Source organism: Lithobates pipiens, unplaced genomic scaffold (assembly GCF_037356315.1).
Source record: "Lithobates pipiens isolate NorthernLeopardFrog02 unplaced genomic scaffold, aLitPip1_a1.2 Scaffold_27, whole genome shotgun sequence".
In the NCBI taxonomy this organism is placed as follows: domain Eukaryota; kingdom Metazoa; phylum Chordata; class Amphibia; order Anura; family Ranidae; genus Lithobates; species Lithobates pipiens.
In genome coordinates, this window is record NW_027507788.1 from 15,996,011 (window position 1) to 16,068,099 (window position 72,089).

General features: G+C 42.5%; 2 protein-coding genes and 1 long non-coding RNA gene across 3 annotated transcripts in view; all 3 read right to left on the minus strand.

The window, feature by feature from the left end:
* Positions 1-9,596: 9,596 nt before the first annotated feature.
* LOC143933104 (uncharacterized) lies at positions 9,597-15,233 on the minus strand. The gene is made up of 3 exons (XR_013263012.1): positions 15,089-15,233; positions 11,503-11,643; positions 9,597-9,741 (listed from the first exon to the last, which is right to left on the minus strand). It is a non-coding gene; the product is annotated as an uncharacterized LOC143933104 (long non-coding RNA).
* Positions 15,234-21,730: 6,497 nt separating this feature from the next.
* Positions 21,731-45,568, minus strand: LOC143933365 (phospholipase A2 inhibitor and Ly6/PLAUR domain-containing protein-like). The gene is made up of 6 exons (XM_077456233.1): positions 45,387-45,568; positions 36,966-37,073; positions 31,027-31,173; positions 26,539-26,679; positions 21,963-22,088; positions 21,731-21,894 (listed from the first exon to the last, which is right to left on the minus strand). The coding sequence occupies exons 1-6, from the start codon at positions 45,439-45,441 to the stop codon at positions 21,731-21,733; spliced, it is 741 nt and encodes a 246-aa protein (XP_077312359.1). The 5' UTR covers positions 45,442-45,568.
* A 23,127-nt stretch (positions 45,569-68,695) lies between these two features.
* Positions 68,696-72,089, minus strand: part of LOC143933575 (uncharacterized) — an 18,245-nt gene continuing 14,851 nt past the window's right edge. Inside the window, exon 5 of the mRNA XM_077456522.1 lies at positions 68,696-69,123. Within this exon, the coding sequence (XP_077312648.1) occupies positions 68,924-69,123 (200 nt within the window). The 3' untranslated portion in view covers positions 68,696-68,923. The remainder of the gene's footprint in view (positions 69,124-72,089) is intronic.

Genomic DNA, 72,089 nt, shown 5'->3' on the forward strand with positions numbered 1-72,089 from the left:
CTACAATCTTTAACCAGACACTGGTAGAAGTCACAAGACTTCTATATAATGCTGATGATAAAAGATATTTAGCCGTTTATATTTACCAAAACATGTTCTGTGTACTGTGGGAAACCAGATATAGTGAATGCAGGGTCCTGGGCTTGGTAACACTTTAATGCTGCGTCCTCCGCTGCTGGAATCAATTTTACTTTATGTACAGGTAAAGCGATGGTTATATTCTACATCATTAATGATCATGAGATAATTTTGGGCATCGCACAGCGCCTTAGTGCCACAGCCACGGAACGAAAAAGCTGCAGAGTCAAAATCTGTAGGGAGAGACAAATTTTACACAATTACACCACCAAGCTTACAGAAATGATCTTCAATATACAGCTAGTAGTAATAAATGAATAAATAAATAAATTCAACATGAGCGAATGTACTATAATAAATCATCATTTTATTCACAAAACCCAGGCTCCTAACTTTCGTTCTCTAAATTGCAAAGCTAAATAATGTCAACCAAATGAAATTCTGTATTCTAAAGTTACAGTCCATATTCCCTTTGACATGCTGCCATTTTTCTATGGTGAATGTATTAACCACTTAAGCTCCGGAAGTTTAACCTCCTTCATGACCAGGCCATTTTTTTTGTGACACGGCACTTTGTTACTGTCATTTGCATCGCTATACCAAATAAATTTTATATCAGTTTTTGTCCCATAAATAGAGCTTGCTTTTTTTTTTGGTGGTATTTGATCACCATTGCATTTTTTTTTATCATCAAAAATACCAGCAATTAAAAAAAAAATATATATATATATTTTTTTTTTTTTTTTTACTTCCTGCTATAAAACATATCCAATAATAAAAAAAAAAAACTGAAAAAATAAAATGTCTTCATAAATTTAGGCCAATATGTATTTTGCTACATATTTTTGTTATAAAAAAAAAAATCCCCAAAAAGCATATATTAATTGGTTTGCCCAAAAGTTATAGAGTCTACAAGCTATGGTATATATACTGGATTTTTTTTTATTTTTTAACAATGTTTTTATTGAGGTTTTTCAGAGAGAAAAGGATAATGGTGGCACAGCGGTGTAGCGGGTGGCACTCTCACCTAGCAGTAAAAAGGGTCGCTGGTTTGAATCCTAACCACGACACTACCTGCCTGGAGTTTGCATGTTCTCCTTGTGTCTGTGTGGGTGACGTGCTCCGGTTTCCTCCCACACTCTAAAGACATGCTGGTAGGTTAATTGGCTTCTGTCTAAATTGGCCCCAGTATATGAATGTAAGTAATGCACACGATCAGACTATCCGGCGGACTTAGCCCTTGTACACACGGTCGGACATTCTGCCAACCAAATCTGTTGGATTTTGTCCGACGGATTGTGTCCGAAACTGTTGTATACACACGGTCGGACCAAGTTGTCGGAAAATCCGATCGTTCAGAACGTGATGACGTTATTTCGTAACAACGGGACTACGTTCAGGCTAGTAGCCAATAGCTTTGGTGTAGGAATTTGATCTGAGCATGTGTGGCACTTTGTCCGATCGGAATTCTCTACACATGATCGGAGTATGTCCGATCGGACCAGTTTGTCGGAAAATATTTCCAACAAGTTGGAAAATTGGGTCCGACGGATATTCCGACGGAAACAGTCCGATGCATACCACACACAGTCGGATTATCCGACAAAACGGTCCAATAGGACACATTCCGTCGGAATCTCCGACCGTGTGTACAAGGGCTTAGTCTGGCGGACAAACCGCCGTAAAGTCCGCCGGACTGTCCGGACGAGTGGACCTGCCCACACACGTGACTATGTCCGCCCGATTATCTGCCGTACTTTTGAAATGAACGGACTCGCCCACACACATGGAGGAAAGTCCGTTCATTTTGAGCGCGGCTCCAGGTAGCCGGGACCAGCGAGGGAAGCGTCGCTGGCCCCGTCACCTGGTATGGAGTTAAAGGGGAAGCCCTACGCCGAACAAATGGCGTGGGGGTCCCACCAGGTCCATATCAGACCCTTATCCGAGCACGCAACCTGGCCTGTCAGGAAAGGGGGTAGGGACGAGCGAGCGCTCAAAATGAACGGACTTTTCTCCGTGCGGGAAAAGTCCGTTCATTTCAAAAGTATGGCGGACTAGCGCACACACGGCCGTATTGGTGCTTATATTTTGGTGCAAAACTACTTTCTTAGTCCGCCGGACTTTTGGGTAAAAAAGTCTGCCGGAGCCCACACACGGGGGGACTTGATCCACCACCGGATTGTTTGATCGTGTGTACGCGCCATTAGGGACTTTAGATTGTAAGTTCCTTGAGGGTAGGGACTGATGTGAATGTATATGTAAAGCATTGTGTAAATTGATGGTGCTATATAAGTACCTTAAATAATAATAATTACAAATAGGACATAATCCATTTCTGAGAATGTAAAGAAAAGACATTGATGCCTTGCTAAGCATAGTCAATGGGCCTAGTAAAGAACATGTAAAACCAAGCAAAAAGCACAATGCTTATGGGGAGATCTGTAGCAAACTGATGATGTTGGCCATGTCTCCAAAACAACAAAACACCCTTATTGGGAGCAAACTGTGTCCGGGTAGGGGCATAGCCAACCATCTCTATCTTTTCCCCAGAGAATTTCTTATCGTTAAAGTTTAACCGGTTCCTGACCGTCTCACGCACATATGGCGTTAAAGTTGAACCGGTTCGTCTAGTGCTGATACTGTGTGGTCTGTGTGCTGTGACTGAATGTACATGTGATTGTATATATTTGATAAAGTCATTATAAGATAAGAAAATAAACGTACCCGTGGACTGGGTCAGTGCATAGTTCACACACTGCGTCTCATCCCCCCGGCACTCCAGGGTGTCGGCGGTCTCACAGGAGTCAGAATAAGACGATAGACATGTTTTGCATTTCACACCGTTGGGTCTTGCTAATTTAGGTTTCCCTGCACAATAATATAATTATTACAATGTTAGAGGAATGTATTTCGGGAGGAGCTCTGACCTAAACCTTTTTTTTTTTTTTTTTGGAATTTTTAAAGGAACTGGCAAGGGTTACTGCTATCTGTGTACATGCTGGAGAGATGCCAGCCTTCTAACCTGTAATGTGAACTGTGAGCAAGTGCCATGGAAGAGTGGAGAGAGCAAAGTGCTGAGACCTGATTTCAATGAAATTTCTGCTTGTAGTGTGAATTTCAGGATGAATTGCTCCATAGTGGCTGTAACTACATAGGTCAGTGAGGTTGTGTCTTGAAGCTCATTTTAATTGTCTATAGCAGGGCCATGGTTCAAAGGAGCAGCAAGGGAGCAGTGGTAAGGGGAGTAAAGGTGATTTGGGGAGGGGGGCCCTTGTGACCCACTGGGCACTTATCTTCAGTGGTGCCTGTTCCTTTCCATTTTCCTTTCCATTCTCTTTTCCATTCTCCTTTCCATTCTCCTTTCCCTTCCCCTTCCCTTTCCCCAATTTTGGCTTTGGTACATGCCTCCTATGGCAGTGCCCAGTTTCCTATACCAAAAGTTTTACAATAGCTTGTGTTTTAGCCATACAAATGGCAATTCACATTATTCAATTGTATATAGCAGGGCAGGAGCACTAGTAGGGGAGTAAAGGTGGTTTGGGAAAGGGGGAATTTATGACCTATTGGGCACTTATCTTCAATGGTGTCTGTCCCTCTCCTCTCCCCTCCCCCTGTCTTCTCCTCTCCCTTTCCCTTCTCTCCCCATCTCACCTCTTCCCTCCTCTCTCCCTTCTCCCCTCCTCCCTATCTTCCCTCTCCTCTCTCCCCTCTCCTCTGCTCCCCTCCCCTCACCTCCCCTCTCCTCTCTCCCCTTCCTTCTCCTATCCTCTCCTCTCTGCCCTCCCCTCTCTCACCTCCCCTCTCCCCTCCTCTCACCTCCCCTCTCCTCTCTCCCCCTCCCCTCACCTAACCTTCCCTCTCCTCCCTCCCCTCCCCTCACCTCCCCTCTCCTCCCCTCCCCTCACATCCCCTCTCTCCCCTCACCTCCCCTCCCCTCACCTCTCCTTTACTTTCTTTCTTCAATTTTGGCTTTGATACATGCCCACCCATGGCAGTACCCATTTCCCATACCAATAGTTTGACATAGGTTCTTGTGACTCGACTGACCAATGGCAAAGGCTTGAACTGCAATATAGGTTTTTCCCTATTTCTGGCAAAACCCCAGGGATTAGCTACAAACCCATCCTCCTCCCTAGCCCCTACCAGGATAGCTGTACTGAATATTTTATTTATGCAATTTTGCTTTAAGGCAGGAGGTGAAAAAACAGCCAATATAAAAAAAAAGAACTCTCCAAATTAGACCAGAAAACAGAAGTTGGAGATTTCCTTACATGGTGTTATTGAAGGTGTACAGCCGTCTTCTTTGCAGCAACTTGTTCCTGTGGCAATTCTTTTGCCGGTTATACTCATAGTTCCAAAGATGTTACACTTGTCTTCCGGAACACATGATCGGGCAATGGAAGATGTTATGTTTGCAGCTGGAAATAAAAAATAAAGGTGCTCAAAGTTACAGAACCAAAAATGTTTGTGCTGCCAGTTGTGTGCACACGGTCGGAATTTCCGACAACAAATCTTCAATGTGAGCTTGTTGTCAGAAAATCCGACTGTGTGTAGGCTCCATCAGACATTTGCTGTTGTAATTTCCGGAAAACAAATGTTTGAGAGCTGGTTCTCAAATTTTCTGACAACAAGCCTTTTTTGCCATACGGCACTGCGTTATTTTATCTAATAATTGAGCAGTCATGCAAAGCTATAACCAAATAAAATTTATGTCCTTTTTTTCTCACAAATAGATCTTTCTTTTGGTAGTATTTGATCACCTCTGAGGTTTTAATTTTTTGTGCTATAAACAAAAAAGATCTACAATTTTGAAAAACAAAACAAACAAAAGGCAATGTAATTTTAAATGTATGGAGTCTACCCAGCCAGGATAAGTTATGTAGGGACCACCACTGGAGGTGGTGTGATCAATTCTGGCATATGTGGCATGAGGAGCAGATTGCCGAGAGGGAGGGAGGAGAGGTGATCTCCCTTTTGGTGCCGCTCCCCCCCAAAAAAAGGACATGCCTAATGTGGCACGTCAGTGGGTCACCTTCCCTTAAAGCAGAAGTTACATTTTTGGGTGAAACTCTGCTTTAAGTGTAATTGTTTTTCTTTATATATGTCAGTTTTGCTGCAGCAGGTTCTATACATGCTACAGATGAGCCACTTTACAGACAGACCAAGGGGACCCCTGTGGCACTATATTTATAATCATTTTTAATTTGTATTATTTCACTTTAAGTTTCATTAAAATCACTTCTCCTGTAAAAACGATATTTAATGTTTGCATTGATACATGTCCCCCAGGTCAGTACCCAGGCCCCCATACCCTTTTATGGCCAATTACTTGCATATAGGTCTTCAAATGGGGACTTTTGATTTTTCACGTTCAGGTTCCATAGACTTTAATAGGATTTGCAGTTCTTGTTCAAACTTTTTCCATGTTTGGAAGTTCTGGTGTGAACTGAACTGAGGGGGTGGGGGGTGTACAGTACATCACTACCAGGGACATTGTGAGTAAAGACCTTTGTGTAGGATCCATCATCCTAGTGACTGTTTGATGATATTGAAGATACAATCAGGGGCCGACTGACAACTCATGGGGCCCCCGGGCAATAGGAGATTATGGGGCCCCCGGGCAATCAGAGATTATGGGGCCACACAGTAGACACAAACACACACACACAGTATACAATCACACAGTATACACAGACATGTTTCTATTGACTGAGAAGGTACTGGAGAGGTGGGGCAGCTATAATCTCAGGATTTCTAGACCAAAAGGATGTCGGTAAGGGACATTTCAGAGACAGATGTTATAAAAAACACAACTTTTTACATACTGTCCCTGGTTTTACTGAGGCTGGCAACCCTGATGGGGCCCCCTAGTGGCATGGGGCCCTCAGGGAGTGCCCGAGTGGCCCAATGGTCAGTCCGCCCCTGGATACAATCCCTTGTACATCAGTGCCAGTGTGTGCTGGGACAGTTTCAATAGTGTCTCAAGATGTTATTCATTCGCTTAACTGCATCCTGGAAGGAAATAACTAAGAAGCTTCCCCAAAGTGAAGGGCATCTTCATATTACTGTACTTGGAGTATCCCACAACTCCCTACACCGCATCCAAGTTTAACTTGCAATAATGCATTAAAAAGACAAACCCCTAGTTCATTGAGCTAGACAGAGTGACTGTTTCTGTGTACCTGGCTACCCCTGCGCTAATTTTGGAGGAGAACCAGTTAAACTACACGAACTCCTGGGTTTGTGATGGGTTTACCATAAGAAGGTAAGTCAAGAGAAGGTGAAGAGGAAAAGCTTATTTTGACTTACCAGATGCGGTTACTCTGTATGAGGAGGCACAGACATAATTTGTAGGGCAAAAGTCTAGTACACCTTCACATTCTAAAGAATCCTCAGCTTTGCAGAGTACACACATAAGAGGAGCACCTAAAATATAAAATAATTAAAGACAAAAAAAAAATCTATCAGAAAAAAAAATGTCAAGACAATAAATAATCTCTCCAACATGGGAAAAAAAAATTATATACCAAACAGAGCGAAGGATAGAACTTTATGCTGGCCACTCATTAAAATTAGAAGAAAAGAGGTTGACCTCAAACTGCGTAGAGCAGTCTTTCATGTAAGAGTGGTAAGGGTGTGGAATTCCCTTCCACAGGCGGTGGTCTCAGCAGGGAGCATCTATAGTTTCAAAAAACTATTAGATAAGCACTTGAATGACCGCAACATACAGGGATATACAATGTAATACTGACATATAATCACACACATAGGTTGGACTTTCAACCTCACCTACTATGTACCTATGTTTATTTCTATATCAAAATAGTATAGGAATTTTTACATTTATGTGAAACAACACCTATTTATTATTATTTAACCAATTACGGAACGCCGCAAGCCGATATACGTCCTAACTTTGAAGAGAAATATTGTTGTTATGGCAGCAGTTAGCTGCCATAAATCCAGTATTCTCTTCTTCGGCCAGCAGTCCGCTTTCAGATAAAAGTGGTCTCTGTGGCAGATTCACCGCAAGATCACTTTTATTGGTGGCGGGAGAGGGCCCCCCTCTCCCGCCACGCTCTGGTGCCCTCCGCGCGCTTACCGGAGCCGTCGGCAGCGGAGGAGGAGATTGGATGTTCCTCCTTCCTTGGTATGGAGAAGAGTGAGGGGAAGATGGCCCCCACTCGTCTCCATACCATTGCAGGGCGTAAGTGACGTCAAAACGTCACTTCCTCCCATAGCTCTTAAAGGGCCATTTATTATTATTATTATTATTATTATTTTTTTTTTTTATTCAATTTTTTTTTATTGCATTTTCATGTAAATATGAGATGTGAGGTCTTTTTGACCCCAGATCTCATATTTAAGAGGTCCTGCCATGCTTTTGTTTCTATTACAGGGGATGTTTACAATCCTTGTAATAGGAATAAAAGTGACAAAATCATTTTTTTTTAAAAAAGAACAGTGTAAAAATAAAAAATAAAAGGTAAAATAAATAAGAATTTTTTTTTTTCAAACCATCCCTTCTGTACGTCCCACCGAGCTCGCGTGCAGAAGAAGCGAACGCATAATTGAGTAGCGCCCGCATATGAAAACGGTGTTCAAACCACACATGGTTAGAGCGAGAGCAATAATTCTAGCCCTAGACCTCCTCTGTAACTCAAAACATGCAACCTGTAGAATTTTTTAAACATGGCCTATGGAGATTTTACGGGTAAACGTTTGTCGCCATTCCATGAGCGGGTGCAATTTTGAAGCGTGACATGTTGGGTATCAATTAATTCGGTATAATATTATCTTTCACAATATAAAAAAAAAATTAGGCCAACTTTACTGTTGTCTTATTTTTTTAATTCAAAAAAGTGTATTTTTTTCCAAAAAAGTGCACTTGTAAGACCGCTGCGCAAATACGGTGTGACAGACATCCTATCTGGAAAGATTCCCCTTTTCTATTTGTCCTCGTGACCATTCTCTCTTGCACAGAAGATGATGGGAAATAAAAAAATATTTGAATTGTCACAGTAATGCCGTGTACACACGATCGGACTTTCTGGCGGACTTGGTCAGGCGGACCAGAGTCCGTCGGACAATTCGATCGTGTGTGAGCTCCAGTGGACTTTTTCTTCCCAAAAGTCCATCAGACATAGGAATAAGACTTCAAATTTGTCCGCCAGACTTGTCTTTTAGCGAACAATCCAGTCGTCTGTGTGCTAGTATGACGAACTAAAACCGACGCTAGGGCAGCTATTGGCTACTGGCTATGAACTTCCTTATTCTACGTCATCACGTTCGAATCCATCGGACTTTTGGAGTGATCGTGTGTGGCCAAGTCCGTTCGTTTGAAAGTCTGGCGGACAGGGGCGTAACTATAGGGGGTGCAGTAGTTGCGACCGCAACCAGGCCCTGTGATGCAGGGGGCCCATGCAGCCCCCTCTACATATGGCTGCTCTTTAGTTGTGCATTACCCGCATGACCTGTGTCCTCAGCCGGCTCCTCAGAGTACCCCTCTCCTGCTCCATGCATTGCCACTCAGTCCGATGTCTGTTCTCCCCAGCCAGAGTCCCCCCCCCCCCCCCCCCCCCCCGAGTCCGGTCCACACTGCACTGCATACTTATCCTGGGTAAACAAACTTTAAGCACCCAGATGCAGTGCAGCCCAATGAGAGCTCCCCAGAGGACACTGCAGGCTTGTCTGCCATCCCCCCTCCTCCCCCGTCATACACAGATAATGAAAGGTCTTTCTGGGAGATATGCTGATCACCCGTCCAGCACACTGGATGGAGCCCAGGCCAACATGGATGAGTGCGCAGCCTACAGCTTGGTCATGGTGAGTGAGAGGACCCCATACCCCACACACCATTACATACCCCCTCCATCTCCCCCTGGGGACAGGGGCCCCTTCTCACGTGGGGACAGGGACCCCCACCTCCCCTGGGGACAGGGACCCCTTCTCACCTGGGGGCAGTAACTTCATCTGTCCTGGAGAAAAGGACCTCATCTCTTCTGGGGACGGGGACCCCATCCTGCCTAGGGACAGTCCCCCAATGGGGCACCTAAAAATAAAAAATAAATTAAAAAAAACTACTGATACCAGTGGTCAAACTACAGGGCTCACAAAGGTCATACCTGTGACCACGCCCTGGAGTTCCACCACTGGACTCGGAGGGAGGGGCCCTGGCTGGGGTTCAAGGGGGCCCTTCATGGTTTCTTGCATCGGGGCCCTGAAGGTTCTAGTTACGCCACTGCTGGCGGACCCATAGCTGCAAAGTCCGACGGATTGTTCGCCGGACCAAGTCCGTCGAAAAGTCTGGTCGCGTGTACGCGGCATAACAGGAGGCTAAAGAAAATCATCTAATGGGTAAACCTGCTCTGGTAACGACTGTTTAGGAATGGGTCTCAACAAGCCAATATAACAGCCAGGACACTAGACTTTCAGAAAATCACATATGTTTCCCCAGGAAAAGTGTATGATAAGAACAGACAGTGCTGATATTGAATGAAATGTGCGATATTTTCTTACCTTGTGGAGGTTGGTCCTTGGGGGTGCCAATTTTAGGGTCACAAGAAAACTCCACGTTAATGTAAGAAGGGTCATTTTTATAGGAATAGTTCTTTATATCACAGACACTTTTAGTAGCACAACCCATTGCACTTTCTTGAAAACCTTTAGAAACCAAACAAGACATAAAGATTAAACCCCAAAAATAAAAAAATAAAAAAATATTACAGCATACCAATTCTTAGATTTGGTGGCTGCAGTAGTTTTACCAGACATTTTTTTTTCCCTTTATTTTCACCTGGTGATCCTGCTAGTATTACACCTTGTTTCCTACTGTAGTGCCCACCTAGTTAGGCTACTAGGTAAATCTAGTTTTTGGCTCCTGCTGTAACCAGGGGAGCAGTAGTTGTTTGGTCTGATTTGTTCAGGGCTTCACAGGCTATAAGCTTGATTGCTTTCCCCTGCCTCTAGGAGAAGCTTCTGGAACTTAAGGAAGGGAGAATTTAGCTGACTTGCCTGAATATTGAGCAGGACCTAGCCAATACCTGGGGAGATGTGCCTGGATGGTGGGTGGATTGTTGATAGTCTGAAGCCCTGGGAAGATGATCTTTTTCCCCTTGTCAGGGAATGGATCTACGAGCTGAGGGGGGGAGGGGGGCTGCTTCCCCTGGTTCCCTTTGGATTGGATGCTGGATTACTTTAAAAGAGGGACTGACCTTGTTCCGGGATTCTGTAAGTCTACTCTCTATGCTCAAGCTACTTCTTGGTTGTTAACTTATAGACTGTTCCAGCCTAGCTATACCTGTTCTACAGGTACTTTACGGTCCCCAGCCATGAACCTGTGGATTGTTCCAGTTTGTCTTTACCTGTTCTTGAATCTACTTCATGATCCCCAGCTGTGAACCTATAGCCTGTTCTAGCCTATCTATTCTTGTGCTAAAGCTACTTCATGGTCCCCAGCTGTGAACCTGGGTACTGTTCCAATCTGTCTTTATCTGTTCTTGAATCTACTTCATGGTCCCCAGCCATGAACCTATAGACTGTTCTAGTCTATCTATACCTGTGATAAAGATACTTCATGAACCCCAGCTGTGAACCTGGGTACTGTTCCAATGTGTCTTTATCTGTTCTCGAATCTACTTCATGATCCCCAGCAATGAACCTATAGACTGTTCTAGTCTATCTATTCTTGTGCTAAAGCTACTTCATGGTCCCCAGCTGTGAACCTGGGTACTGTTCCAATCTGTCTTTATCTGTTCTCAAATCTACTTCATGGTCCCCAGCCATGAACCTATAGACTGTTCTAGTCTATCTATACCTGTGATAAAGATACTCCATGGCACGGGCGGCCTGACCATTCAGCCACTCGAACACTGTCCGAGGGCCCCGGGCCACTAGGGGGGCCCATCATGGTTGCCAGCCTCAGTAAAACCAGGGACAGTGTGTAAAAATCTGTGTTTTTTTTTTACATCTGTCTCTGAAATGTCCCTTACCGACATCCTTTTGGTCTAAAAATCCTGAGATTATAGCTGCCCCACCTCTCCATTTCCTTCTCAGCCAATTGAAACATGTCTGTGTATACTGTGTGATTGTATACTGTGTGTGTGTGTTTGTGTATACTGTGTGGTACCATACTCTCTGATTGCCTGGGGGCCCCATAATCTCGTATTGCCCGGGGGCCCCATGAGTTGTCAGTCCGCCCCTGCTCCATGGACCCCAGCTGTGAACCTGTGTACTGTTCCAGTCTGTCTTTATCTGTTCTCGAATCTACTTCATGGTTCTAAATATTTATATTTTATAAAATACATATTTTATTTTATATATGTAATTTTTTTTTAAGTTTTTTATTTTTTTTATTTCTTTACTTAAACAGTGTCCCAAAAAAAAAATATATATATGCATCTGTCCCCGTGATTAATTAAATACCTGCTGTTTCAGTGGATTGATAAACACACATTTGCTCATTGCCGGTACATTGTAATTCTGATTCCGGGTTACACTTCTTGTTTTTTAAATCTCTGCATGTTGGGCATGACAGCCCATTGGCGTTAGAACTGCTAGCTGGCCCTTTCAGAAGATAATAAAAATACCATTTCAAAAAGCATGTTAAAAATGAAGGCAAAGTTTACCAAACCAATGTGCATTGCTGACTTTATCATGTTTAAATTTACTCACTCAACTGAATCCGAGTCCGAGGAGTATTTTGCCCCCTTAAAGTGGTTGTAAACCCTTACAAACCACTTTGACCTACAGGTAAGCCTAGATTAAGGCTTACCTGTAGGTCCAAGCAATATCTCCTAAACCTATATGGTTTAGGAGATATTTGCCCGAAAACGGGCACCGCTGTCTACGGTGCATGCGCCGCAGACAGCGGTGTGCAGGCGCACTGAGCGCGGCAGTTCCAAGAATGGAGCTGCCGCATTTGTCGACTCTCGTGCGCATGCGCGGGAGTGATGCCATCGCGGCTTCGCCGAATGACAGCGGCGGAGCTGCGAGACGCCACAAGCAAGATGGATGCGGCGGACTACAGGGGACAGCGGCGACTTCGCTGGCTCCTGTGTCAGGTAAGTGACACATAATGGGCTACTATGCGATGCATAGTAGTCCATTATGTTTTACCTTTGCAGGGAAAAAAAGAGGAAGTAAACTCATCAGGGTTTACTTCCTCTTTAAAGCGGAGGTCCGCCCAAAAAAAAAAAAAAAATAATCCAGCAGCTACAAATACCGCAGTTACTGACTCTTAATATATGGACACTTACCTGTGCAGGGAACGCACAATGTCGACAACCGAAGCAGATCTGTTCAGCGGCTCTCGGCTGCTGCCACCACCATCCTCAGTAAGGGAATCAGGAAGAGAAGCCATACAGCTTCACTTCCTGGTTCCCTACTGCGCATGCACATCCTTACTGGTCCCTGCTGTCCCAGAACACAACGGGGGAGGACAGAGTAGGCGCCGGAAGTGAAGAAACCAAAAAAACTCTGGATAGCCGCACTCTGGATCAGGTAAAATAGGTTGTGCTATGAGTAAGCGCTAATTTCAGCGTGAAACGCGTCAGAATTCCCTGTTCTACATTCCCTCTGCTGCTGTAATTTTATGATGTGAAGGTTTTTTTTTGGTGGAAACAATAAAGGCACAACCTATTTTACCTGATCCGGAGTGCGGCTATCCAGAGTTTTTTCGGTTTCTTCATTTGGCTAGTGCAATTAGCCTGCACCTGGGACCCCTACTTGTTTGGAGTGGCCAGCTTCTTGGTGGATCAGCCTGGAGCAGTGGATTTTCTTTTTGTAGGCGCCGGAAGTGGCGTAGGTCACCGCGGTTATCTATGGCAGGAGGTGGGAGCAAATACCTGTATTAGGGTATCTACTCCCTCCTGCCCCCTGAAAGATGCCAAATGTGACACCGGAGGGGGGGGGATCCAAAAAGTGGAAGTTCCTTCGATGTCTTTCAATCGATGTTACCTATTTTTAATCTTTATGCTGCTAGCATTATCCACTTTATCCCCATGAAGGTTTACCCCCCTTAATGACAGGGCCTTTTTTTATGATACGGCACTGAGATGCTTTAACTGACAATTGCGCGGTCGTGCGACACTGTACACACATAAAATTGATGTCCTTTTTTTCCCACATATAGAGCTTTCTTTTGGTGGTATTTGATCACCACCGCGGTTTTTATTTTTTGTGCTATAAACCAAAAAGAGAATTTTGAAAAAAATATATATATATTTTTTACTTTCTGCTATAAAATATACCCAATTAAATAAATTAAAAAAATCTAATTTATTCATCAATTTAGACCAATATGTATTCTGCTACATATTTTTTTGGTTAAAAATAAAAAATCACAATAAGCGCATATTGTTTGGTTTGCGCAAACGTTATCGCTTTTAAAAAACTGGGAATTTTTGGGAAAACTGAGAATTTTGAAAAAAAAAAAAAAAACAATATTTTTTACTTTCTGCTATAAAACATACCCAATTAAAAAATGTAAAAAATCAAATTAATTCATCAATTTAGGCCAATATGTATTCTGCTACATATTTTTGGGTAAAAAGTTAAATAAAATCACAATAAGTGCATATTGTTTGGTTTGCACAAACGTTATCACTTTTAAAAAACTGGGAATTTTGGGAAAACTAAGAATTTTGAAAAAAAAAAAAAAAACTATATTTTTTACTTTCTGCTATAAAACATACCCAATAAAAAAATGTAAAAAAATCTAATTTATTCATCAATTTAGGCCAATATGTATTCTGCTACATATTTTTGGGTAAAAAATGTAATAAAATCACAATAAGTGCATATTGTTTGGTTTGCGCAAACCTTATCACTTTTAAAAAACTGGGAATTTTGGGAAAACTAAGAATTTTGAAAAAAAAAAACAATATTTTTTACTTTCTGCTATAAAACATACCCAATAAAAAAATGTAAAAAAATCGAATTTATTCATCAATTTAGGCCAATATGTACATATTTTTGGGTAAAAAAAAAAAAATCACAATAAGTGCATATTGTTTGATTTGCGCAAACGTTATCGCTTTTAAAAAACTATGGGATATTTTTATTACATTTCTTTTTTTTTTTACTAGTAATGTCGGCGATCAGCGATTTTTAGCAGCACTGTGACATTGCAGTGGACAAATCAGACACCTAACTGACACTTTTGACACTTTTTGGGAACCAGTGACATTATTACAGTGATCAGTGCTAAAAATATGCAGGGGTTAACATCAGGGGCGGTCAAAGGGTTAAGTGTGAGGGAGGAGATGCTTGCTAACTGTGTGGGGGGATGGTCTGACTGGATGAAGACAGAGATCTCTATTAGCAATCTGCCCTGTTTACATAGGCATATCACAGTTCTGCCTCCCTGGGGAATGTTCGCGGGTGGCCGGCGGACATCAGGTCTGCTGGACCCGCTGATTGGTTCCCCCTCTGTCCAATCGGCGTGCGCCTCCAGTGCGTGCGCGTGCGCCATCAAGTGTCTATTGCATGAAATGCAAATATTATTATTTGTATTTATATATCATAAATATGTATTATACTGTACAGGTACAGGACGTTGTTTCACACAATAGAGCCAACCTGCCGCAGTACATCTGCGGTAGGCAGTTGGCAAGTGCTTAATAAATACCGTAGATAGGGAGGTATATGATGTTTGCTTGCTTTAAACGTCTTTTCACATTTCTTCAGTTTCTTCCTGGTTTCTACTTTAGGCCATGGACATTTTTGTTATTTCATCAGGAGGAGGGGCTTTTTCAGCTAAGCACACACCCTGCCTGTATGCCTGAGCTAAGGACAGATGGATTACAGGAAGTACATTTTAAATGAATAATTTTCCCTTACTGCGGATGGCTGCGGCTTTGTTTTCAAAGTGATTTCTCAACAAAATGAAACATGTAGACATGGATGGATGGGGGAGTTTGCTTATTATAGTAAACATTAATTCAAAATAGTGTTTTCCGTTTGGGGCGCTCACATACAGTTTAGTTCCACTTTAAATAAAGGAGCTTACATTGGGGTAGTGATGGAGTGCAGGAATCAGTGTCACAGCATGAAATCCCCATTTTCATTGTGCCATGTAGATGGGTAATGCTGCCAATTTTATTACACTTTTCTGTTGGCACACATGACTTTATATAGTCTTTATAGTCTTTCCCATCTGTGTAGTGAATTATAAAACAGATGTTAATAATAATAATAATAATAATATTTAACAATAATAATGTTTATAATACAAACTATTTTGGTTTATACATTTATGCTGAAATTCTGGGTGAAATGTGTTTAAAGAAAGAAGAAGAAAGAAGAAGAAAGAAGAAGAAAGGAGAAGAAGAAGAATACTAATAATGATAATAATAATAAAAATAATCATCATAATCATCATCCACAATATGCTCAGAATCTAAACTTGTTATTAAATCATTGATACCCAACCAAAGTCAAATATAAAAATAATAATAATAATAATCGTCATCATCATTATATAAACCATACTTCTATGCTCAAATTCTAAAATTGTTACGAAATCATCTATATAGAAGAAAGTAGACGAAAGAAGACGAAAGAAAGAAGAAGAAAGAAGAAGGAAGAAAAGGGAAGAAAGAAGAAAGAAGAAGAAATAAGAAAGAAGAAGAAAGAAGAAGAAAAAAGAAGAAAGAAGAAGAAATAAGAAAGAAGAAGGAAGAAGAAGAAAGAAGAAATAATAAGAAAGAAGAAGGAAGAAGATGGAAGAAGAAGGAAGAAATAATAAGAAAGTAGAAGAAATAAGAAAGAAGAAGAAGAATGATAATAATAATAAAAATAATCATCATAATCATCATCCACAGTATGCTCAGAATCTAAAATGGTTATTAAATCATTGATACCCAACCAAAGCCAAATATAAAAATAATAATAATAATAATCGTCATCATCATTATATAAACCATACTTCTATGCTCAAATTCTAAAATTGTTACGAAATCATCTATATAGAAGAAAGAAGACGAAAGAAGACGAAAGAAGAAAGAAGAAGAAAGAAGAAGGAAGAAGAAAGAAGAAGAAAGAAGAAGTAATAAGAAAGAAGAAGGAAGAAGAAGAAAGAAGAAATAATAAGAAGAAAGAAGAAGAAAGAAGAAGTAATAAGAAAGAAGAAGGAAGAAGAAGAAAGAAGAAATAATAAGAAGGAAGAAGAAGAAAGAAGAAATAATAAGAAAGAAGAAGGAAGAAGATGGAAGAAAAAGGAAGAAATAATAAGAAAAAGAAGGAAGAAGAAGGAAGAAGAAAGAAGAAGAAGAATGATAATAATAATAAAAATAATCATCATAATCATCATCCACAATATGCTCAGAATCTAAAATGGTTATTAAATCATTGATACCCAACCAAAGCCAAATATAAAAATAATAATAATAATAATCGTCATCATTATATAAACCATACTTCTATGCTCACATTCTAAAATTGTTACGAAATCATCTATATAGAAGAAAGAAGAAGAAAAAAGGAGAAAGAAGAAAGAAGGAGAAGAAATAAGAAGAAGAAAGAGAAGAAAGAGAAGAAGAAGAAGAAGGAGAAGGAGAAGGAGAAGGAGAAGGAGAAGGAGAAGAAGAAGAAGGATAATAATAATAAAAATAATCATCATCCACAATATGCTCAGAATCTAAACGTGTTTCTTAAATCATCTATACCCAACCAAAGCCAAATATAAAAATAATAATAATCATCATCATCATTATATAAACCATACTTCTATGCTCAGATTCTAAAATTGTTACGAAATAATCTATATAGAACCTAAGTAAAAAAAATAGTGCTTCATGGGACTCGTAGTTTCGCAACAGCTGGAGGGCCGTCAGTTTGAGACCCCCCCCTGCCTTAATCCCATTGAGAACTTGTGGTCAATCCTCAAAAAACAGGAATTCTGACAAACTCCATGCATTGCTTATTGAAGAATGGGCTACCATCAGTCAGGATGTGGCCCAGAAATAGATTGACAGCACGCCAGAGCGAATTGCAGAGGTCTTGAAAAAGAAGGGTCAACATTGCAAATATTGACTCTTAAACTTAATGTAATTGTCAATTAGGGATGAGCTTCGTGTTCGACTCGAACATCGGCTGTTTCCGAACGTTATGGGCCGTTCGCACCAAATTCGTGTGGCGCTCACGGCCCACAATGCACTGCGATGGCGCAGTGCATTGCTGGCTCATGATTGGCCAAGCATGCACTGTGACCCCCACATGCTTGGCCAATCACAGCGCCGGCAGCGAGGAGAGCCATGATTGGCCACAGGCAGGATACCTGTGGCCAATCATAGCTCAGGCTGTGTAGTACACGCCCCACACTATATAAGGCTGCCAGCGCGGTGGCCTTCTGTAGTGTGTTGGCATCTGTAGCAGTTAGTGGGTGTTCTGTGTACCTTCAACACAGTATACACTGATCGTTATCGGCCGATTTTTCGTTCTTGCTCTTCTGTAGTGGGTGTTGTCTGCATGCCCTGACCGCAGTATACACCGCTATATCCACCTATATATCTAGTGATATATCTATCTTTTATAATAGAGCTGTCAGTCAGTGTTAGGAGATTGTGCGTGCTGTCTGCGTGCTCTGAACGCAGTATACACCGCTATATCCACCACTATATCCACCTATATAGCTAAATATCTTGCTCGTTTTAAATAGAGCTTGCAGTCAGCGGTAGGAGATTGTGCGTGCTGTCTGCGTGCTCTGAAAAAGACGGACGGCAAAACAAATTATACAGGGGTGATAACCCTTCCCTATGTTTTCCAAAAAGCTTAAAAATAGTTTTTTTGACTGGAGCTACACTTTAAAAATGTACCAGTTGAAAATGACAAACAGATTCAACTTAACACAACAAACCTACACAGTCCCTGTCTTGTTTGCACCGCCTGTATACTGCTGTTCTGAGTATATAGGGCCTGGGGGCCACACGTATTTCCTTTTTTTAATATGGGTACGGGGTTCCCCTTAATATGCGTACAAGACCCAAATAGGCTGGTAATGGGCAGGGGGGGCTACCCATGCCATTTTTCTCAATGATTTTCAACCATATTGCAGGAACCAGATATAACATTAAAACCGCAAGCAGTTTTAAATGGTGTTATTTCCGTTTAATATCATTTTGTGCAGGGACTGTTCTAAACACGGGAAACACGTGGCACTTCACAGGCATACTACAGACACCCCCCAGGCACCATATTTAAAGGAATATTTTACATTTTTTTTTTTTCACTTTAATTGTCATTAAAATCAGTGCTCCCGCCAAAATGGCCGTTTTTAAAAGTTTTTTTTGCATTGACCCATGTCCCCTGGGGCAGGAGCCAGGTCCCCAAACCCTTTTTAGGACAGTATCTTGCATATTAGCCGTTAAAATTAACACTTTTCATTTTGAACGTTCGAGTCCCATAGACTTCAATGGGGTTCTAACGTTCGTACGAATTTGGGGTCCGTTCGAAAGTTCTGGTGCAAACCGAACCGGGGGGTGTTCGGCTCATCCCTATTGTCAATAAAAGCCTTTCACACTTATAAAATGCTTATACTATATCATACTTATACTTCAGTATACCATAGTAACATCTGAATAAAAGATCTAAAAATACTGAGGCAGCCGACTTTGTAAAAATTTATATTTGTGTCATTCTGAAAAATTTTGGCCACGGCTGTATATGTTCAGGAGTTTTAATCATGGAAAAAAAAAAAAAACTTAAAGAAAATGTTACCCCAACATGTCATGTTCCTGTACTTAAAAAGTATCCTTACAACATTGACCTTTATATCCCAAGGAAGAAATGTCCACACAAATGGGTCGATTTGTTGCACTTTACTGATGGAATTTAGGGAATGGCATTCCAGTCACATCACAATGCCATACCTTAAATTCTGGAGTCACTTGACCATACACAGTCAATCAAATTTAGTGGCCGGTCTGCAGCAGTCACATGTGAAAGCATATGCAGCACTTTAAGCCATCGCCTTCTAATAGTCTCTCCTTTCACCCAGGGTCATTAGTACTCAAAGAACTTGTTCTCTGTAGAGATCTCCTCCATGGCTTCACCTGTCCTCAGACCCTCCAGGGGAATAGCCCCACTCAGGGAACTCTTGGCCTTAGCCTTGAAAGGCTTTTTGAAATTTACCATAAGCCCCACCTCCATAAGGTGTAAAAAGTCTACAGTTGGCTCTTGTGAATGCAGGTATACTCTCTCCCCCCTCTCCTAGGGCCTACACATGCTGTAAATACTGTATGTGTTAGTGTGGGGATGCTTGGATTCCAGGCCCCGAGTGCACTAGGGCTCCTCCCAACCTAGCTTATATGTGGGCAATGACTCACCCATGACGTCACTGTAGGGGGCTCTAACTAAAAGGGGCCTAGCACCTGATGACACTGTCTGCTGTAACCAGGCACCATTCGGGCACAGAGCCACCTAGTGTCAGACTAGCTAGCTGCAGCTGCTTACCAGCTCATTGGATTTCTGGTAGGATTAACAGTTATTTCTTCTTTGTTTTTATTGTATTAAATACTTTCAGTGGTATAAGAAGCAAGCAAAAGAGAGCAACTAAAAATGCATGATTGAAGTACACTTTATAATGAATTAAATGCAAATTTCACATAATACCGTACCTTCAGTCATTTCCCTATAGGTTAAACCACAGCTGTGGTTAGGTGGACAGGTCACCTTAAAGCCTTGGCAGGCTGAGTTGGTTTTTGCACATTGAAAACATGAAAGGGGAACTTCTGAGCAATACAAAGAAAGGGAAAATTATTATGTTTGTACAGCAGTCAAAAACATGAGCATTTAAATAACAAAGATTTAATGTTTTATATATATATATATATATATATATATATATATATATTGTCACTCAAAAAATAAAAACAGCAGAGGTGTTCAAATACCACCAAAAGAAAGATCTTTTTGTGGGAAAAAAGGTATTTCAATCGTGTTTGGGAGCATCGAACATCGTACAACCGCGCATTTGTCAGTTAAAGTGACGCAGTGCCGAATCGCAAAAAGTGCTCTGGTCTTTGGCCAGCCAAATGGTCCAGGGCTTAAGTGGTTAAAGTGTTTTTTTTTTTTTCAAAAAAACGTGCACTTGATAAACCTCTTTCCAAATATCAGGCAACATAAAAAATTGCAACCACCACCATTTTATTCTCCAGGGCCTCTGCTTAATAAAATATATAATGTTTGGGGGTTCTAAGTAATTTTCTAGCAAAATGATGCTGATTTTTACATGTATGCGAAAAATGTCAGAATTGGACTGGGGGGGGGGTCAAGTGATTAAATTATATGAGCTTTTGAGTTTAACTGTCCAGAAAAGGAATTGCCTTTACTTAGAGATTTACTATCACTTCCTGTTACATCTCTAGCAGGGATGAGCTTTGAGTTCGAGTCGAACATTGCCTGTTCACCAAACAACTTGGGGTGTTCGTGGCAAATTAGAAAAGCAGCGGAACACCCTGTACAAGTCTATGGGAGAAATCTAAAGTGCTAATTTTAAAGGCTAATATGCAAGTTATTGTCCTAAAAAGTGTTTGGGGACCCGGGTCCTGCCCCAGGGGACATGCATCAATGCAAAAAGATTTTTTTAAAACGCCCGTTTTTTCGGGAGCAGTGATTTTAATAATGCGCAAAGTGAAACAATAAAAGTGTAATACTCCTTTAAATTTCATACCTGGGGGGTGTCTATAGTATGCCTGTGAAGGGGCGCATGTTTCCCGTGCTTAGAACTGTCCCTGCACAAAGTGTAATTTCTGCAGGAAAAAATGGCATTTAAAATCACTCGCGGCTATAATGAATTGTCGGCTCCCCATAATACAGAGAGCACACATTGAAAGTCATTGATAAAAAAAAAAAAAGCGTGGGGTTCCCCCAAATTCAATTGCCAGGCCCTTTAGGTCTGGTATGGATATTAAGGGGAAACCCGCATCAAATTTAAAAAAAGAATGACGTGGGGTTCCCCCCAAATATCCATACCAGAAGGGTCTGGTATGGATTTTAAGGGGAACTCCATGCCAAATTAAAAAAAAAAAATGGCGTGGAGTTCCCCCTAAAAACCCATACCAGACCCTTTATCCGAGCACGCAACCTGGCAGGCCTCCTGAACCGTACCAGGCCACATGCCCTCAACTTTGGGTCTGGTATGGATGTTTGGGGGGACCCCCACGTCGTTTTTTTTTTTAATTTGATGCAGGGTTCCCCTTAATATCCATACCAGACCTGAAGGGCCTGGTAATAGAATTTGGGGGAAACCCACACTTTTTTTTATTTTTTTTATGAATGTCTTTCAATGACTGTTCTCTGTATTACGGGAGCCGACAATTCATTATAGCTGCTAGTGATTTTAAATTACTTTTTTTCCTGCAGAAATGACACTTTGTGCAGGGACAGTTCTAAGCACGGAAAACATGCGCCCCTTCACAGGCATATTATAGACACCACCCAGGTACGAAATTTAAAGGAATATTACACTTTTATTGTTTCACTTTAAGCATTAATAAAATCACTGCTCCTGAAAAAAAACGGCCGTTTTTAAAACTTTTGTTTGCATTGATCCATGTCCCCTGGGGCAGGACCCAGGCCCCCAAACACTTTTTTAGGACAATAACTTGCATATTAGCCTTTAAAATTAGCACTTTTGATTTTGAATAGGTTTTTACCTTTTACCCTTTTTGTAAAATAAAATGGCCTTAGAAAGGTTCAAAGCTTCAACACTCTTAAAAAGTGATGGAATGTTGGTTGTTAGAATGGTATGAGAATTAGCAGTGGCTTTGGGAAGCCTGCACTTCACTTCATACCTGGAGCAACCCCTACTCCTTTCTTTAAAGCATGATAAAAAATAAATAAAAAAACAACATTTTTGTTTGGAACTTTCTTTTTTTTCTTACCACTTGTAGTTGAGGTTCCCGGTTTACAAGAAAAAGAAAAGTAAAGATAGCCGTTTTCCAAACGGTGGTTGAAGCCCAAACTACAGATACTTTGAGTAGCGCAGCCCACCAAACTTTCCCCAGCATCTGGAGTAAAAAATAGAATTCAAACAAATTAAAACAGGAATTTTTGTCATTAGGCTAAACATATATGTTGGCTTTCAAATATCTATTTTAACCACCTCATCACCGGAAGGTTTTACCACCATCATGACCAGGCCATTTTTTGCTTTTTTGCACTGCGCTACTTTAACTGGTAATTGGGTTGTCATGCAACACTGTACACAAACAAAATATATATCTTTTTTTTTTTTCACACAAATAGAGCTTTCTTTTAAAATGTGAAAAATAAAATATATCCAATAAAATGTTTAACCACTTGCCGACAAGCCATTGCAGTTTTAATGCGGCAGAATGGCGCAGCTGGGCCAAAAAGACGTTATGTTACGTCGCTTCGCCCTGTGCCCACTAGGGGCGCGCGCCCGCTGCTCGCCCCTCGGAGCCGATGCGAGTGCTCGGTGGGCGCGATGACCGCTGGTCTCCTGCGATCGCTCGTGACAAACCAAGAACCGGGATCTGTGTGTGTAAGCACGCAGATCCCGATTCTATGCCCTTGTACACAACGGTCGGACATTCCTGACTGAAAATCTCCGATCGGACCGTGTTGTCGGATAATCCGACCGTGTGTGGGCTACATCGGAAAGTCCGACCAACAAAGTTTGAGAGCTGGATATAAAATTTTCCGACAACATGATCCGATCGGACTTTGTCCGATCGTTTGTAGAGAATTCCGATCGGAGAAAGTGCCACGCATGGTCAGATCAAATTACGAGACCAAAGCTATTGGCTACTAGCCGCAACGAACGAACGTCATCAAGTTACAAAGGATCGGATTTTCCGACAACTTTGCCCGACCGTGTGTATGCAACACCAATTTCGGACAAAATCAGTCGGAAAAAATCCAACGGATTTTGTTGTTGGAATGCCCGACCGTGTGTACAAGGGCTAAGAGGGGAGAATAGACTGATCGTGTGTTCATACAGAGTATGAACTGCGATCTGTCATCTCCCCTAGACAGTCCGTTCCCCCTTAAGTTAGAACACACACTAGGGAACACAGTTAACCCCTTGATCGCCCCCTAGTGTTAACCCCTTCCCTGCCAGTGACATTTTTTCAGTAATCAATGCATTTTTATAGCACTGATCGCTGTATAAATGACAATGGTCCCAAAAATGTGTCAAAAGTGTCCGATGTGTCCGCCATAATATCGGGGTCATGATAAAAATCGCAGATTGCCGCCATTACTAGGAAAAAAATTATAATAATAAAAATGCCATAAATCTATCGACTATTTTGTAGACGCTATAACTTTTGTGCAAAACTAATCAATATACACTTATTGTGATTTTTTTTTACCAAAAATATGTAGAAGAATACATAATGGCCTAAACTAAATTTGTTTTTTTATATATTTTTTTGGGGATATTTATTATAGCAAAAAGTAAAAAATATAGCTATTTTTTTGTTTATAGCGCAAAAAATAAAAACTGCAGAGGTGATCAAATACCACCAAAAGAAATCTCTATTTGTGGGAAAAAAAGGGACGCCAATTTTGTTTGGGTACAACGTCGCATGACTGCGCATTTATTAGTTAAAATGACGCACTGCCAAATCGCTAAAAATGCTCTGGTCATTAGGGAGTAAAATCTTCAGAGGCTGAAGTGTTTAAAGTGCATGTACAGTACTGCAGACATCCCCACCGCTTGGATTCTGCCTTGAAAAAGTATTCATACCCCTTGAAGCACTGTTCAATCTGTCATCTGTCAGAATGGAAAGAGTATGGCACAACAACCCTACCAAGACATGGCCGTCCACCTAAACTGACCGGCCGGGCAAGGAGAGCAATTTTTAGAGAAGCAGCCAAGAGGTCCATGGTAACTCTGGAGGAGCTGCAGAGATCCACAGCTGAACTTTTTGGTATAAAGACAAATCACTATGTGTAGCGGAAAACTAACACTGCACATCACCCTGAACACACCATCCCCACTGTGAAACATGGTGGTGGCAGCATCATGTTGTGGGATGCTTTTCTTCAGCAAGGTCAGGGAAGCAGGTCAGAGTTGATGGGAAGATGGATGAAGACAAATACAGGGCAAATACAGAAAACCTGTAATGCCGCGTACACATGCGTACACACGCGTACACACGACTGTTTTTGCTATCAGAATAAACTCTGACGGTCTTTCCGACTGAGTTCCGAGGCAGTTCCGCTGAAACGGACTTGCCTACACACGATCACACCAAAGTCCATTCGTTTAGAACACGGTGACATACAACACGTTTAACCGGACTAGAAAAAGGAAGTTCAATAGCCAGTAGCCAATAGCTGCCCTTGCGTCATTTTTGGTCTGTCGGAATAGCATACAGATGGACGGTTTTCCCAATAGGAATTGATTCCGTTGGAAAGATTTAAAACAAGTTTTATTTCTAGGTCCATCAGAATTTTTGAAAAAAAAAAGCCAGATGAAGCCCACACATGTTTGGAAAATATGATGAAATTATTCCGTCTGACCTTTTCTGCTGGAAAGTCCGGTCGTGTGTACACAGCATCACAGCCCGTTCACACCTGAACGTTTTGTAGCCCTACGCCTGAAGCTACAAAACGCTGGAGGGGAAAAAATCCATTATTCTCAATGGAAATGGTTCACATCTCCACTCCATCTCGTCTGAAGCTCAAACAAGTTCCGGACCCGCGAATTGGGCTGATTTGGGCGTTTTCATTCCCATAGAAACTAATGGAAACGCTCGATTCGAGCGTTTAGCGCGACAACGAGCGTTTCTACGGGCGTTTTGACGCTGTATCTGCTCAAGAAAAAATAAGCAGATGAAAAATATTTTTCCTATTGGCTGAAAAAAAAACACCGAAGTTAAAAAATGCTCGTTGTCGCGCGTTGTAGTGTGACAAAACGTTCGTTGCCGCACGTTATAGTGTGACAAAACGCTCGTTGTCGCGCGACAAAACGCCAGTAAAAACGTTCAAAACACGCTACGCTCAGGTGTGAATCACTTGAGACCGGGGTGGAGGTTCACCTTCTAACAGAACAATGACCCTAAGCATACAGCCAGAGCTACAATGGAATGGTTTAGATCAAAGCATATTCATGTGTTAGAATGGCTCAATCAAGGTCCAGACCTAAATCCAATTGAGAATCTGTGGCAATACTTAAAGAATTGCTGTTCACAGACGCTCTTCATCCAATCTGACAGAGCTTGAGATATTTTGCAAAGAAGAATGGGCAGAAATGTCCCTCTCTAGATGGGCAAAGCTGGTAGAGACATCCCCAAAAAGACTTGCAGCCGTAATTGCTGTGAAAGGCGGTTCTACAAAGTATTAAATCCGGGGGGCGCCACAAATGCCCCCCGCACTTTTCAGATATGTATTTGTAAAAAAACTTTGAAAACCATTTATAATTTTAGTTCCACTTCACAATTATGCGCCATTTTGTGTTGGTCTATCACATAAAAACCCAATAAAATGCATTTACGCTTTTGATTGCAACATGACAAAATGTGGAAAATTTCAAGGGGTATGAATACTTTATCAAGGCACTGGCATAATCTATTATTATTGTCATTAGGACATTAGGTTGCTATTGGAGATATCATCACAATGTATATGAAGATGTGGAAATTTGAAATTTGAATTTTTTTTTAAACTTTTTTGGGTGGGCGGAAAACAAACCCCAATTTTTTTGAGGTAGCGCCATTGACCCCACCTTGTTATATAATATTCTACACCTATAGTCCCCTAGGGGACTGTTAGTTTGAGGGGAGGCAGCAACCGCTATAGTTACCCTTAGCACAGCTTTGTGCAGTATATAAGGAAAACAAACCCCCCCCCCCACCCCAGGTCCGCACTCAACCCTCTAGGGTCCTGGTGCCATGGCTTCCCCATCTTCTCCCCCAGGCCAACCCGGTCTTCTTTAGATACGCCTCTTGTCTGATTGCCCAGGAGGAGAAGGTGGAAACCAATAGTGAACACTGATTTGCTAGTGTTACAAGTGGGCTGCGCCCCAAGCCCAACCTTTTTCAAGCCAATTAGAGCCTCAGGCTCTAATCATGTGCTTGAAAAAAAGAAAAACCCTTTAAACCAATGCCCCACATGCAAACTAGGGGGGGGGGGCTTTCGCACCCCTGTGTCCCTTATGGACTGGCTGCCCCCTTCTCTGTTCACGGGATGGGGTCCGAGCTTAAAACATCCAGGGAAGAACAGCAAACAAGCTGGACCTTTGAGAGCTATGCACAGCCCCCACTTCCTTGTAGCTCTCTCCTCCTCACTCCCAGGGCTGAGTGCTGTCAATACTCCTGCCAGCGGCGGCACCTGGGGTAGATGCCCCCCCTGCCCCGTCCCCTCTAGTTTTGGCCCTGGTGCAGGGTAGCAAAGGCTCTAGCCAAGTTCCATAATAATGGCTTATATGAGTGATTTCTCCTATCATATCATCTGCAACGAGTAAAAGAAAAGACTTATTGTATATACCTGGTGATGATACGTCGTATCTAATGCACATTTGCTCATTGCCGCTGCATTTTATATTGGTCTTCGGAGAACAGTTGTTTTTTTTCGTATCCCTGCATGTTGGGCATGTTATTCCATTGGCTTGAGGACTGTTAGTCGGCACTGCCAGAAAAAAAAAAAAAAAGTGAAGTAGAAGCTAGTAGGTGAAACCACAATTTGCAGTGGGGGGGGGGGGGGGGGGAGCACAGGCAACCAATATACCTGGAAGTCTGTCAAATGTGAAGATTCTGCCGAAATCTTTGCTCTCCAAGAGAGCCAATATTCTGAGAATGGGAAGCCATATGGGTTAGTACTTATTTTTCAAATTCTTTAACTTTTAGCCATTCACCGGCATTGTCTGCAACTTTTCTGTGCCAGTATCCCGCATAGGGTAAGATTTTCAAAATGAAATCCAGGGACATTTTTTATTCATTTGGTAAATGGTAAACGATTTTATAAGCATATATTCCTCAAATTATATATATGCAAATTATATTATATATATATATATATGAAAAAATAGCGGCGCTTTACCGCCGACGCTGCCCCCCATGTGAAAGCAGCCTTACAGCAGATGTAATTTGTGGACCGAGCTCCTTTATGTTTCATGAATACAGTTTTTTTGGACAGTTTTGATATACACAGCTCTAATTGGACAATAATTGTATGGTTTTTGCACAATTGACTATCACATATATTTGAAATTGTATTTTTTAATATTATCTCTATCTCTATCTCTATCTCTATCTCTATCTCTAGTGCCACATGAGTGCCCATGAGTGCTGTCTGTCAGTGCCCACCAGTGGAGGAGAACATTTTTATTGTTAGCTGCTAGCATAAAAACTCACCAGCTTGTGGCCATTCACTCTGTACTACTTCTTGACTACAATTCCCATAGTTCCTTGCAGCTCCTCCTCTACAGTCTACACAGCTCTGCATGTGCTATCTCTCGGGGCAACGCCCCCCGTCCAACGGGAAGCACTCCCCCGTCCATCGGGAAATGCCCCCGTCCACCGGGAAATGCCCCCGTCCACCGGGAAATGCCCCCGTCCACCGGGAAATGCCCCCGTCCATCGGGAAACTGCTGCTGCCTGGCTGCCCAAATACCGACCGGCAAAACCGGTTGACAAAATGGGGGACAAACAGGGTCCGGAGATTGTAGTCGGAAAACAGGGACTGTCCCTGGAAAACAGGGATGTCTGATCACCCTAGCATAGGGTAATATTTATAAAGCTGTGGATATTCAACAAACATTCACCGTGGGTTAATCTTCTGGGTGCATGTTTTTAAATGTCAGGGATTGATTCACATTCAGTGAATGTTTAGTGAAAGTCACATTCACTGCTTTACAACAATTACCCTTAAGTGGACCTTTCAGTAACTTTACAAGACTTTACAACCCCCTAGCCCTGACACTAACAGCAGCCTAAAGCCGCGTACACACGGGCGGACTGTATGGCCTACTTAGTCCGTCATACAATCCGAAGGACAGTCCGTCATACTTTCGAATGAACGGACTTGACCACACACGGATGCACAAACAGTCCGTTGAAAGCTTGCGCGATGACGTGTACAGCACGTACGACGGGACTAGAAATAGGAAGTCCAATACACAGCAAAGCACCCTTCCGCCGTGTAAATCCTTTCTGAGCATGCGCCATTCTTAGTCCGTCGAACTAGCCTACTGACGAGCGGATTGTCCGCTGAAACCAAAGTATGACGGACAGAATTTCGAAAAATCCGAAATACTTAGTACGCCAGACTGCACGCTGAAAAAGTCCGCTGAAGCCCACACACGAGCGGACTGTCCGCTGAAATGTGTTTCGACGGACTAAGTAGGCCATACAGTCCGCCCGTGTGTACGCGGCATAACTTTAACCTTGAGGCAACTCCAGTTTCTCTTCAGTGGTGGTCTCCCTTCCTTCTTGATGCTTCAGTTTTAGTTTTATTGGAATTTGTATACTTTACTTTTTTCTAATGTTTTTTGGCCAGTGACATGAAACAAACACAGGCTCCTCTTTCTCCCCATTTTTTTCCAGTGCCAGGCAGTCCTCCAAGGAGCGGTGCTGTCCTCTGCATGAATACATTGTGAATATTGGGAACCATAGTTGTACTCTTCATTCACAGTGTGACCTGACGCAAAGCTGTTTTTTTATTTTATTAATTGGTTAGGGGAACCTTTGGTTAAAAAAAAATGTCTGGACATGGGATTTAAGTTCTTAAAGAAGAATTTCAGGTATGGATATTTCCCCATAGTTCCATTGATCCAGGTTGGACCAATGTCCCTATGCAGATGCCATTCATTCTAGAAGTTGGAAATCACTGTAGAGACATCGCCACCTCTGCCTCTCCACCTCATCCAATCAGAAAATGCTTTGCATTCGTGGAGCTGATGCAAAGTAAACTCTGAATGGTGCCCATGCCAAGTGGGTGAACTCCTGTGTTCACAGTGCAGCAGGACATCAGCTCGGCATCTGGCCATAAGCGCTTTTGGAGATCACTGTAGAAGTGGTGTCTACTACAGTGTCTACTACACTACACTGTCTGCTACAGTGATTTGGAGCTTCTAGGGCAGTGATTCTCAACCAGGGTTCCGTGGAACCCTAGGGATCCTCCAGAGGTTTCTAGGGGTTCCTTCAGCAATGGGCCATTTCTGCCTCTCAGATAAGTTCCCACAGACAGCATTGATCTTTTTAGCTATCTGTAAGAAGGTAATTCTTCCCAATGACCACAAGTGTAAGGACCATTCTTCCCACTGACCATCACACTAATGTATCATGAGTTGTAGATTTCTAATTTTTAGCAGGTGTTCCTCGAGACCGGAGAACTATTTCAAGGGTTCCTCTGTGTTGAAAAGGTTGAGAAAGGCTGCTCTAGGGGAACCAACAGGTATATTATATACAAAGTTCCATTAATCCAAGCTGGACCAATGGAACTATAGAAACATGGCCACACTTGGAATTCTTTTTTAAAGCGGTAGTCCGCCGGGAGTGCGCGTTTTTTCTTTTTTTTTAAAAAGCCAGCAGCTACAAATACTGCAGCTGCTGACTTTTAAAATAGTGACACTTACCTGTCCAGCGCGCCCGCGATGTCGGCACCCGAAGCCGATCTCTCGATCGTCTCTCGGGTGCTGCCGCCGCCATCTTGGGTATGGGAATCAGGAAGTGGAGCCTTTCGGCTTCATTTCCCGGTTCTCTACTGCGCATGCGCGAGTCGCGCTGCGCAATGAGGATGGACCCGCTGCCTCTGGGATCTGTGTGTTTCCCAGCAGGCAGCAGGGGACTTTCGGAAAGGGGTGTAATCTACGCCCCTTTCTGCAGAGATCAATCCAGGAAGTGGGTGCAGATACCTGTACCAATGAGCGGAAGGTCCACTTTAGGGTGGACCTCCGCTTTAAGCATACTTACCTAATCCAGTGTTGGAAGTGGCTACCAAAACCAGCAGATCAACATTGGAATGATAAAGCACCAAGATGCCAGCCCGGAAGCTTACTGGTCTGCAATTAGAAAAACCCTTCCATGTGTGCTATTATGGGTAAGGACATTAAGCTGTAAACTCCCATGGGGGGGCTATGTTAACATTCTCTGTAAGGATGTATAGTATAAAATAGGTATTGAATGAGCACTGGACCCAAAGAAATGTAATCGGGTGCAGTTTCTAGTCTTAATAGGCAGCTCTCTAGCAAACGGGGTATGGGTCCCAGGAAAAAAAATTTGGTGTACAAATTAGTCATAGAGTTTTTGCTAAATTAAAGTGCTTGTTAAGCTTTCTACAATCCCTTTAGTTACATTAACTGATGTATCCAGTGTATGTGTTTTTGTAAAAATAAGCCGTTCTATACCCTCATTTTATAGCGCCGATCAACGCTTATGTGACCGGCCACCTCTCTCCTCTCCCAGTCTGACAGTTACAGTGGGAGGGGCCGACAAACCCATGCTGATGTCAGCTGGGAGGAGGAGAAGAGTGGTGTCCGGTCATGTGAGTGCTGAGCGACGCTATGGAAAAAGGTATACAGCGGTTTATTTTTCCAAAACCACATACACTGGGACACATTTTTTAATGTAAACACAGGGGATTGTAGAAATAAGACTCAGATATTATATCAGCAGTCGGAGCTGACAGGCAGGGAGGAAGGGAGGGGGATACAGGAGGACAGGAAAGCTGCCAATGACGGAGGTCGTATGTAAACTGACCACAATGTCAGGGCTCAGCACTGTCAGCAGCCATGATTAACCGTGGTCAGTTTACAAGGGGGAGGGCAGAACCAGGCAGGATCAGCCAAGCATTTTAGTTGATACAGGGGGCCAAATTACACAGCACAAGCACTGTGCTGTTGTTCATGTCATGTTCTATTTTTATTTTTTTTTTTACAAACACTTTAATTATTGCATGTTGCCCCTGTTAACTTAGTACTGGACATCTGGGCATCAATGACCTCTGGACTCGAAAAGGTTGAATACAGGAACTTACATTTTGGTAGAGATGGAGTGCAGTTATCAGTGTAGCAACAAGAAATCCCAAACTTCTTAATACCACTAATATGGCTGATGCTGCTCACTTTATTACAGAGCTCTGTATTTATACACGTCTTGATATAGTCCCGAGAGGTTTTTCCATCTGTCCAGTGGGAATAAAACATATGTAATTTAGATTTATAATAAAAAACAAAAAACAAATACCCATCATTAATTGATTATAATCAAAGCAAAAAAGTGTATGTATGGCAAAAAACTAAAACATTTTTACCTCTACGAATAAACCAGTCGGAGGGTGAACCGCATTCGGGGGTGTGACTTGGAAGGAGATAGGCTGAAGCTGACCTTTTACACTAGAACTGGGCTATTGGTAGGTGGTTGTCCACTGATTACATAGGCAAAACATTTATTTTGTTAATGGGGGGGAAAGGACAGAGTTTAGAACCTCTGGCGGGTTTTTATTTCTGTTGGTATCCTCATTGGGGAAATTTACCTTGTCTTTTTATCCTGGTGACCATTGTTTCTGGTAGAGAAAGTGAACATATACCCAAAATCTTAAAGTTGTGAGACAAGGAAGAGGTAAGGGGAAATCTTCCAATGGGGACACCTTTTCTTTTCCAATAAATTTTAGACAAGGTACAAAAATGCAAATACTTTCAGTACAGATAAATGTCAAATAGGGGTACGAAAAGCAATATAAAAAAAACTACTTGTCCTAGTCATTCCACAAGTGAACAGTATAGAAATAGTAATCCTCGACCAAATGGACCCTAATCCATATGTGTCCCAAAACGGCATAAATCCTTATTAATTGACCATCACCACACCTCATGAAAAGAAAGATAAATGCCCATCTTGATCAACAATTCCTGAGGTTCCAAGGTCTGTGCTTTCATCTACATGTAACTCATGACAAAAGATACATATACATAGCGTAATTCCATAAATCAGAGGACCCACTGACGAAGTCATGATGAAACGCGTCAGAGCGTAACCACGCAGCCATCCAGTCTGTTGATCGGCATTGAACTCAACCCGGGTACGTGAGGAATTCATCTGGCGATGAGAGTTCTAACTGCTCACGATATGGATTGTTTAAATGTTCTGAATGCCTTTTAAATTATTCCTTCTTGTAAGTGCATCTTGTAAGGGGGATGGGTATTTATTAAACTTTATTTACAGAATTATGCTATGTATATGTATCTTTTGTCATGAGTGACATGTAGATGAAAGCACGGACCTTGGAGCCTCAAGAACTGTTGATTAAAGACAGGCATTTATCTTTCTTTTATCTGGTGAGCCCATTACCATAGGGGGATATTACATGAGGTGTGGTGATGGTTGATTAATAAGGATTTATGCCATTTTGGGACACATATGGATGAACTGTTTTGATCGTTTTGTGATTACACAGATTTACTTGATTGATGGACTTTATGTTTATTCGAACTTAGTTTCAAATTACCTTTTATTTATATTTTAAAACATACATCATATTAACATTTATTCAATATTCAACATTCAAAAACTCATAAATAAATAAATAAAGGAAATCCTTCCCCTCTTCTCCCTTCTCCCCTCTCCCACCCCTCCCTCCCCATCTCCCTCCCCATCTCCCTCCCCTAGTTCCTCCTCTCCATTTACAAATATTCCTTCAATCTCCCTGAAGTCCGAAATTCCTCCCATTTTTTCCCTAACCTTAATATTTGATTGTTTCTATATCCTTCTTCTCTTATCTGTTTTTCCATATGATATTATTTCGTTCATTTCACAATCACATCACCCAATCCGTCACCGTTGGACTGTTTGTTTATCTCCATTTACGTGCTATCACTACCTTTGCTGCTGTAGTCATATGGTGTAATAGCTCTACCTCCCTTTGTTTTAATGATTTTGGTGTAAGAGAGAATAATACAATGTTTATATCTATATTTAATTCTATTCTTACCACTTTCTGATAAATTTCCATTATCCTTTTCCAAAATATTCTTACCTTACAACAGCTATACCATATATGTTCTAAAGTCCCTCTTTCTACCTTACATCTACAACATTTTTCGGTATTCCCTTTATTTATTGTATTCATTACCACTGGACTCCTATACCATCTTATCAAAATCTTATAATTCTTTTCTTGATATTTCGTTGCTATTGACAATTTATGTATTCTCCCAAATATTTCTTCCCATTCTTTCTCCATTAATGAATCCCTTATTTCTTCCTCCTATTTTTTTATTCCTATTATTTCCTTAATGTCTCCAGAGGGAAGTAGTACGTTATATATCTTAGATCATTTTTTAATCGATTTATCTTTCTCTATTGCTATTTGTTCGAATTTAGTTGTTTGTCTATTAATTACCGTCTCAATTGGTTCGATAAATGTCCTTAGCTGGAGATATTGTAGCCATTTATTTTTAAATTCCTGTCCCAAATCTTGGAGTATTGGCATTTTCCCATTCGCTAAAATCTGTATTACCCTTTCAAGCTCCAATATATTCCATTTTAAATATTTTATAGCTTTTAATGCTGGCATAATTTCAGGATTGGAGAATAATAGGGTCATAGGTCCCAGGGCTGGACTGGGACAGAAATTTGGCCCTGGACTTCATCCAAACCAGCCCCCTTACATCAGAGTGTCCCATCACCAGCCCCCTTACATCAGAGTGTCCCATGAGCAGCCCCCTTACATCGGAGTGTCCCATCACCAGCCCCCTTACATCAGAGTGTCCCATCACCAGCCCCCTTACATCAGAGTGTCCCATCACCAGCCCCCTTACATCAGAGTGTCCCATCACCAGCCCCCTTACATCAGAGTGTCCCATCACCAGCCCCCTTACATCAGAGTGTCCCATCACCAGCCCCCTTACATCAGAGTGTCCCATGAGCAGCCCCCTTACATCAGAGTGTCCCATCACCAGCCCCCTTACATCGGAGTGTCCCATCACCAGCCCCCTTACATCGGAGTGTCCCATCACCAGCCCCCTTACATCAGAGTGTCCCATCACCAGCCCCCTTACATCAGAGTGTCCCATGAGCAGCCCCCTTACATCAGAGTGTCCCATGAGCAGCCCCCTTACATCGAAGTGTCCCATCACCAGCCCCCTTATATCAGAGTGTCCCATCAGCAGCCCCCTTACATCAGAGTGTCCCATCACCAGCCCCCTTATATGAGAGTGTTCCATCACCAGCCCCCTTACATCAGAGTGTCCCATCACCAGCCCCCTTACATCAGAGTGGCCCACTGAATCATCGGCCCACCGGGAAACTCCCGGTAGTCCCGATGGCCAGTACATGCCTGATAGGTCCTATCATAGAAGACAGGTTTCCTTTTTTTAGTATGGCATCCCAAGTTTTTAATGTTGCTTTTACAAAAATTGGTAATTCCTTTTCTTTTGGTCTTAAATTAGGTTTTATCCATGGTAAATGTTTTTTATCCCCAAAATATCTTCCTCTAAGTTAACCCACTGTTTATTATCCGCATTATGCTGCCAGTCTATTATTCCAATCAATGATGCTGCTTGCAGGTATTTACTAGAAAAGTCAGGTAATGCTAATCCTCCATTTTTTTTCGATCTAATTAATATTTCTCTGCTTACTTCTAGGGGTTGTATAGGACCAGATAAAGCTTCCCACCGCTTTTCTCAGGTCCCTCATAAGTTTTTTTGATGGTATTATAGGTACCGTTTGAAAAATATACAACAGTATTGGCAGTATTTCCATCTTTACTATATTTTATTTTCCGATCCATGAAATTTATTCGAACTTTGAAGTGCTGCTAATGCTGGTTTTAATTAGCATATTTTATTTTATATTTTTCTGTATATAGTAGCTGCTATAATTTTATACATCTTTGAATTTTGCCATAAGCGCTGGGAGTGGGCTCGTCTGGCTATTTTTTGTATACTTACTTTTCCACATTTTTTTTCAGATTTTTCAAATAAAATAAATAAGAAAAAAAAATGTTTACATTTTAAAGCGTCCCCGCGAGCTCGCTCAGCAAAGAAAACGCACACGAAGTCGTGCCTGCATATGAAAACGGTGTTCAAAACACACATGTGAGGTATCGCCGCGATCATCAGAGCGAGAGCAATAATTCTAGCACTAGCCCTCCTCTGTAACTCTAACCTGGTAACTGTTTTTTTTTAAATGCCGCCTATGGATATTTTTATAATACCATAATTTGTCGTCATTCCACGAGTGTGCGCAATTTAAAATCATGACATGTTTGGTATCTATTTATTTAGCGTAACATCATCTTTCACATTACACAAAAAATTTGGGCTAACTCTACTGTTTAGTTTTTTTTTAATTCACGAAAGTTTTTTTTTTCCTTAAAAAAATTGTGTTGGAAAGAACGCTGTGCAGATTCAGTGTGACATAAAATATTGCAACAATCACCATTTTATTCTCTAGATTCTCGGCTAAATATCGGAAGAAGTCACTTTTGACGAAACGACGTAGGGTGAGCGGCGTGCTGACGTCACCGCATTTCCACGTTAATCCGGAAGGGCGGGCAGTGCAAACAAGAGAGAGCCGGCCGGCTCGTTTTTTATACGCTATACGCTTACACTCTGCTGGGAATTCGTGAGTTGTTACTTTACTTTTTATATTTTAATAAATCTTTACGGAATTATGCTATGGGAGCTTTTTTTCTTCTCTCTTTGCCGTACTAAATGATTGTGGTGGAACGAGATATACCATAAAGAGGGAGCAGATAGATTGGTGTTACCAACAGAGCCCAGTGTGGGGACCAGGAACGTAACATTTTACAAGCCCGTATGATCTCCTTAAAAAGAGATCTTGACAGCTGGTAAGCCTCCTCTAATTTGGTGGTGGATAATCTCTTTCTACTCTGGGTGCACCTGCTACGTGTGTAAAGGGTGGTTTTTGAGAGTCACCGAAAATGGACTAAGATTCAGCATCCTATCCATCTTTCCTTTTCTTTGGACTGCTTATATGCCTGGAAATTATTACTTTGGCACTATTTTGCATGTTTTTGGGATTTTTTGTAAATTAGAAAAATTATGTCACTTTATAATTTTGTTTTATAAGTTTTAGCGCAGCTATATTTTTTGATTGTTGTATATTGTGTGTGTCTCGCATTGGGTTGCAGCAAGAACTTACTACTGTCAGTATTAACACTAATATCAAGTTTTTGTTTTATTTACACTTGATTTTTTCATATATATTTGTCTAGCACTTTGTTTAGACCAGCGCTGTTTTTCGAAGGTTTTATATATATATATATATATATAATGTTTGGGGGTTCTGAGTAATTTTCAATTAAAAAATATGGATTTTAACTTGTAAGCAACAAATGTCAGAAATAGGCTTATGCCGATCGGAATTCCATCTAGAAAAAGACCGATGAGAGCTTTTCATCGGAAAATGCGACCGTGTGTATGCTCTATCGGAATTTAGCTGTCTAAATTTCCGCCAGCCAAAAATTGATAGCATGTTCTCAATTTTCCAGATGGAAAAACTTTCTATCGGAAATTCTGATCGTGTGTATGCAATTCCGACACGCCAAAAATCACGCATGCTCAGATTCAACTACGAGACGGAAGCTATTGGCTATTGAACTTCCCTTTTCTTGTTCCGTCGTACGTGTTGTATGTCACCGCGTTATAAATGATCGAAATTTGGTGTGGCCGTGTGTAGGCAAGACAGCTTGAGTAGAATTCCGTCGGGAAAACCATCAGAGCTTTTTCCGATGAGAATTCCGATCGTGTGTATGCGGTATTAGTCATGAAAGGGTTAAGATGAAAGAAAACCTTCTGCCTTTAGAACAACTTTAAAAGGTGAACATGGTCGGAAACCATTGAAACCAATTAGACCTTTACCACTTGCTTTCTGGAACGGAATCATTTGTTTTTGGGTTGGAGCCTTGCTTCATGAGGATAAAATACCACAAATATCAGTTTCGTTGCCCACCTTCAGTGGTTTCTTGAAAAACCAAGCCGCAGGAATGATAGCATCCTTCGCTGACACCTTTGCATGTCGAATCCTTTGCCACACAATTGAGGCACGAAAGGGAATGTCCTGAATGTCAATTAGAAAAAACAGGTCATTATTGTTTATCTGTTAGAACATAAAATGTGTGTTCAGCCAAAACTGTTTTAGGTTCAATCATTTTTTATTCAAAAATTTTCAAGCAAAACAGGGGAATAAGAACAACTTAGACGTGATGATCAATAATACAATACAGTGGTGTGAAAAAGTGTTTGCCCCCTTCCTCATTTCCTGTTCCTTTGCATGTTTGTCACACTTAAGTGTTTCGGAACATCAAACCAATTTAAACAATAGTCAAGGACAACACAAGTAAACACAAAATGCAATTTGTAAATGAAGGTGTTTATTATTAAAGGTGAAAAACCTGTTCACAATCAAGGCATCACTTAAATAGGAGCTGCTTGACACAGTAAGGTCCACCAGAAGATCCTTAAAAGCTACACATCATGCCGAGACCCAAAGAAATTCAGGAACAATTGAGAAAGAAAGTAATTGAGATCTATCAGTCTGGAAAGGGTTATAAAGCCATTTCCAAAGCTTTGGGAATCCAGCGAACCACAGTGAGAGCCATTATCCACAAATGGCGAAGACATGGAACAGTGGTGAACCTTCCCAGGAGTGGCCGGCCGCCCAAAATTACCCCAAGAGCGCAGCGACGACTCATCCAAGAGGTCACAAAAGACCCCACAACAACGTCCAAGGAACTGCAGGCCTCACTTGCCTCAGTTAAGGTCAGCGTTCATGCCTCCACCATCAGGAAAAGACTGGGCAAAAATGGCCTGCATGGCAGAGTTCCAAGGAGAAAACCACTGCTGAGCAAAAAAGAACATCAAAGCTCGTCTCAATTTCTCCACAACACATCTTGATGATCCCCAAGACTTTTGGGACAACATTCTGTGGACCGATGAGACAAAAGTGGAACTCTTTGGAAGGTGTGTGTCCAAGTATATCTGGCGTAGAAGGAACACTGCATTTCATAAAAAGAACATTATACCAACAGTAAAATATGGTGGTGGTAGTGTGATGGTCTGGGGCTGTTTTGCTGCTTCAGGACCTGGAAGACTTGCCGTGATAAAAGGAACTATGAATTCTGCTGTCTACCAAGAGATCCTGAAGGAGAATGTCCGACCATCTGTTCGTGTACTCAAGCTGAAACGAACTTGGGTTCTGCAGCAGGACAATGATCCTAAATACACCAGCAAGTCCACCACCGAATGGCTGAAGAAAAACAAAATGAAGACTTTGGAGTGGCCTAGCCAAAGTCCTGACCTGAATCCTATTGAGATGTTGTGGTATGACCTTAAAAAGGCCGTTCATGCTCGAAAACCCTCTAATGTGGGCCAAAATTCCTCCAGGACGCTGTAAAAGCCTCATTGAACGTTATCGCAAACGCTTGGTTGCAGTTGTTGCTGCTAAGGGTGGCCCAACCAGTTATTAGGTTTAGGGGGCAATCACTTTTTCACACAGGGCCATGATGGTTTGGATTTTTTTTCACCTTTAATAATAAACACCTTAATTTACAAATTGCATTTTGTGTTTACTTGTGTTGTCCTTGACTATTGTTTAAATTGCTTTGATGTTCCGAAACACTTAAGTGTGACAAACATGCAAAGGAACAGGAAATGAGGAAGGGGGCAAACACTTTTTCACACCACTGTATATTATGGTACAATAATAATACTTAGCCCTTGTACACAAGGAAAATGTCCGATCGGACAATGTTGTCGGATAATCCGACCGTGTGTGGGCTCCATCGGAATATCCAACGGACAAAGTTTGAGAGCTTGGCTCTAAAATTTTCCGACAACATGATCCGTAGAGAATTCAGACCGGACAAAGTGCCACGCATGCTCAGCTCAAATTACGAGACCAAAGCTATTGGCTACTAACCTGAACGTAGTCCCGCCGTAACGAACGAACGTCATCACGTTCTGAACGATCGGATTTTACGACAATTTTGTCCGACCGTGTGTATGCAACACCAGTTTCGGACAAAATCCGTCTGAAAAAATCTGACGGATTTTGTTGTCGGAATGTCCGACCGTGTGTACAAGGGCTTATACATGCCTAGTTTTATTATCCATAGGATCACAGAAGAGGCCATAAATCTTCCTCACCCGCAGGTACCGATCCTGCAAGCGATACTGATACATATATGGCCTGGTTATCGATTGTGATAGGTGTAGAGTAATACCATTAGCGCTATCATTGCAAAAAAATTCTAGTTAGCGGACGCCCCATAGGGAGCTCTCTGCATCCACATTTGGAGACCACAGGGCCAAACTGCTTGCTTTGTCATTACCAATCACAGTATTCGGAAACACTCATTAGTCTAAAGCCTCTTACACATGATCGGACTTCCATCTGACTTTTCTGTGGATTTTGGTCCAAAGGGCGTCGGTCGTGAACTTGTTCTGCATACACACGACAGAACATTTTCAGCTAACTTTCACCAAATCACGTGTTTTTTATGCTCTTTACCGCCACCCTTTGGCGACTTCTGCTATTGTTGTTTAATCTTTAGCATTGGTTCTGAGCATGCGTGTTTGTACTTTAGTCCTATGAGCTTGTGTACACACAATCGGATTATCCTCCAACATTTGTTGCCGGAAAGTTTGAGGGCAGGCACAGCGAACATTTGTCCGTTGAAAACAATTGTCCGATGGAGCATACACACGGTTGGATTGTCCGATAAAACAGGTCCGTCGGACCGCTGATGTTGTAAAAAAGTCCGATTGGGTGTATGGGCCTTTAGTGGAATGCTTTTTTGAGTTATCACACTCTTATGCCCCGTACACACAATCGGATTTTTCCAACAACAAATGCTGGATGTGAGCTTGTTGTCGGAAAGTCCGATCGTGTGTATGCTCCATCGAACGTTTGTTGTCGGAATTTCCGTCAACAAATGTTTGAGAGCAGGTTCTCAAATTCCGATGGTGTGTACACAATTTCAACGCGCAAAAGTCCAGGCATGCTCGGAATCAAGCAGAAGAGCCGCGCTGGCTATTGAACTTCATTTTTCTCGGCTCGTTGTACGTGTTGTACGTCACCGCGACATTTGTGTGACCGCGTGTATGCAAGACAAGTTTGCACCAACATCCTTTGGAAAAAAAATCCACCGTTTTGTTTTCGGAAAATCCTATCGTGTGTACGGGGCATAAAGGTTCATAGATTTTTGGGATAACTTGGAGGGGGGGGAGAATTAACAGGGTTATTGAATGCGGCTATGTATCTATATTCATTATGGATGAGCATTAGTTACTGGTGAGCATGTCGTTTTTATACCAGTCAAACCAGGGGCACCAGTGGGGATACTTCAGATTATGATTTCCCTGTGTGGAAGCGAACATTGCTTCATATGTAATGTGTAAATTGGTAGATCTAATAATCCCAGTTATGTTTGGGATTTCCAAACTTTTCCACCTTTTGACCAATTCTAGCCTGGTGCTCAGTAGGATATTGGAAACAATTTTTCTTATTGATGGGGGGAAGTGATCAATGCCCAATGATAGTATGGCTAGTCCTGGGATGGAGGGCGGGGGGGTTGATTCAGTGTGTTCCCCTACGATTGTAAAGACGATAGTCCAGAAGGATCTCAATCTTGGACATGACCACAGTATGTGAAAGAGGGAGCCCCTGCATCCGCATTGTCTTCAGCAAAGTGGAGACATTTGTTGATTAAATCCCACTATTCTCGTGTTAAATACCACCTCAATAGAATTTTTTGGGTAAGTTCCCATAAGTTGACACTTTTAGTGGCTTTATATGTGTTTGTAGCCACAACTGTTTTTAAGTTTTGGGTGAAGTGAAAAGGGTTTAGAACCCCTCTTAACCACTACAATACCGGGCACTTTCGCCCCCTTCCTTCCCAGCCCAATTTTCAGCTTTCAGCGCTCTCGCACTTTCAGTGACAATTGCGCGGTCATGCTACGCTGTACCCAAATTAAATTTTTATAATTTTGTTCGCGACTCCGTTTTTTATTTTTTTGCGATATAAGCGCAAAAAAAGCGGAAATTTGGAAGAAAAACAATATTTTCTTTTTTCTATTTTAAAAGAAATCCAATAAAATCAAATGTTGTCATAAATTTAAGCCCAAATGTATTCTGCTACATGTTTTTGGTAAAAAAATTTCCATTAAGTGTATAATTGGTTTGTGTGATCACGGACATATGTACGCAAATGATCATGTACATATGTGTGCAGATAATCATTGGAACGTGTGATTTTAGTGGGACATATGTGGTGGACATGTGTTTTTATTATTTGGGGACATGTCTTTTTATTATTTGGGGACATGTGTGTTTTGGGGACATGTGTGGTGACGTGTATATTGTGGTGACATGTGTGGTGATGTGTGTATTACACTAGACTGATGATCAGTTAGTAAAAAGCTGTAAAAAACAGCTCATACTCACTGATCACCAGCCGGCTGCAGCGATCTGCTCTCCTCTCCTTAGCGATGACTTCTGTGTGAGGAGAGGAGGAGCCGATTACCTAGCAACCGGCTGTTTGTTTACATCACATGACGGCCGTGATTGGATACGGCCGTCATGTGATCAGGAGGGCATATTACATAGCCCTGAACGTCCTATCAGAAGTAGACGGCTCCCACCCGGCCGTATATGTGCATTGGCCGGGTGGGAAGTGGTTACGTTTTTACTTCTATCTGGGGCTCCATTTGAGAGATCTCCCCTCACTTCCTGTCCTGTTGACATTTATCCAACCGGAATGTGGGCCAACACAAACAAACAAAAATGGGCTTTACTTTGGTAGAGATACATAGAAAGCACTTCTCCCATTTAATGCATTCCTTGCCAGGCGTACACCATGTGTCATGGCTTCCCTAATGACATTTAACATTTTAGATTTCCCCTTTTTTGGGGGTACAATATGAATAATTGAGGTTTTATGGGGATCGCTGCAGCTTAGAAAATTACTATTTCTTCTCCCTCCTATTTAGGAGTCTGCCTATTGGTGGGCTGACTTTTGAAGTGGAGACTCCTTATTCCCTCCATGTTGGAGGGTTGCATTGATATGGTGGCACCATGCCTATGAAACTCCATTATGGTGTAATTCTTGTTATTTGCTTGCTATATTACACTGTACTGTCTGCAGAGATACCACTGAGGAAGGAGCCCATGTCTCTGAAACGCGTAGGGGACTCATCCAGAGCCGGTGCAAATGAAATGTTTTTTTTTTAATTTCAACTGTTATGTACTGTATTTACTATGCTAACATTTTGTATCGACATATTGGAATTTGTATGTATCTTTTAATTATTTTATTACATTCATGATGTAATTACAAAAAAGCTAATTTTGTAACTTTTTATACTGTCCAACTTGCCTACAAAGTCCCATTAAATGGGAGAAGTGCTTTCTATGCATTTATAATTATAGGGATGTTGACAAGAGTACAAGGGATCCCCCTTTAATTTTCTGTACTTTGATAGAGAGCAAAGGGGCTAGAGCAGGGGTCTCCAAACTGTGGCCCGCGAGCCAGATGTGGCCCTTTGCTTGCCTTTATCCGGCCATTGGGGCCCTTTTCCTTCCACTGATACAAGGCATTATTCCTTCCATTGACACCAACGATGGGGCACTATTCCTTCTACTGACACCAATGATGAGGCACTATTCCTTCCATTTACACTAATGATGGAGCACTATTCCTTACATTGACACCAATGGTGGGACACTATTCCTCCCACTGACACCAATGATGGGGCACTATTCCTCCCACTGACACCAACAATGGGACACTATTCCTTACATTGACACCAATGATGAGGCACTTATCCTTCCATTTACACCAATGATGGAGCACTATTCCTTCCATTGACACCAACAATGGGGCACTATTCCCCCCATTGACCAATGACGGGGCACTATTCCTCCCAGTGACACCAACAATGGGGCACTATTCCTTACATTGACAGTAATGATGGGGCACTATTCCTCCCACTGACACCAATGATGAGGCGCTTTAGTATTCCATTTACACCAATGATGGAGCACTATTCCTTCCATTGACACCAACGATGGGACACTATTCCTCCCACTGACCAATGACGGGGCACTATTCCTCCCAATGACACCAACAATGGGGCACTATTCCTTACATTGACACCAATGATGGGGCACTATTCCTCCCATTGACACCAATGTTGTAATTTTTTTTACTCCCACTGACCACCAAGCCAATGGATTTTTCTATTCCTGCTGGTCACAGTCCAGCCCCCCCTAAGCTTTGAACAGCAGTAAACTGGCCCTTTGTTTCACAAATTTGGAGACCCCCTGGGCTAGAACCTCTGTCAGATTTTTATCTCTGTCTGTGTCCCAGTTGTAGATTTTACTCTACTTCTTGTCTAGTCAAACCGTTTATCAATATAACAGGAAATTAGGTTGAATTTTAGTAACGGAGCCCCGCATAGCAGTAGAAACCAGAGAGGGGTTTTAAAGTGGTGTTGCCCCCCAAAAAATAAAACTACTTAAAATTCTTTAAAAAAAATAAAAAAAAAATAATTGGCAAAAAAAAAAATTTTTACTCACCTCTAAATACCGGTTGCTAGGGGGTCCCTCGTAGTCTGCCTTCTTCATTGCCCGGGCTGGTGACATCACTTCCCCTCGCGCCGCACATTCACCTGGGACCTGTCACGTGTCCCAGGTGACTGTACGGCGTATCACGGCGCCCTGCGCCGCTCGCGCAGTGGGTGCCCGGCTGTGAAGCCACAGCCGGGTGCCCACAGTATGCATGACGGCGCCGCGAGCGGAGCGGGGAGCGAGGGGGGGCTTCATTCCCCCGCATCGCTGGACCCTGGGGCAGGTAAGTGTCCGATTATTAAAAGCCAGCAGCTGCAGTATTTGTAGCTGCTGACTTTTAATTTTTTTTTTTAGGGGGTACCCCACTTTAATCTTTCCTCATTCTATCCAAAAGTAGAAAACAATTGACTTGACTTGCACTTTAATAAAAATATACTATATTCCAAATATGAAGTGAAAGATATTATATTACATGATACATAATACATTCATAGATATTTGATATACAAGGGTGTAACAATTGTTGCACACTTTCTCTTTATTTCAGACTTGATAACCCCACAATTAGTCTACTAAAGCCCCATACACACTATCAGATTGTCTGCTGAGTTTTTCCTTCAGATTTACCAAAACCATATAATACGAGGACAAACCTTAGGAGTTTCAATGTGTATGCAATCAGGCAGGCCCTTCTACTACATGGTTTTGGTAAATCTGAAGGAAAAACTCAGCAGATAATCTGATAGTGTGTATGGGGCTTTAGGCCAACCCAGTGACCATACAGTCCCATACAGACGTCATCTATTTTCCAGATTGAGTTAGTACCCTAAACATACACTGCAGAAGCTGACGTCAGTGATTGTAACTGAACCTAATAAATATCCGTGTAAGTAACAAAGATGGCAGAAGGTATGGAAACCAAAAAGGAAAAAAAGAGGAGAGAGAGAGAAGGAGAAAGAAAGACAAAGGAGATCCAGGCAGGTATGGAATGAAGGACCATTTGCCAAAACCACCACCACCCCCCCCCCGCCTGAAAAAAATATGAGGGAGAAAGCAAGAGAACAAATGAGCGAGGGTGAAAACTCCCGGGGAGGTAGCACAGTTCTAGTTCTCCAGATAGCGAGGGGTAAAGAAAAACATATAGGCATTCCAAGGCATTAATATGGTATCATCAAAGTCTGGGGTAGGCCACTAGACTTTCTCAAACTTGTGAATCTTATCATTTTCAATGGCTCCCATCTTGAATAAGAGCAGCTCGCCAATATTTCAACAATACAAACAAGTGGCCACTGCCCTCACCTATAACTGGCCTTTGCAGCAAGGAGCAGATGGAAAAAACAAAACCAGAGAAATTCCGAGCTCTACTTACCATCCAGCCTGGGAGCAACCAAATTATCCTGTTCAATAGTATATGTTAAAAACAGGGGTTTCATTTGCACACATTTGCAATTACATGCTTAAGCTGCAGAGCCCCATCAAGGCACCCAAGTCCTAACTCTACATTTTGAGAGCCTCCACAATGGAAGCACATTCCTTATAATTCCTTATAATGGATAGGCAGAGGACAGGTGATCCTGGAGGGGGCCCACCCCTCCTTAAAAGTACAGGGCTCACTGGACACCCACCATTTAGCACAATGGCAGCAAAGGCATCCAGTGCGTCCCCATCCAGGGTGGTAGGCAAGTTGAGCCGGGAATTTCTTTGGTTTTGTTTTTCCATGCATTACCCTTCCATGTGCTCCTTGTTGCAAAGGCCAGTTATAGGTGGGGGGCCATTCTTTTGCATTATAGAGTTCAGACATACCCGGTGCTGCCAAAGCACAAAGAAGAAAGACGACTCTGAGCAAATCCTCCATCATCCTGTCCAACGTGTTCCCAACAGATGTCTGTTCTGCCACTGCTCCCTGGAACTGGAGCTTCTTTTATACGAGTGCAGATACTGATATGATGGGTGAGGGTACAGATGCAAATATTCATCAAGTTGACAAGCACAATAAGGAAGTTGTAACCATTTAATTATCTTCCCACCCTATAAAGAAATATTCACATCATTTATGTACATAAATTAATATAAGAGTCGGGAGTGTCCAAAAGCTCACAGACGGGAAATGCAACTTTTACTTTTTACTTTTGACTTGCGATAGACATTATGAGTTTGAAAGATGATGTTTGATTGCCCAAAAAATTAGAGGAAGACCAAAGAGTGATACTTTATGTAGAAGACACGAACACTTTTCTTTTAGGGTGCGTTCACACCTGCGAATGCACCCACATTCTGATTGGATGCGAGAACCTCCATTAAAAGCAATGAGAGGCTGCTTGCTGCCACAGCTAATTGCATGTAATCTCTTATGCAGCGGTGATTGACCCTGGACTTAGACTGCCTGCATCTAGGGCTGAGCACTGGCATGTGCCACATGTAAGAGATTACATGCGAATGGCCACGGTTAGCTGTGGGAGCCAGCAGCCTCCCATTGCTTTCAAATCAGACAAGAATTGTGAAGAAAGGGGATTTAAAGAGGAAGTAATGGCAAAAATTAAATAAAATAAAAAACACACCCTGTAAGGCAAAGGCATAACATACTAGCTCATTATGAATAGCTTACCTGAGAACAAAGCCCCCGAAGCGGTCCTCCGACTTCCTCTTCGCCATGTATCCCAGAGCGACTTCCGGGTCTCGCTGCTCCGGCGCTGTGATTCGCCGGAGCCGCGATGACATCACTCCTGTGCATGCGCGCGGGAGCCGACATATCGCTCTGCGGCCTGCCCAGTGCGCCTGCGTGCCGCTGTCTACGGCGCTGCGCCGTAGACAGCGGTGGCTGTCTTCGGGTAAATATCTCCTAAACCATATAGGTTTAGGAGATATTTCTTGGACCTACAGGTAAGCCTTAATCTAGGCTTACCTGTAGGTCAAAGTGGTTTGTAAGGGTTTACAATCACTTTAAGTGACTTTGAACATAGCATGGTTGTTGATGCCAGACAGGCTGGTCTGAGTATTTCAAAAACTGATCTACTGAGATTTTCACGCAAAACTATCTCTGGGGTTTACAAAGAATGGTCCAAAAGAGAAAATATCCAGTGATCGGTAGTTGTGTGGAGGAAAATGCCTTGTAGATGTCAGAGGAAATTGGGCAGACAGGTTTGACACCCTAACGTTGGGTGTCCTACATGTGTGGATGTTGCTATGTTATTTAAAGCTAGTAGTTTAGTTTTTTACATTTTACGACAGGGTGTCTCAAGATTGTGAAGAATTTTAAAGGGTGAAGAAGTAGAAGAAGCAGAAGACTGCGGAGCAGACCTGGCAAAAGAGCAGAAGACAGTGGAGAGGACCCGGCAAAAGAGAAGAAGACAGCAGAGAGAGTCTGAGTATGCCCTTGCGTCCAGTTGTGCAAGGATGTCAAAAGTGGGATGGCTTTTGTGACGTTTGCTCAGGGTTTGGAAAGCTTTAGTTAGTTTATGTACTTCAGATCTCCATTCTCGTTTGAGAGGGGAGAATGACTGGAGAGGAGAGAACACGTCGCCAGAAGTGGGAGAAGAGCCAGAGCTGCTTTAATAAAATACTTTAAAAACCTGTGTACTGTGTTTATTTTTGACACTTTTTTATTTAGGTGAATGGGTAGGGGTACGATGTACCCCATACTCATTCACCTAGGGTGGGGGGGGGCCTTGATCTGGGGGGTCCTCCTTTTAAAGGGGGTTTCCAGATCACGATAAGTCCCCGCCCCCACACCCTGACAACCACCGGACAAGGGTTGTCAGGAAGAGGCCCTTGTCCTCATCAACATGGGGACAAGGTGCTTTGGGGTGGGGGGCGCAGGGCCTCCCTTGCCCCAAATCACCAACCCCCCATACTGAGGGCATGCAGCCTGGTATGTCTCAGGAGGGGGGGGTCCCTCGTCCCCACCCACTTTCCTGACCGTGCAGGCTGGTGCTCGGATAAGGGTCTGGTATGGCTTGTGGGGGGGCCCATGCCGCAGTTTCAGCATGGATTTCCCCTTAAAATCCACACCAGACCCAAGGGCCCTGCATGCTCATGAAGGGGGAACCCATGCCGGTTTTTTCTTTAAAAATAAATTGGCACGGAGTTCCCCTTTATGCACAAGTCGCATGCCAAATTCGGATCAGTTCATACGGAATCCGACTTTGATCCGACTTCAGAAGAAAAGTAGTGCAGGAACTACTTTGAAGTCGGCATGACTTAAAGTCGTGTCAATATGAATGGTAGTCATTAAAAATCATGCAGAATGACTTGTCATGCGATTTTGCAGTCCAAAATCGTGGGACAAGTCGTATAAGTGGGAAAGGGGGCTTAAGGTTTGACCTCATATTATATTGTTTTGGTAAATCTGAAGACAAAAATCAGAAGAATATCTAATAGTGTGTATGGGGTCTAACTTCGGTTGAGGGGAGGAAGTAGCTGCACTATATAATTTTGCATAGAACTCATGAAAGGTTTCCATGATTCAAAGAGGATTCTGAGTCATAGTGCCTGAAGTGGAATGGATTTTAGGGAAGAAAAGAGGATGGGGTTTAGGGCTGAGTTTGGCCGCTAGTTTTGAGCCGATCTTATCTTTTTCTGAATAGAAACTGACCCCCCGTCCACCGGAGATGCTTCTCTGCTTTAGTGGTCAGGGCTAGATTTAAAGGGCTGCGTCCAGTTGTGCAAGGATGTCAAAAGTGGGATGCTCTTGTGACGTTTGCTCAGGGTTTGGAAAGCTTTAGTTAGTTTATGTACTTCAGATCTCCATTCTCCTTTTAGTTGGAAGAATATCTAAATGAGTAATAGGTCAGACTTTAAAGGCAGTTTGGACCACTATATACGGCATATATATATATATATATATATACAAAATATCATATTTTATTTATAAAAAAAAGTTCAAATCAAGAAATACATTACGAAGTGTCATTAAAAACATGTATTTATATACAGTATCTCACAAAAGTGAGTACACCCCACACATTTTTGTAAATATTTTATTATGTCTTTTAATGTGACTGAAGAAATGACACTTGTCTACAATGTAAAGTAGTGAGTGTACAGCTTGTATAACAGTGTAAATTTGCTGTCCCCTCAAAATAATTCAACACACAGCCATTAATGTCTAAGCCACTAGCAACAAAAGTGAGTACAACCCTAAGTGAAAATGTCCAAATTGGGCCCAATTAGCCATTTTCCCTCCCCGGTGTCATGTGACTCATTAGTGTTACAAGGTCTCAGGCGTGAATGGGGAGCAGGTGTGTTAAATTTGGTGTTATCGCTCTCACTCTCTCATACTGGTCACTGGAAGTTCAACATGGCACCTCATGGCAAAGAACTCTCTGAGGATCTGAGAAAAAGAATTGTTGCTCTACATAAAGATGGCCTAGGCTATAAGAAGATTGCCAAGACCCTGAAACTGAGCTGCAGCACGGTGGCCAAGACCATACAGCGGTTTAACAGGACAGGTTCCACTCAGAACAGGTCTCGCCATGGTCAACCAAAGAAGTTGAGTGCACGTGCTCAGCGTCATATACAGAGGTTGTCTTTAGGAAATAGATGTATGAGTGCTGCCAGCATTGCTGCAGAGGTTGAAGGGGTGGGGGGTCAGCCTGTCTGTGCTCAGACCATACGCCGCACATTGCATCAAATTGGTCTGCATGGCTGTCATTCCAGAAGGAAGCCTCTTCTAAAGATGATGCACAAGAAAGCCTGCAAACAGTTTGCGGAAGACAAGCAGACTATGGACATGGATTACTGGAACCATGTCCTGTGGTCTGATGACACCAAGATATACTTATTTGGTTCAGATGGTGTCAAGCGTGTGTGGCGGCAACCAGATGAGGAGTACAAAGTAAAGTGTGTTTTGTCTACAGTCAAGCATGGTGGTGGGAGTGTCATGGTCTGGGGCTGCATGATTCCTGCCGGCACTGGGGAGCTACAGTTCATTGAAGGAACCATGAATGCCAACATGTACTGTGACATACTGAAGCAGAGCATGATCCCCTCCCTTCAGAGCCTGGGCCGCAGGGCAGTATTCTAACATGATAACGACCCCAAACACACCTCAAAGACAACCACTGCCGTGCTAAAGAAACTGAGGGTGAAGGTGATGGACTGACCAAGCATGTCTCCAGACCTAAACCCTATTGAGCATCTGTGGGACATCCTCAAATGGAAGGTGGAGAAGTGCAAGGTCTCCAACATCCACCAGCTCCGTGATGTCATCATGGAGGAGGGGAAGAGGACTCCAGTGGCAACCTGTGAAGCTCTGGTGACCTCCATGCCCAAGAGGGTTAAAGCAGTGCTGGAAAATAATGGTGGCCACACAAAATATTGAAACTTTTGGCCCAATTTGGACATTTTCATTTAGGGGTGTACTCACTTTTGTTGCCAGCGGCTTAGACATTAATGGCTGTGTAAAATTAAAGGCGTACCCTGGAAACAACAATTATAAATATAACCAATCAAATAAATCAATCTAGAGTAGCTCGTAGTATAACCAAAGGTCAAAAAATAAGCCTGTTTAGAGGGATGGCGGGGGAAGAGGAGACTGCTATGTATCGCAACCCCACGATCAGAAAGCCATCCAGTCACCCCCCCCAGCTAGGGGGCTCATCCAGGGCCAAAGGAAGTACACTATATTGTATCCCGTATACTATGTCTAATACCTCTTTATCCCAGCAATAAAAGCCAGGGTGTTTGGCTATAGATATATATGGTGATTTTAAAGTTTTAAAGACAGGTGGCTCATTACAATACATATTAGGGATGGAGGCTTGCCACTGCTACAATCAGGTTATGTCAGTATATTGCCAAATAGGGTAGAAGACACCCACTTTCCCAGTGACCTGCCACACCTTAACAACAATAGTTAACTACTAATGCTTATTTACATTCCCCTTTGTAATGAGCCACTTGTCTTTAAAACTTTTAAATCACCATATATATCTATAGTCATACACCCTGGCTTTTATTGGTGGAATAAAGTATATAGTATATGGGATACAATACCCCTCTAAACAGGCTGGGGGAAGGGGCTTTGCCTCTTGTGCATCGGCATCGTGTTTGGATGCCCTGTTCAGTGCGTCAGTATTCCTGAGCATGGAGCAGATTCCCACTTTCCACCTAGTTGGGGCTGGGACTTGCTGGGTTTGTTTGTAGCTGACGGAGAAAAAGCTTGTCGCCATTTCCCACCTCATTGGCGGGATTTCCTGATGTTGGTGGGGACCCGCCCCTTACCTGGGATATAAGCTGCTCGGGCTGGCCAGCTGACCATTTCAGATGGGCCATTCACACAAGCAGGACTCCAGACATGCCTATAGCCACAGAATCATACACAAGGTAATTGAGTTTCACTCATACCCACTACAACACTTTTTGGGTTCATTTTAGTTTCAAATTATACAGTCCACCACTACATGGTGGTTTTGTTTTTGGTTTCATCTGTTGTGGGTATATGTACACACAATTGCCGCGTGCGCACAACCGAATTGTCCGGCGGACTTAGTCCGGCAAACAATCCGCCGGACTTTCTAACTAACGGACTTGGCCACACACGGACACTCCGAAAGTCCGGCGATTTCTAACGCGATGACGTACAGCACGTATGACGGGACTAGAAAAAGGAAGTTCAATAGCCAGTAGCCAATTGCTTCCTTCTCGTACTTGCTTCTGAGCATGCGTCATTCTTAGTCCACCGGACTAGCACACTGACGAACGGATTGTCCACTGAAAGTCAAGTCCGGCGGACAAATTTTGAGTCAAAACTACTTTCTAAGTCCGCCAGACTTTACGATGAAAAATTCCACTGGAGCCCACACACGATCGAATTGTCCGGCGTAATGCGGTCCGGCGGTCGGACAATTCGGTCGTGTGTACGCGGCATTAGCTAACACACTTCATATCACTATTAGGGATGGGCGAACGGTTCGGGCCAAACATTGGTTGTTCGGATGGTCTGCAGAACACCGAACAATATGCGGTGTTGGGGGCAAATTTGAGAGCCACCGGAACATTGTTAAAGTCTTTGGGACATTAAAATGAAAAATCAAAAGTGTTCATTTTAAAGATTTATATGCAAGTTATTGTCATAAAAAGTGTTTGGGGACCCAGGTCCTGCCCCAAAATGGTAGTTTTTTCGGGAGCAGTGATATTAATAATGCTTAAAGTGAAATAATAAAAGTGAAATATTCCTTTAAATTTCGTACCTGGGGGGTGTCTATAGTATGCCTGTAAAAGTGGCACATTTTTCCCGTGTTTAGAACAGTCCCTGCACAAAATGACATTTCTAAAGGAAACAAAGTCATTTAAAACTACTCGCAGCTATAATGAATTTGGTCGGTCCCAGCAATACAGATAAAAGAAGTCATTGAAAAAAACGGCATGGGATCCCCCCAGTCCATTATCAGGCCCTTTGGTTCTGGTATGAATATTAAGGGGAACCCCGAACCAAAATTAAAAAAAAAATTGCGTGGGGGTCCCCCAAGTTCCGTACCAGGCCCTTCAGGTCTAGCATGGATGTTAAGGGGAACACCGTGCCAAAACTTTAAAAAAATGGCGTGGGGGTCCCCCTCAAAATTCATACCAGACCCTTCAGGACTGGTATGGATTTTAAGTCGAATTCCGTGCCAAAAAAAAAAAAAATGGCCTGGCGGTCCCTCCAAAAATCCATACCAGACCCTTATCCAAGCACGCAACCTGGCAGGCCGCAGGAAAAGAGGGAGGGACGAGAGAGCGCCCCCCTCCTGAACTGTACCAGGCCACATGCCCTCAACATGGGGAGGGTGCTTTGGGGTAGCCCCCAAAGCACCTTGTCCCCATGTTGATGAGGACAAGGGCCTCATCCCCACAACCCTTGCCCGGTGGTTGTGGGAGTCTGCAGGCGGGGGCTTATCGGAATCTGGAAGCCCCCTTTAACAAGGGGAGCCCCAGATCCTGGCCTCCCTCCTGTGTGAAATGGTAATGGGGTACCTCTACCATTTCACAAAAAAAGTGTCAAAATGGTACAAAAGACAAGACACAGCTTGTCCTTATTAAAAAATAAAAATGTCCCACAAAGTTCATTCATCTTCTATCGCTCTGCCGACGGACCGAAAAAGAAAAAACAAAAACAAAGCCGTGACGACCTGCCTCCATGGGAGGCACCCGCTGTATGACGTGTCTTCGCTTTGACAGTTCTTATATAACTGAGGGCGGGGTCACGCGGTGATGTTCTTGAGTGACCCCGCCTCCTCTGATGCACGGGGACTTTCCCATGGCTTTTTCCGGGGTGTCAGAGGGGGGCTGGGCCACCCGGTTATGTAAAGGGTTCATGAGGACTAAGGGTTCCCTGATGAAGTCACGTGCCGTGATGTAAAGTGTAGGGCGTGGTCGGATGTTGGAGCAAAATAAAAATGCTGTAAGAATCGTGCTTGCACTGCACAAGCCAGTTTTTATCTACTTTTATGTAAGGATTCACTTGGCGTTTTAATAAATTCATACTGTTTATACATATTACACTATGGGCCACTTTTTATTCTTTCTTTAATGGTTGGAACCGGATGTTAATCGTGTAAAAATATATAAACTGAAAAAGCAATAGAAATGATTATAAAAAGTTATATTAAATTAAATTTTTACACATTGTAAATATATATACCGTATTTATCAGCGTATAACGCGCGCCAGCGTATAACACGCACCCCAAGTTTAGGAGGGAATTTTGTGGAAAAAACTTTTAGGAGGGAAATTTAAGGAAAAAAAACCTTACATTTAAATGCCCATCAATGCAGCCTTATCAGTGTCAATCTGAAGCCTTGTCAGTGTAATTTGCAGCCTTGTCATGCAGCCTGTCCATCATTGCAGCCTTGTCATTGCAGCCTGTCCGTCATGCAGTTTGTCCGTCATTGCAGCCTTGTGCATCGTTGTCCCCTCAGCTTTTGTTTTTAAAAATGGCGCCGCCGACATATCCTTCGTATCTCGGCGGTGCCCGGAAGTTCTCGGCGGCTTTCTGCCGCCTCGGCCGTACTCGGAGGCTTTTGGCCGCTCTTGCCACTCCTCTGTGGTTTTCGGCCGCCTCGGCCGTACTCGGAGCCTTTCGGCCGCCTCGGCCATACTCGGAGGCTTTCGGCCGCCTCGGCCATACTCGGAGGCTTTCGGCCGCTCTCACCGCTTCTCCGTGGTTTACAGCTGCCTCGGCCATACTCTGAGCCTTTCGGCCACCTGGCCGTACTCGCAGGCTTTCGGCCGCCTCGGCCGTACGCGGAGGCTTTCGGCCGCTCTCACCGCTTATCGGCGGTTTTCGGCCGCCTCGGCCATACTCGGAGCCTTTTGGCCGCCTGGCCGTACTCGGAGGCTTTCGGCCGCTCTCGAAAACCACCGAGAAGGACCGAAGGCGGCCGAAAGCCGCGAGAAGGGCCGAAGTTGGCTTAAAGGCGCCCAGAGCACAAAAATCGCAAGGGAATTCAAGGTCATACTTATCAACTATTTACTCCCAATTGACCATTAACAAATGGCATGCAATGAAACCTCAACTTACAGTGCTGCAAAGTCATCGTATCACTTACAAATGGAGATTTCCGTTTTCCATCCGTTTTGCATACCAGGGCTCAAAGTTTACCTGTAAATCCTCAGAAGAATTACAGCAGGCACTACAAGAACTTCATCTAGTTGAAGATAGACATGGGCGCCGTCAATAAATTCATTTTGTTTCATTCTGTTACGGTTCGTATTAGAATTAATTCGTACTTCGTAATTCGTGGCCGAAATTCCATTTTAATTCGTACAAAATACGAATTGTCGTTAGGTTCGTTAACTTGTACGAACGTTCTTTACAATTAATTTAAAGGCAAAAATATATATACCTCAATATGACAGTCGATGCTGATGGAAGTTTGGTTTTTACCCCCTGCTGTGCTCGGTATGTCAGCACAGCACAGGAATAGTGGAAGCCCCTAATAATGAGCACAGCAGGGGTACAGCCTCAGGAGGAAGCCAGCATAGCACAGGGATACGAACTTTTGTTTACGAATTTCGGATCAGTTGTTGTCGAGGACTCATTATGCTTATTATGAGGGGCTCCCCCTCATAATAAGCATAATGAGTCCTCGACGACGACTGATCCGAAATTCGTAAACAAAAGTTTGTATTTCGTACAAAATTCGGATGCATGGCAATTCGTATTTCGGGTCCTCCCGAACGTACGAATTTAGGGAAAAACGAATCGTACATGTCTAGTTGAAGACTCATACATTACAAACTCTTCTCGCAGAAGGTCAACCTCTTCTTCCTCATGCAAGCCTTCCCAATCTACTGAGAAAAACGGGAAACCAACATGCCCATAAGAGAAGTAGTTTAGCCTCCCCTCCTTTTGATCAAGAAGACTTCATGGACTGACAACCTATGCTACCCCAGGTTACTCCTGAACTCTTCACTTCTTCACCTGCTCATTCAGAGTTCATACACTGAAAGACCGTCACATAGCAAAACAAGGCTTATTCCTGGAACATTCCATATGGTCTAATTTTGAAACTCATTCTGGAAGGACTCCTTAGTGCTACCTAGCATCCTTAGAAGCATTATATGCCCTCTTACATGATAGACTAAACATAATACTAAATAGAATGTTCTCTCTCATACAACATGTAGAGACACACCCTAATTATTATCTAATAGTCCTTGATGTGACAGGTTACTAATCATTTATCTCTTCATCCATTCTAGATTCACTGCTCATTCTAGGTATTCATTTTCTGCACGTGTTCAAACTCTGGTTATATATGTTTATAATTATTATGCAATTGTTATCATTTCATTTAGTTCATATGCAGTTTTACTTGTTTCAGGTTAGACTAGGTGACCTCCTCCCATACTCCCACTATTATATCAATATGATTGTGTTAACTAAGTTCATAATTGTATTTTTGGGCAGATGTGGCTCCGCTTGCTTATTCTTCCCCCCGCCCATTCCTATTCAACCCCCCATTTCCAGACCCTCATTCCACTCACATAATACTTTGCTAAAATCGGTAATAAGTCAAAAGCATTTTTAAAGATTATGTAAAGTGACACTAAAGGTTTGTTTTTTGTTTTTTTTAAATAACAAACATATCATACTTACCTCCACTGTGCAGCTCGTTTTGCACAGAGTGGCCCCGAACATCCTCTTCTGGGGTCCCTCGGTGGCTCTCAGGGCTCCTCCCTGCATCAGATAATCCCCTATGAGAAGCGCTCTTCCAGGGGGTTACCTTGCGGGCGCGCTCCCAAGTCCAGCATTCGGCATCCATAGAGGCCGAATGCAGGACTCAGCTCCACCCCCAGCACTCGTGTCATTAAATTTGAGCCAATGGCAGCGCTGCTTTCAATCTATCCAATCAACAGCCGAGAACCATGGGCAGAGAAACAGCACAGGGTGAAGTTCCAGGACTCAGGTAAGTAAAATGGGGGGCCGATCACTATGACGTCACAGTCCCGGGGCATGATGGGGACTGTGATGTCATAAGGGGTGGAGTCACACAGTGACATCACCCGGTGGCCACGCCCCATGCCTATATAAATCATTGCGCACCTCACACATGGCATTACAGCGGGAGAGAGCATTGTGTCAACACTGGAAGAAGAGAAGAGGGATCAAATCAATGAAGAAGACCAGGCCACCGCTAGCAAAAGAGTGGCAAAAGAGCAGAAGATAGCGGAGGAGCCCAGCAGAAGAACCGGAGAGCGGGAGAAGAACCGGAGACCTGGAGAAGAGGCCGGAGAGCAGAAGAAGAATCGGACACCAAGAGAAGAGGCCAGAGAGAGCAGAGAAGTCGGGAGAGATCCCCGAAGTTGGAAGAAGACCCCTGGAGCTGCCTAATAAATTACTTTAAAAACCTGTCTAGTGTGTTTTTTTATTGACACTTTTTCCCCCCAAGTGAATGGGTAGGGGTACGATGTACCCCATACTCATTCACATAGGGTGGGGGGCCGGTTTTCGATAAGCCCCCTGCCCGCAGACCCTGACAACCAAAAGCCATGGTTGTCGGGAAGAGGCCCTTATCCTCATCAACATGGGGACAAGGTGCTTTGGGGCTAAGGGTATGCAGCCTGGTACGGTTCAGAATGAGTATGGGGTACATCGTACCCCTACCCATTCACCTGGGGGAAAAAGTGTCAATAAAAAAAACACACAACACAGGTTTTTGAAGTCGTTTATTAGGCAGCTCTGAGGTCTTCTTCTTCCGACTTAGGGGGTCTTCTCGTCGGGCTCCTCCACTATCTTCTGTTCTTTTGCCACTCTTTTGCTAGCAGAGGAGCCCGTCTTTCTCTTTCGTCATCCTTGCCGTCCGGGGGTCTTCTTCCGACTGCGGGGGTCTTCTTACGACTTCTCAGTGCTTTCCAGCCTCTTCTCTCCGGTTCTTCTGCCGGGCTCCTCCGCTATCTTCTTCCAGCTCTTTTACTAGCGTTGGCCTGGTCTTCTCATTCGTCGTTGTCGCCACCATCTTCTTCTCTTCTTCCGACGTTGACTTGGCGCTCTCTCCCGCTGTAATGCCGGGGACACGTTGCACGGCGACTTATATAGGCATAAGGGGCGGGGTTACCGGATGATGTCACATGTTGACCCCACCCCTTATGATGTCACAGTCTCGGGGGGATGCTGGGAAATAATATTTGCCCCCAGAATGTTCAAAATATCAATGCAACCTGACCCTACTATGACATTAGTTAACTTAAAACCTGTATATTTGACTCACATACAGTTTAGGCTCTTTGTCCAACTCCTTACAGCCGCTAAACAAACTCTGGCGAATGCATGGAAATCCTCTTCTTTGGTAGTAGCTGAGACACTGCATGGAATGAATAACTTAATGATGACAGCTATAGATTGTAATCAAATCTCCAAATTCAAAAGCATGTGGCACCAATGGGTTCAATTTTCCTTACCGTCGTCCTTAGATGACTCTGTCCTCCTGCCATGGTAGTTGATTATAATTGATGGATTTAGGACCTTACTCTACCACACACTGGCTCTCGGATCAACCTTGTGCACTTCTTCCTCTCTTTACTCCTCTCTTTCCCTTTTTCTTCCCCTTTTTTCCCATCTTCTCTCTCCACTTTATGATTTTTGAAGCTCTTTGTTTTTCGGTATAATTGTTTCATCCACAGAATCTCCGCAACTACTACTGTTGGATTGGTTGAATATCTTTATTCAAATTGTACCCTCTTAAAATCTCTTCACCAATACTCCAGGTTATATAACATAATATATTACATGTTTTGTACTTTCATTTACTCATGTAATAACGAGCTTTATTCCAACTGTCATCACATATACATTAACATGTATGTTATGCCTATTATTGTCAACTAAATAAAATCTTTTGACAAGGAAAAATTCACAGAATGCTTCAGCTCCCTCTGGTGGCTAGACATTTAACTGCATATTTTAGTTTTATTTATTTTTGTTGTAATACATGCATCTATACAGGTGTGATTTATACCCTTAATAATATATATATATATATATATATATATATATATATATATATATATATATATATATATATATATATATATATATATATATATTTTTTTTTTTTTTTTTTATTTATAGGTATTTTTGTGTGGTGGTAGAAGGTGGCAGAGCATAGAAAAAATAATAGCAGTGAGCAACCATTGATTTACCTTTCAAAATAATCCACTGATGTCCCTCGAAGTCAATAAAGTAAAAAAAAAAAATCACTACACAAAAAAAATAGATATATCCAGAAGTTTCCAATACTGAGTCTTTTAGCTGGAAGGCATTACGATGATAGGCTAGCTAACAGAGCACCTTAGGTGGTGGTGGTTGTCATAGGCAATTACGTTTCTTCTTGGTAGCTCCCGATGATGTGGGATGATGATGATGATGATGATATTGGTCATGTCCATTTGTTCTGTAGGAAGACATGTCACTTGCATATCCATATCTTCAAGTAGAAGAACCTGCATTAGTGTACACTCTGAATGAACATCTCAAGTGGAGTGCATCGTTTTCAGACTACACAACTACAGTAGGTGACCGCGATATTGTGTCAATCTCGCCGCTTTTATCGGCGAGATTGACACCCTGCGAGCCCCGTCGCGGGAGCCAGCGCTGAACCGGCTCCCATCGGGAAAGGAAAAATGTTTCTTCTCCTTTCCCAATAAGCGACAAGCATGGCTGGCCAGGTCGACACTGGTGCGGGGATCCAAATTGGATTCCCGCCAATAACAGGCACTGTATTTGGTATGAATCCTAAGGGAGAACTCCACGCCAAATTTAAAAAAAAAACGTCATGGGTTCCCCCTCCGAAGACATACCAGGCCTTTAGGTCCAGTAGGGATTTTAAGGGGAATCCCCTACACCGAAAAAAACGGCGTGGGGTTCCCCCCAAAATCTATACCAGACCCCTATCCGAGCACGCAGCCCAGCCGGTCAGGAAAGGGGGTGGGGACGAGCGAGCCCCCCCCCCCCGAGCCGTACCAGGCCGCGTGCCCTCAACATGGGGGGGTGGGTACTTTGGGGGAAGGGGGGCGTGTTGTGTTTTTTTTTTACATTTTTTTTCAGGTGAATGGGTAGGGGTACATTGTACCCCATACTCATTCACATAGGGTGGGGGGCCAGGATCCGGGGGCCCCCTTATTAAAGGGGGCTCCCGGATTCCATTAAGCCTCCCGCCCGCAGACCACAAACAACCAACGGCCATGGTTGTCGGGAAGAGGCCCTTGTTCTCATCAACATGGGGACAAGGTGCTTTGAGGTGGGGGGGCCGCAGGGCGCCCCCCTTCCCCCAAAGCACCCACCTCCCCATGTTGAGTGCACACGGCCTGGTACAACTCAGGAGGGGGGGGGGCGATCACTCGTCCCCACCCCCTCTCCTGACCAGCTGGGGTGCGTGCTCGGATAGGGGTCTGTTATGGATTTTGGGGGGGACCCCACGCCGTTTTTTCTGGCGTAGGGGATTCCCCTTGAAATCCCTACCGAACCTAAGGGCCTGGTATGCCTCCGAAGGCATGCAGGCTTCATCAGTGAGGCGACATTATCGCTGATCTCTCTTGCTCGCTACTATAGAAAAATGACATTTTCCCATTGCAGCCAGCGCGAGAACCAGCGTGACGGGATCGCGCTGGTTAGAGAAGCCTGTCATTGGATCGCGCTGGAAACACAATATCGGCGGCACCTACTGTATTTTGGGATGTGATGGAGTAACCTATGGCATTGGCTGCACGTCATTGATTCCTGATAGTGACAATGGTGGACCATTTCCGGCTTTATGCAAAAGACATACCTTCTGAGACATATTTTGAGCAAACTGTCAACTAACTGGTAACTAGATGGCTCAGCAAGATCCACAGGCAGCGTCAATTTGTTGAACTAGATGGACGTGCGTCTTTTTTCAACCTGACTAACTATGCAACTCATCAAAAAGACATTTACTTTAGGCATTGAAGAGGATTTTTTCTTGCCTTTCTTAGAAGGGAAAAATCATTTCAACCAAAAAGCCTGCTTTATGTATAGGAACCTTTAACACTGAAAATGGAAGCTAGCTAGAAAACATGATGAGACAGAGAGTGTCTCTCTAAGCCCCTGTACACACGGTCAGAGATTTCGACAACCAAATCCGTCGGATTTTGTCCGTTGGATTTTGTCCGTTCATTCAGAACGTGATGACGTAATTTCGTTACGATGAGACTACATTCAGGCTAGTAGCCAATAGCTTTGATGTAGGAATTTGATCTGAGCATGCGTGGCACTTGGTTCGATCAAAATTCTCTACACATGATCGGAGTATGTCCGATCGAACCAGTTGGTCGGAAAATATTTCCAACAAGTTGGAAAATTGGGTCCGACGGATATTCCGACTGAATCAGTCCGATGTATACCACACACAGTCGGATTATCTGACGACACGGTCCGATAGGACACATTCCGATGGATTCTCCGACTGTGTGTACAAGGGCTAAGAACTATACTAACTTGTAGACAGGAGAGGAAAACAATGGAACATTGGGTCTTCTCCGCTTGGCCATCCTTCCTGATCCCTTGTGGGATACAGGGCTGTACCACCCTAACAAGTAAACTTCCTTGAGATGCTCAGTAGCAGCACAACACTTTGCAGATCTGGTCTATTTATACATGGTCCACTCGATATCCCCTGAAGATGATGGTCTACAGTTGAAACGCGTTGGAACACAGTTTTTTGCTCATGCATGGCGTTTGTTATTATTATTGCTTGTTGAGAGGAAAAGTTGATGACATTGTGCGTTTAGATACCAGAGTGTTTTATGTATAGACCAAACGTTTAATAATTTTTGTACAAATAAACATTTCTTCTTTTAAAAAATATTGGTTGAAAGAATATTTTTTGGCTGCAACAAAGTCCCATTGGAGATGCTTTCCTTGTAAACAATGGACCGTACAAAAGCACAAACTTTGAAAGATGAATTCAAGGAATTCAGCCACTTTGTAAAAAATGCAGGTACACTACGAGTTAAAGTGGAATTCCAACCAAAACCGAATTATCTCCAAACCTATTCCCACCCCCCATTCTAAGACTAATCTATCTAACCCTGTAAAGAAAAGATCACCATACTCTACTTGCTTACCTATTCTGAAGCCTCCCTGGTGCCACACTGAGCTGCCAGCGTCGGCTTTCGTATAGAGCAGAAGCAGCCAGAAATGGATGCCCTATAGCAGTGGTCATTAACCTTGTCCTCAGGGCCCACTAACAGGCCAGGTTTTCAAGATAACAGAAATACATCACGGTGATATCATTTGCTGCTCAGTGATCGCAGTATTCTATGCATCTCCCCAAGGTAATACATAAAACCTGGCCTGCTATTGGGCCCTGAGGACAAGGTTGATGACCACTGCCCTATAGTAAGTCTATGGGTGACGTCATCTCCTGTTCGTTTCCAAGCCGTTGGCGGTTTTCTCTCTGCATACAGAAGCCGCCGCTGGAGACTGGACCAGAGCAGCTTCAGAATGGGTAAGCATAGCAATATTTTCTTTACAGTGTAAGATAGATAAAGCTTGGAATGGGGGATTGGAGCAGATTAAGCCAGACGGATTTTGTCCGAAACTGTTGCATACACACGGTCGGACAAAGTTGTCAGAAAATCCGATCGTTCAGAAGGTGATGACGTTATTTCATTACGACGGGACTACGTTCACGCTAGTAGCCAATAGCTTTGGTGTAGGAATTTGATCTGAGCATGCGTGGCACTTTGTCCGATCGGAATTCTCTACACATGATCGGAGTATGTCCGATCGGAGCATTTTGTCGGAAAATATTTCCGGCAAGTTGGAAAATTTGGTCCGACGGAAACAGTCCGATGCAGACCACACACAGTCGGAATATCCGACAAAACGCTCCGATCGGACACATTCCGATCGTGTGTACAAGGGCTAAGAGTTAAGTTTTGGGTGGAACTCCAGTTTATATCTAAGGAGGTGCATGACGTCTCCTGAACTCACCTCTATCATCTATATGTGACAGGTTTATGGCTCTGCCGCAGAATACACTGACACTCAAGAGAGAAGAGAGGCACACAGAGCAGTTATGTCCTGTCCTCCTCTCTACTGCCCATTCAGAGAAGCCTTTGCATTTTGTGAATGAGGAGGAAAGGGACGTGCATAGCAGGTGCATCTCCTCTAATGTAGTGAACAGAGAGGGAGAGGCGCCTAAGTGTAGACTTAAAACATGTCAAAAGCTTGAGAAAGGAGCATGGCTGCCGTGACGCACACCATGCACATGCTCAGGAAACGCGTCACATTAAGCCCAGTGATGTCGTCACACCCTACGCCAAGGTCCATGTGTGCCTCAGTCCTTGTTCTGGATCCCTTTCATCATATGGCCGCCTTCCCGGAATAGGGACATACTGTACTACCATGACTGCTGCCGGCATTTCTGGATGCTAGACATCACTGAAGGCTCCCCTCATGTCACAACATGAGTTGCTAATTGTCTGATGTGCTCAATAAATATGTTTTAAGTCTACACTTAGAGGGGCCTCTCCCTCTCTGGTCACAACTTCAGTTGCCTTTGATGGACTTTTTCCATTTATTGCACAGGAACATTTTTTATCTGAAGTAATAAGCAGGGGCTGTTTGCCTACTATTGCTCTGTTCATTGCCTTGTTTCTAATTGTGTGTTTTCCCCATAAGGATCACCAGATCTGCACCTTATTTCTGTTCCTCATCCCGACTCTAATGTTGAAGATGTGGAGACCTGAAGGATCACCTCATGCTCCTGGAAATACAGTGATAGCCATCTTCTGGGAGTGCAATAAAACTGTCAGATGTAAACAATAGAGATAAGTCCAGGAGATGTCATGCACCTCCTTGGTCTGAACTCATAGTGGGCCTTTACTTATTTTCCAAAGGAGCAGAATTCAGCTTGAATAATAAGATAGACTGCTGTGGCAACACAGGAGCCCAATAGAGAGACATTTGTGACCTTACCACGGGAAGAGCTTGATATTAAAAGATCAACTGATCTTGCTGTTAAGATATAAAAAAAAAAAAAAAAAGATTGAAACATTTAAAATGACATGAATGTATTAAATCGTAGGAAATGCATTTAGTGATTGATTTAGATCTACTTTTAAAGTGGTTGTAAACCCCAGTCCTGGAATCTGAACAAAGCACATATACATATCTGCATTGTTTACTTATCTCCTTACAAAGCTCGAAGTGTAATTTCTCTCTGGTGCTCTGTTCCTCTGTTATCAGCCTGAATCACTTCTGAGACGTTTTCCTGACACAGGAGATACATTTGTGGCAGAAGAGAGGGAGGGAGAGGTCAGAATGGAGCTTGTCTATTCAAAACACATTTCTTCTGCTGTGTGTGTGCGGGGGGAGGAGGGGTGTGAGCCTTTCCTCCAATTAGCTCTCACACACTGTTACTGCAGTCTCTCCACCCCCTCCTCTCTGCTCTTGACAGATGAAGAAAGATTTTAAAATATAAAGTAAACTCTTTTTTTAAACGTGTACCTACAGGCAAGCCTATAATAAGGCTTGACTGTAGGTACAGTGAATATCTCCTAAACTTGCACTGTTTAGGAGATATTCACACTACATGCAGCCTGTGATGTCACTGACGGATGCACTCTGAAGGGATCCAGAGCTACGTGCTGTGGTCCGTGACTCCTGCGCATGCATGAGAGGGAGTGACATCATTGCAGCTCGGCAAATCAGAAGGCCGGAGCACACAAACCCGGAAGGAAGATCAGGTGAAGCTAGAAGCCCTGTCAGCATGCCACTGGAGGGCTTCATTCTAAGGCATGTATTTCATAATTTTATGCTAGTATGCGATGCATACTTGAACATTATGCTGTTTCCTTGCAAGTGTTGTTTTTTTTTTTTTTTTAAAGGTGTGTTTTACTACCCCTTTAACACTTTTCTGCCCTTTTGAAGAGGTGTAAGGTAGAGAAGACGACTGCAGATAAACACGTAAAAACTTACACGGAGATAACAAATCCTCCTGCACATCACCTGAGGCTATTCACTTCACCAGGTATATGTGAGGGTTTACCACCACTTTAAATGGTAATGACTCCAGCCTAGACTGGTTATAAGAACACAGACATTGTGTGAAAATTTCAGGGACTGAAGAGAGGGGGCGACATTTTTTAGGTTATAGCAGATGCAGAGACAATAGGGGTAATGGACCTTGACTTGAATTGCATTGCACAAAAGGGAGAACACAAAAAATAAAGTAAACGTATCTAATATTAAAAAGGAGACGTATGGTAATGCAAAGATGGGTAGTACACCCTGCCCTCATATCTGCATTGCATTTCTTTCTTTCCCCAGTCTTTTAGTTTTTGTAGAATAGATTTTTGAAGATCCCATAATCAGCCTCTAATGGTTCTCAGTTCAAAAGTTTCGAGGGGGTGGAAACATCTCCACAATCCAGCCGCTCCTTCACTCCCTCTGGAGGACATATGGGTGTGTTTGGTGAAGAGGTGCACACCCAGGCTGCTATCTAGAACCCCCCCCCCATTTAAAGTCTGTATTAGCGTCTCCTCCAGTTAATGGTGATGGGGTTGGAGAAGCAATGAACACTTCTCATATCCATAAATGAACACTGGTAATCTATCTACACATATAGCACAGTGCTATCAGAAGAGGAGACATGGTGAGGAGCATAGTGACCTGTGTCTGTTCTCTGAAATGTACACAGTGCTATGTGTAGAGAGCATACCCGTGTACAGTACATAGGAGAGGAGACTGACAACAACCCCACATCTAAAGTGGACCCCACCCCCCAAATATGTCCCCAAAGTCTTCTTTATTGTACATACCAATCATTCCTCTGTCACTGTACTCCTATATAGTCCCATCATCCCCATACGGCAATGAATGGCACTGTATGGCATGTGATCCTGTAATACTCTATTTACAATGAAGGGAACATTATTGCTATAGGGGTATTCGGTAATACACCAATTATGGTGGAGCAAAGCTCTGTCCATGTCTGAGGATCTCTGGGCTTTAGTATGAAAATACAAGTAGATGTGAATGGAAGGTTTCATTGTCTCAAAAAAAAAAAAAAAAAATCCAGATAGTCAATAAAAAGGATTAATTTACAGTGTTAGCTCTATTTTTTTTATTTTACTATACCAGTAATGCATGGAATGCTTGTGTGCTGTCACATCCATATAGTAATAAATAGAGGATATTTACATACACAGCACTATCAGTGACTTATCTTACCTTAATCACTGACTAAAGTGCTCTTATCTCTGCTGACTCTGACCATTGAAACATGCTTCGGGGGAGAAGGGAAGGAAGATGGAGAAACTACACTCTGAAGTCTCGGGAGCAAGCAGAGAGAGGACATCAAGCAAAATGACAGGAAAATGGGTGGATCCAGACTCCAGAGCCAGACCATTGTCAGTATTTCACTGTATGAAAGTCTGTAGACCCTCCCACAGGTATTTCCCTTGATTTTAACGGAATGGGGCACTTCTGAGAGGGCTGGATTTTAGATATCAGCAGCTCACATAGAATAGATGCAAGCCAAAAAACACACACACACAACTTTAACATTTTATTTTTTTTAGCCCTGAACATAAAAAAAAAAAAAAGAAAAAATACATTTCCAAAAAAAACGCTACACATTCCCTTTACTGATCGAGACAAACCAGTTAAAGGCAATTTTAGAGAAACAAAGGTAGGCTTTAAATATCCCAAAATGCAAAGTATGGAGATGATGGCTACTTGTTTATGTATATTGCTATAAATCTTAGTTTTGATATAACAACATTTTTGAGATTTTACACTGCATTATGAAAATAGCTGAACTCTAGCCAAAACTGTTTTATTTTGGGGAGAGTTGAGAAGGGATAAAATCTTTCAAAACACTCTAAGGAACCAATAGGTTCCAACACTAGAACACTGGGCCTCCATTGGACCACTGTTTTGTCCATCATAGGAGATTCTCACTGTATGTAATAGGTCAGCGCTCATCCCGCCCCCTTCCCTGTCCCCTCTAGGCTGCAGATGGGCATCGATCAGGCTGTACCGATGGCAATGGTGAGGCTGCTGCATTGATGGCACTTGTGAGGCTGCATCAATGTGGACCGAGGAGGCTGCATTGATGGTGCTTGTGAGGCTGTAGATGTGTATTGATCAAGCTCCATTGATGGCAATGATGAGGCTACAAATGGGCACTGACCCTTATTTTGCTTCAAAGTTCCTTATTTAAAAAAAAAAAATTCCTGAAACGTCCCTCTTAAAATGAATGTGCGTGTTATACGCTGATAAATACGGTGTATATTGCTCATGTAAAAAAAAATTCTATATCTATCCAAATATATTATATATATATATATATATATATATATATATATATATTTTTTTTTTTTTTTCTTTTTTTTTTTAATGGACTTTTACGAACTTTATGAATTTTACAAATGTATATATTTTTTTGTTTGTTTGTTTTTTCACATGAGCAATATATACTTACTGTGCATTTGAGTTTCCACTCCCTTATTTTATTTATGTATTTATTATTTACTGGCACTTCACCATTGGTCAATATTTGTGTGTTTCTATGCTATATATACGCACACACACAGACATTTGGTATCCAATCATTGGGTGTATAGTGCATATTACATAGTACAGCACTTTTCAATTAATTTATTTTACAATTTGTTCTGATTTTAGCTGCCGTTTCTTATATTGATCCCATTACCTTTTGCATATTTTTATATTTTTGATGAGATCATATTTATAGCACGGCGTAGTATTTACTCTAATCTTAACAGCAAGTAGGTCTCATTAATGCCCCTTAGCATCAGAGCGCCACCAACAGCAAAGGGAACCCCATCTTTATCCAACCAATAAGTAGGCAGGGGATGGCATAAGCACACGACTACAGGGGAAGCAGGGCCTGCAACAAAGCAAACATCAACCAGAAATAAGACCAACCCTTGTCAAATGCTCTCTTATGGGGGTCCACAGTATGTCAGGGTGACACTCCACATGTATTAATAAAACCTTGCTGTTAAGAGTTCAGACTTTCCCTGAAGAAGCAGCCTTTAGGCTGTGAAACACGGTGGACTTTAAACTTGAAGACTGCTAAATTATATCACTGGACTAGCTTTACATCTTTTTAGCACTTATGGTGCACCATTTTAACCACTTAAGCCCCGGACCAATTTGCAGCCAAAGGACTAGGCCCCTTTTTTGCGATTCGGCACTGCGCCGCTTTAACTGACAATTGCGCGGTCATGCGACGTAGCTCCCAAAAAAAAAAAAATTGGCGTCCTCTTTTTCCCACAAATAGAGCTTTCTTTTGGTGGTATTTGATCACCTCTGCGGTTTTTATTTTTGCTCTATAAACAAAAAAAAAATTCAATATTTTTTACTTTTTGCTATAATAAATATCCTGAAAAAATATATATTAAAACATTTTTTTTCCTCAGTTTAGGCCGATACGTATTCTACATATTTTTGGTAAAAAAAAAAAATGCAATTAGCGATTATTGATTGGTTTGCGCAAAAGTTATAGCGTTTACAAAATAAGGGATAGTTTAATGGTTTTTAATAATATTTTTTTTTTTACTAGTAATGGCGGCAATTTTGGCAGACACATCGGACATTTTTGACACATTTTTGGGACCATTGTCATTTATACAGCAATCAGTGCTATTTAAATGCACTGATTCCTGTGTAAATGACACTGGCAGTGAAGGAGTTAACCACTAGGGGCGAGGAGGGGTTATGTATGACGTTATGTGTTTTTTTTTTATTGTAGGGGGCGTGGCCTGACATGTGATGTCACTGATCGTCTTTCCCTATAACAGGGAACAGACGATCGGTGACAGCCACAGTAGGAAGCACGGGAAGAAGTTTGTTTACACAGACCTCTCCTCGTTCTTCAGCTCTGTGACCCGATCGCAGGACACCAGCGGCGATCGGGTCCTCTGGTCCCGCGGCCACGGTCACGAAGCTCAGGACTGGGTTGGGAGCACGCCGCTGGCAGTGCGCTCCCGACCCACAACTGGGCACTTAAATAGCAACGTACTGGTACGTGCTTGTGCCCAGCCGTGCCATTCTGATGACGTATATGTGAAGGAGGCGGTCCTTAAGTGGTTAAGTATATTACGCCAATTGGTTATTATAATATGTATTAGTGATCAATAAAAATTTGTATTTTTATACTTCCTAACTTATTTTCGCCTCTAGTACAGAGCCTTTAAAGTCCCCTGGTGTTGGAACCTATTGATTCCTTAGCATGTTTTGGATAGTTATTTTTGGTATTTGGCACTTTACATCTTCTCTCCATAAATGGTTGATTATTCTACCATTAAAATATTTTGTCATCTTTTTATAATGTGTCCTCATTGTAGATATTTTTTCCAACATTTCGGCTTGAATTAGACTTTAAAGCAGATCTTTCTCCATAACTTGATAAAAAAATATATAAAAAAGTTCTTTAACAAGGAACATAAATTAATAATAATGCCACAAACAGTGTATGCTGCAAATTGCTTCCAGCATTGCTCCTGTTTCTTCTTGCCGGAGGCTGCAGTTTGTTAAAGCCCAGAGCTCATAAGCAGCAGTAAATCTTTAGGCTATCAGCAGACCGGCCTCTAAAGCTAAGACAGTGCTGAAAAATAGAGGGCAACTGAGCATGTGCAGAGAAGGGTGAGACAGCATTACTGGATTTTAATCAGCAGAGGCACTTATGGTTTTACATAAATATAACGGCAAAAAGGACCAGCATGACGTGATCTAGCTGGACTTATGACAAAAGTTCCACTTTAAAAAGGGAAGTGTTATACCATTTTAAGCAATTTTTTTTTTTTTTTTTTACAGTAAAAAAGTACATTTACCATATGTATGTGCAGACACATGAACGTCTTTAAAATAAGAATTTAAATAAGAAGAAAGCTAAGAAGGCGGGCAGATAAAATGAGCTGCGGAGGTTGAAGCTTCCATTACTGCAGTAGGTTGTCACGGCTATGTTTATGTTTCCATCATATGTCACCTTCTGGTTTCCAAGCAAGTTACAGACACTTGGTGTGGCACAGCCGCGGACGATGGATGCCGATGTCGTAGATCCTGTGGGGTTAAAAATATGAAACCATGAAAAAAAAAAAGAAAAGTACAACACAAAAATAATATTAATTAATAATAATAATAATAATAATAATAATAATAATAAAAAAACGCAACATGAAAAGATGCCACATATATAAAATTACTCACATGTATAATTATGGCCCGTCTGTGCAGCCCGTTATCAAATTAACTGTTGGTTAGACACATTTGGTGTGAAGGAACTTGAGTGGCCTTCAGAAAGCCCTGACCTCAACTCTACTGAACACCTTTGGGATATATTGGAACACTGCTTGCGAGTCAGGGCTGTTCAACCTCACCAATGCTTTTTTGGGGTGGGTGGGCAAAAATTTCCCAAAGACACTTTGCCAAACCTTTCCAGATAAGGGGTATGTTATACCTGCAAAGGGGGCCAGCTCAATAATATTAATCATGGTTTTAGAATGGGATATCCAACAAGCTCATATCGGTGTGATGGTCGGGTTGTTGGTGTCCCAGGTGAGAGGACAGCCAGGGGAGGTCCTCACTCCACTTTCCTCTCAAGTGGCCTCCCAGACTCTAAGGACAGGGCAGTTTTGGCTGAAACATTTTTTTTTTTACTTAATTTGTCTATAAGAAGCAGACGTACCCCCTGACCCCATAAGGACACTGACATGAGGCACATGTACTAGTGCGTAACAGCCTGATATAAAGAACTTTTACGTTTCGATGAGCCTGCTGCTCTGGCAAATCCCCTCTTCAGTTTCATTTTAAAGTCCAACTTAAAAAAAATGGGGTCAATGCAAGTTTCAGGTGCCCAGAGAAAACACCCAGATGGCCTTCTAGGTCATTATACAATATGGGCTATCCAACAAGCTCATATTGATGGGATAGTAAGGTGTTCATGAATATTTGGTCATATAGTGTATAATATATATTTATATTACAATGGTGTAATTTTCTGTTCCATTTCAATGTTGGTAAGGTGTATTCTTGATATTTTCATCAATTCTCTTGCAAAAAAAAAATGACCACCCCATCCTTCCATGCTTGTGCACAGAAGTGAACACATATGCAAGTCGCATATGTAAACCAAGTTTTCACCACATCATCCTTAATTGACAATCATCAATCAATCCACAAACATGTAGAGGATTATACATTGGACCTACATTTCTGGAGGCTCCGCCAATGTGTTCCCATTGCTTAAAGTCTGTATCATTTTGCCTTTGTATGCAATTATGTTTTAGGTGTGTGTTTATGTGATTTGTATCAATGTGTATCAAGGTTGTTTTTCTACAATAAATATAAAAAAAAATGTATATTCAATTGTCTATTCCTGGGTACCGAGATAGTCCATAAAAAAATCTAATGTCATGGGCCATTTTTTGGAGTAGCCCCTGACACACGTGTACGGTATCGTTGTGAACGTTAGAATGAGTGTAATAATTTTAGCGCGACACCTCCTCTAACCCAAAAAGGTTACCCACAATTTTTTGGGAAATACAGGGACATAAAAAAATTACAACGATCACAATTTCATTCCCTAGGGAAGTGATTCTCAACTAGGGTTCCTCCAGAGGTTGTAGGGGTTCCTTCAGCATTGGGCAATTTCTGCCTCTCAGATAAGTTCCCACTGACACCATTGATCTTTTTAGCGATCTGTAAGGAGGTAATTCTTTCTAATGACCGCAAGTGTAAGGGCCGTTCTTCCCACTGACCATCACACTAATGTATCATGAGTTGTAGATTTCTAATTTTTAGCAGGGGTTCCCAGAGACTGGAGAACTTTTTCAAGGGTTCCTCTGTATTGAAAAGGTTAAGAAAGGCTGCCCTAGGGTCTCTGCTGCTAAATAAATAAATAGTATAAATTTGGAGGCTACATTTAAACTCATTAACAAAAAGTGCCAGAAAAGGCTTGGTCTTCAAGTGGTTCACTTTAATATATAATGTATATGGTTTGGCCTTAGTTTCTAACTGTAGCCACACAGATTTGGCCACAACTGCTTCCTGAAAGATCCTCACTCCACTTTTCCCTCAAGCAGCCTCCAAGGCACTAAGGACAGGACAGTATTGGTTGAAAAACATAATTTTTTATGTTTCAATGTATTTATTGGTTTTAAACCACAATGTAAGACATCAAAAGCAAGCATAAAGGCTGCCCTCACAGGGGTTAAAGAATGATCAGGTATTACAGAAGAATCCTAGAGGAATACAAACAAACAGTAAAACCTTCTTGCAACGGGTAGGACATTGATTCTCAACTAGGGTTCCTCCAGAGGTTGCTAGGGGTTCCTTCAGCATTGGGCCATTTCTGCCTCTCGGATAAGTTCCCACCGAAACCATTGATCTTTTTAGCTGTAAGGAGGCAATTCTTCCCAATGACCACAAGTGTAAGGACCATTCTTCCAGCTGACCATCACACTAATGTATCATGAGTTGTAGATTTCAATTATTTAGCAAGGGGTTCCCCCGAGACTGGTGAATTTTTCCAAGGGTTCCTCTGTGTTGAAAAGGTTGAGAAAGGCTGGGGTAGGATATTGAAGCTTAATTAAAGTGAAATGGAACGGGAAGGGAAAAAGGCCATACACCACAACCTACTTCGTCCTCCCAGGGGTGATCCCATTCCTGAGACCAACCCCAAAGGATGGAGTCTGTAAGAACAAGAAGAAAGAAGAACCAGAAAGATGGTAGGAGGGAGTAAGGACAGGACTGAGTCTAGAGAAGGAAGGCAAAAGAACTCAGAGGAGGCCCGAACAAGCCGTTTAGGGTGAGGGAAACTCATAGGAAATCCAAGGTCTCCAGACTGAGATATTTAGGGTGCGAGTCATTCACGGTGCTAAACATCTGCTCATGAAACATCAGGGCAGTCATATGTGTCTTCACCCTTTGAAAGGCAACGCACAGGGTCTTCCAAGCCTGGGCTATGGTCCGTTAAGCCGATCTAAAAAGCCAAGTAGCCAGCTTCTGTTGGGATGCATACAGGCCTG

What these genes read in the sequence shown, in the direction of transcription:
- LOC143933365 (XM_077456233.1), bottom strand. Translation starts at nt 45,441, where the DNA reads ATGATGGAGGATTTGCTCAGAGTCGTCTTTCTTCTTTGTGCTTTGGCA. An exon ending in TTGTGCTTTGGCAGCACCGG is followed by an intron (nt 37,074 to 45,386) that starts GTATGTCTGAAC and finishes ATTGACATTCAG; the next exon opens with GACATTCCCTTTCGTGCCTC. An exon ending in CACTCCATCTCTACCAAAAT is followed by an intron (nt 26,680 to 31,026) that starts GTAAGTTCCTGT and finishes TTTTTCTGGCAG; the next exon opens with TGCCGACTAACAGTCCTCAA.